Below are 72,089 nucleotides of genomic sequence, written 5' to 3' on the forward strand. Positions count from 1 at the left end.
GTCGTTGCCCCACTACAAGACCCTCAACATGAGTCAATGTGATGCTGTTGCCAAAAAAAAAATAAATAAAATAAACAATTTGGGGTTGCATTAACAGAGGAATAGCATGCAAGTCATGGGAGCTGATAGTACCACTCTACTCGGCGCTGGTTAGATCTCAGCTGGAATAGCATCCAATGTTGGTCACCAACGTATAGAAAGAATTGTAGAGAAACTGGAAAGGATCCAGAGGCAAGTGACAAAGATGATTAAAGGGATGGAATGCAAGCCATCTGAGCAAAGGCTGAAGGAACTGGATATGTTTAGTTGGAAAAGAGGAGATTAAGGGTGGAGGAATGTGATTGTGGTCTTGAAGTACTTGAAAGGCTGCCATAAAAAAAAATGGAGAAAAGTCGTTCTCTTTTGTTGCAGAGGACAGGGCAAGAGGCAAGGGGTTCAAACTACAGCATAGCAGATTTAGATTAAATCTCAGGAAAAACTTCCTAACTGCACTCCATTGTCCTACTGTTCTTAAACTATCTAGGGAAGTCATGGACGCTCTGTCACTGGAGGTTTTCAAAAAGAGGCTGAATAGCCCACTGTCTTGGATGGTTTAGTCAGAAATATTCCTGTATCTTGGCAGGGGGTTAGATGACCCTTGCAGTCCCTTCTAACCCTATGGTTCTATGATTCTAAGAAACAATCCCTACCCTGAAGAATTTACAGTCACAGGGATTGGAAACACAGGCACAGACGGGTGCCTGAGGTCACACAGCAGGTCATTTGCAGACCTAAGCATAGCAAACAAGTCCTCATCAAGTACCCCTGTCACTGACCACACTGCCTCTCAAATACCCCCTAAAATTATTACTACTTCAGAGTATTGCACAGGATGGCATGACAAATATTACCAAGCTTTTATGAGAAAAGAGGATTGAGGTGGGTGTTGGCTTAATGATGCACTACATGCTAACGTGTTAGGCATGTACAAGTCAGCATCCCATTTGGCCCTTATGATTCTATAAAATATCTAGCAAGATATTATGAAAGTTGACGAGTGGTTTATTTTTTAATGCTAGACTGTCTGATAATGCAACGTCCCTGAAATTAATAGAAGTACTCATAAATAAGAGATTTAGATTAAAAAACACACAAACAGTGTGAGAATGGAAGCTTTCCCCAGAGCTCTCCTGCGTAGACTATTGGTGAAAGGAGGACAGCTAATGGAAACTGAAGCCAAGGTGTACATAGAACAGATCATGAAAACTTCCCCAGCCACTCAGTCAAAACTGGAACAGGTATAGAAACAAAATAGAGGGGACATAACCTGCCGAAGCTGAGAATGTTTAAAGTGATAGGATAGCCAAATAATGGTGCACTTTTGAAAAGCTGGGATACTAGCAACACAGATCAGATATTCACATAATGCTCCTAAAGGATGTAGGCTGGTTACATCTATACCTCTCTTATAGAGCTGGAAGGGACCCTGAAAGGTCACTGAGTCCAGCCCCCTAGCTTCACTAGGCAGGACCAAGTACTGATTTCTGCCCCAGATCCCTAAGTGGCCCCCTCAAGGATTGAACTCACAACCCTTGGTTTAGGGGGCTAATGCGCAAACCACTGAGCTATCCCTCACTAGAAAGTTAAGCGATTAAAAGGATTCAAAAGATCACCCAGCAATAATGGCACACTGACTAAGAGCACATGAAATGGATTTCAGGTGGGGCTGTGAAAACCATTCAGGACTCAGTAGAAAGCTATGCAGTTTGTCCTAAGGAAGAGCAGTGGCATTCAGTGCCATTTTTCATAACAAAACTGCTGGGAAAAGTGGGTTTTACTGGAATCTTCCCACTTATTCCTAGTAGCTCGATCTGTTAGCTGTTTTGAAAGTCTCCACCGTGGTCATGCTTTCAAGTGGTAAACTGAATATTTCTGTATTCTGTCCGAATATCTAAGAAATTCTAGCCTAGAAATCCCTTTACACAATAGCAGCTTCTTTAAAAGAACAGCCCTTGACAATCATTTTCTTCCCAGCAACCAATCACTACTAGTCTACACTTGGAAAATTTTCAGTTTCCCTGGATCTCTGGAAATTGTTATTCAAACAAGAACAAAAAAACGATTTTGCCATTTTCACTGACCAAAAAAATAAAATAAAATAATAAAAAAAAATCAGAGGCTTCCCATTTGTTTCAGTGGACATTTTTGCTGTCTTAAGCATACTTCTTGGATTCTCAAAATGTTTTCCGGGTAAGAGGAAAGCATGCTGGTCTCTGCAAGTTGTTTGTAAGGGCTACATTATCAGACCTGGCACTCAATCACTTAAGTGAAACAGATGTGCTACCTGGGATGTCTCCTTGCAAGAAGCTACAAATTAAAGGAACAGCTTTGACTTTTAGCACTTACACATTCAAGTTTTCCATCACAGCTTTTTCCACACTTCTCGATCACTGTGCTTGCCAGAGTATATTTGGAGCTAAAAAGCTTTTCAGTTAACCATTGACAACAAAACAAATATATCACATCTTATCTGTAATGATGGATTCTGTATGTTTAGGCCTACATTTTCAAGAGTCGTTAGTGATGTTGGATGCCTCTCTTTAAGTGCCCTACATGAGGTACTTTAAAAAGGGACCAGATTTTCATAGAGAAGTAAAAACACATCCTCTGAAAATAAGGTCCCTTTGAGGCATCTCTAACTGGGCTCTTAGACTGAGGCACCAAAAACTGCTAGTCCTCTATGAATGTTTTGGTCTAGGACACTACAGTGGTGGGTACTGACATCTGGAAAAAAAAAATCAGACGCCTATAAAGTCTCACGCCAAAAAGTTTGGGCACATAAAATCAGCAGTCACTTTGGGCTTTGGTCACTTTCCACCATTTTAGTTAACTGCCTTTTTCCATGAGTGCAATCTTCACTGATATCCCACTGGGGCCATGGAAATTGACATGATCTCACAATGCTATCTGTCCTGCGGTATAATATAGAGATAGTGTGTGAATGAGTACGTAGGCCATTGTTTATTAAAATCTAACATCTCTATGGAGGACATTGTGCTGCCTGTGTGATGGATAAATCTTGCTAGAGCTGGAAGAGAGTTCAGACAAAGGTTTCCTGGTGAGAAATTCAGATTTGGTGACAAACCTTTTTGCAAGTTTGTGTCACTTTGTCAGGCTCCTGACAAGGCTCGTCAGGATCAAGGGTCAGGGCAGGGTCAAACCTGACCCTGAGAGTAGCAAAGGAGTTCATAATCAAGTTCTAGGCCAGGGTCCATAAATCCAAGTTAGGTTTCAGGGTCTAGGTCAGGAAGCAACGTCCAAACCAAGCCATGAGCTAAACCAGGAGTTCAAGAACAGAAGTAGTCACGGCAGCTACAGAAGATCCACATAATGTCCGGACACTTCCTGGAACACCCCCTGGGCTCTCTGCCCTATATAAATCCACCCAGGAGCCATGAGATGCTGCCTGGCAAAGCCCTTGAGGTGGGACTTCTTGGAGGCAGTGTCTGCAGCAGGAGATGAGTAATGTAGTACAAAACTAGTTCATCCTGCTGCCAGGTAGCAGTATTGCAGTATTTGCTGCCTGGAAGCTCTGCAGGCCCATGTTTGAGATTAACTGGGCCTTACGCACTTTCCGTTAATTCTCTGTGTTGACCCACCCATGCTCATAACCCCCCAAAAGACTAAAAAACATTACATCTTTTAATTCCAAACAAAGTCATTTTGAAATTTCCTTCAAATGTATTTAAGAATGAGGGGGGATTTGATAGCAGCCTTCAACTACCTGAAGGGGGGTTCCAAAGAGGATGGAGCTCGGCTGTTCTCAGTGGTGGCAGATGACAGAACAAGGAGCAATGGTCTCAAGTTGCAGTGGGGGAGGTCCAGGTTGGATATGAGGAAAAACTATTTCACTAGGAGGGTGGTGAAACACTGGAATGCGTTACCTAGGGAGGTGGTGGAGTCTCCTTCCTTGGAGGTTTTTAAGGCCCGGCTTGACAAAGCCCTGGCTGGGATGATTTAGCTGGGAATTGGTCCTGCTTTGAGCAGGGGGTTGGACTAGATGACCTCTTGAGGTCCCTTCCAACTCTGATATTCTATGATATTCTATGATATTCTAAGAAGTTTAAAAAAAAATGTAAAAAAGGGCTCAAAATCGAAACAGTGTTTCATTTCAGCTTGAATATGGCATTTTTTTTTATTTTTCAGAATTCCCAGCAAACTGAAAAAATCTGTTATTCACAAAGTTCTAGGCTTTGCTCAAGAAGCATCTCTTCATGTTGGCAGTCTCACTTGTCATAGTTTAACTGACCGTGCAATACATTTCTTTGTATTGGCCTTAACTACAGACTCACCCTCGAGCTCTTGCTTCCCAGACTCAAATGGTGTGGTGACTTTGTTTTTCCAATGTCTGGCCAAGAGTGGCTGTTGGAGGGGAGTGAAGCTTAATCTGGGTTTGATAAGGATGATGCTAGCGGGCTGGGGAAGGCTATATACTGGACCACAATGCCTACCCTAGCCAAATGTACCACACTGACATTACACAATGGCAAATGACTTAAGCATGTTGAGATAGGACCTCAGCTGATATAAATTGAAGTTTATGTGTAGGCACCAGTTTACACCCTCTGAGACTCTAGGCAATTAAGCATGGCTGTTTGTGGATGGTTATTTTATACACACACAAGAACTTCAAAGACTTTGACGTCTTGATCTTGTAACAAGCACCAAAGCCTAAACATCTGTGTGTTTATAAAAGTTACATTTTCCCTCTCCTCTTGGCTCAGTTGCTTGGTTGACCTACTTTCCAACACTTTCCCTAAAGGTAACAAAACCTTTCTGAATCTCCCATACTCCTTTTGATCTCTTTAATGAACAGGACCTCCTTCTGAAGGCAGTGCATAACTACACACAGTAGAAGAAATCCCAACAGCTCTTTGTCATCCAAGAGATGATTTGCATATTAGGTCAAGCAATAGTTTCCATCAGCTCTAATGGGAAGCTCATTGCCCTATTCCTACTAATTATACTTGAAATGGAATGGCAGAGTTGGATTTTTAAAAAGCATTTTTTAAAAAAATGGAAAGTTTTTAAAGATGAAGTTGGCAAGTTTACACTGCAAGACTATTACGGGAAGATTCTCAAAGGCACAAATGGGAGTTAATTGTACCCTTAATTCACACCAAAATTCAGCGGGAACAAAGCAACTAGCTTTCTTAGGTCCCTTTGAACATCTCTTCTACCAGCACCAAACCACAAAAACCCAGCTGGACACTGGGGATGCCAATGGTGTCAAAGGAAGATGCAGAATAGCCAGAGATCCCGTGTCCTGACTCCAGACCGTGCCCCACCCTTAAGATTTGCACGTTGCTCTTGAGGTCTGGTCTAGAGTGCAAAGGAAATACCGACTCTCGGGGCTTGTCTTCACCACAACAGTTACCACACTTGAGCTAACTCCACTTGGGCTAGCCTAGCTTCACAGAGAGTGAAAGCACTCACCTCAAAACGCTCAAGTTACATGGAGTGATTGGAGTAGCTGCTGATGGGTTGTAATTTAGTAATACTAACTCGAGCATCAGCATCACTTGAGCTTCCAAAGGTCTCTTCTCCCCCAATAGGGTACATCTACGTGGCACACGTGAGCAAGTCTCCCAGTCTAGGTCATACTCTGTCTTGTGCTAGTACTCTTAAAAACAAAACAAAAAATTGCTGTGTAGACAGCACTTTGAAGTTGCACCTCAGACTGCGACTTGGATTCAAACCAACCCTCCTACCCTGGGCTGGACCTTGCCTCTGAAGCTTAAGTCACATCTCCAAAGTGCTGTCTACACAAAACTATTTTTAAAGCCCGACTCTGCCAAGGCAACCTGGGAGGCTCCCTGGCACATGCTGTGTCAGTGTACCCTTATATGTTAGCTAGCTCAAGCTTAAAGCAACATTTAATTCAAGCTAGAGACTTGTGTGTGGATGGAGTTGAGTTGTGGGGGTAACAGTTGTGTTATAATTTCAGCTAACTGTGCTGTGAAGACACCCTGTGTTTGAGCTCTTGAGAACTCTTTCCCCACTAGGTGTGGTGGAGTAATCCACACCTACAAGGAATGGGGGAATATTTATGTCAATGGGGCCAAATCCTTGTTCTCTTGGAGACAATGGAAATTTGACCCTAAGTCTGCAGCAGAACCCTGAATAGAACTGAGATAACCTATCTACCAATCTCCTTACGTTTCTGTTTAGCTCCATTAGCATTTGGAGAGCATCCAGACTGACTAGTTAGATGCATGCTGAGGTAAGTGGTGAATACATAACTGCTGGTAAGGCCCAGAAGCACAACAAATGCTATAAAGGTAAAATTGTATTGCAGGCATTATGCTTTATTTTAAATAGGCAGTTCCAAAGTACCATAGTTACAGTGTAATAACACTATTTCAATGAGCTCCTCAGATGATGATGCCAGAAACTATTCCAGGCCCCACTGTGCAAGTCAGTGCTTGAACACAAAATATTTACTAAGACTTAGGAACACAGATATGGGATCTTTGAAAAGACTGCTTGCTTATTAAGCATTATAATACAAAAAAATTCCCCAGAGTTTGGCACATTCAGAAGGATTGTATTCTCCCTTTGAAGGGAAAATAATGAAAGATTAGTCAGGCTATTCAGCTGAGCAGGCCATTCAGAATGTGAGAAAGATTTTGATGTTGGATGATCATAGACAGACTTAGGGCTAGGCATCTCAGGAATAGGGGTAGTCCAGTGGTTAGGGCACTAAACTGGGACTCAGGAGAGCTGAGCTCCAATCTCAGTTCTATCATTGCTTGGTGGCCTTAGATGAATCATTGTGTGACTCAGTCTCCCCTCCTTAAAAGGCAGATAATAGCCCTGCCCTACCTCACAGATACTGGGAGTAGAGCTAGTTAGAACATCCCATTTCAATGAAACCAAAATCTATGGTGAAACGGTACTAATCTTGATTAAGTTTTGTCAAAAAAAAAATGAAACAAACATCAAAACATCCCCGTTTGATACTCAGAAAAAAGTTTATTTTTTTGGTTAAAAAATGACTTAAATTTACCTTACTCGATACAATTTTTTGAAAAGACTGAAATCAAAACCAGACATTTCAAGTTTATTATAATGAAACATTTCAAACAGACTTCCCCTCCCACACCCATTACACCAAAAAATTAAAAATGTAGGCTTTTTATCCCAGTTTGAGATAACAACTAATATTGGTGGGTGTGATGGGGTGAACTCATCCCACACTGGATGGGGAAGGGTTAACTCCTCATTGTGGGTGAGGAAGTCATGCCCCCACATTCCTACTGGGCCTGGTCCAGCTATAGCAGCAGTATAAGAGAGAGCAGCCCAGCTCAGTTTGGGCCATCCGCTGGTGAGGAAGTATGCTCCTTGACGGCTCCTTCCCAGGAACCACTGGAGCCCCGGACCATGGAGGCCAGAGGCGCCGAGATCTGAACAGATGCTCAGCTACATGTGGATACCCCGGAGAGGTCTGAGCTACAGGGGGTTGCACCGGCCAAAGAAACCGGAGACCCCGAAGATGCACAGATCACTGACTGGGCTGACAAGGTAGGAAGTAGCCCGGGGGGGAATAGCCATTGTCCCGAGGCTGGTTAATGTGTTGCAGACGGATCCCCGCTGACCCAGTGGCAGACACACTTGCCACTGCAAGGGCCCTGGGCTGGGACCTGGTGGAGCAGGGAGGACCCAGGTCCCTCTACCTGGGTGTCACCCTTCCTGGGTGGTGCCCCTGTCCCCATCCCCGCCCCGCAAGCAGCCACTTGACCATATAGTCCCACCCAGAGGGTGACTGTAGTGACTCCAGTCACTAGGCCATACAGCCATGCCCAGAGGGGTATCTCCATTGACTCTGGCCACCAGACCTGGCTGCCGGTGAACCCAGAGTATCATTAGCGACTCTGGCCACTAGGCCTTACTGCCGTGTACACCCAGAGTATCTCTATTGACTTTGGCCGTTAGCCCTTCTCTGCCCGGCAGTAAGGCCCATCTCCTGGATGTGGGTCACGTGACCCTATTGTCCTGTGGAACAAGGCGAGTCCATAGACTCCAGCCATTGGGCCTTAAAGTTCCATGAGTGGTACTAGGTAGACATTTGTCTAGTTATTTAATCTGTATGAGCATTTGGTATTATGAATGACTCATGAAGAAAGTGCAGACGTTCATGGAAAGCTTTGGTTAGTGGATTATGCTTTACATGGAGCGCTAGAGCGTCATCAACTTCTGAATGTGTATGCACAAGAAGGGAAAGCACAAAGAAACTCCCTTCTATGTTCCTGGGCTCCACTACGGGCCACCTAACAACTTCCTTCATACGTGCAAGCCCCTCCCATTAAAGCATCCTGAAGGAGGCAAGGCCTAGCTCTGCAACCTCTCTGCTCCAGCAGGCTAAGTTCACAGAAGCAGCAGTTAAAATAGACTAAAACAAGAGGTCATGCTCTCACCTCACCAACCAAAGAGGATAGGGTACTGTGGAGGAGTGCTGTTACGCTAACCAGGGAAAAGAGAGGTGCTTCCCTCAGCCTGCAGGCGTTTAAGGATATTTGGGACAGAGATCATCTTTTTGGTTTGTGTTTGCACAACATGTTGCTCAGTGGGGCCCTGGTCTATGATCAGGGTTCCTATGTGATACTGCAATGCATCTAAGCTATAAAAATACTCACACATGAAATAAGGGTCCATCAAGATGACCTCCTGAGGTCTCTTCCAGCCTTAATCTTCTATGATTCTAAATCCATTTACAGCCACATTGAAACCTGGTGAGAGCATGTGCAGTTCCATAGTAGAACTAATCAGAAAATGGTATTTAAAAAAAATAATAATGTAAAATAATCCTTAAATATTTTCATGAAAAACTCTGAAAACTGAAAATATTCTTAATTAAGAAACTGAAAACTGTTGACAAACTTAAACTTCAGTGAAAATTGTTTTGAGGACTAAATGTTTAATTTCTTTTAAAAAAGGGTTGAATGAAAAATTGACTAGCTGCACTCCATAGCACTCAGTGTTTAAGCCTAGGATGAGACTTGCAATGTAAGTTGATCTTAAAGTCACAGTACTTTTATTATTTTCTATCAGCACTCCTTTTTTAACCGACTTTACACAAAAAGTCGGTTAAAAAAGTCCTGCTTTGAGCAGGGGGTTGGACAAGATGACCTCATGAGGTCCCTGCCAACCCTGATATTCTATGATTCAAAGGCAGTAATACATAATGCAGGTTTTTCTACCCTAGATTACCCTTTTTATAGCTTTCTCTGTGCTTTTATATGATATCGAAGTGGAAGAACTGGCATACTGTGAAAGAAGCTGATCTCACAGAATGTCTGACTTGACAAAGAAGAATGTTGGAACCTGAAGTCCCATGAGAAAGCTGATCCCTTTGCGATTTTCTAGCCCACATTGCAGACCCAAGAGTCTCAGACAGTTTGTAGAAGAATCCAGACTTTTGTATTTGTAGAGGGACTGGAATCTGGTGAACACATCTGTCATCTGTAACAAGTATATGATACCACCACTAGCAGTGTGGCCCAGATTCTCAAACATATTTAGATACTCAACTGCCATTGATTTCAATTTTTGTGTGCAGTGTTATTATAGTCATATCAGTCCCAGAATATTCAAGAGACAAGGTGGATGAGGAAATGTCTTGTATTCAGAGAAGCCATCTTCATATTTTATTTATAAAGATACAAACTTTTGAGCTTATGCACAGTCTCTCATTGATTTCAATGGCAGTTAGATGCCAAAATACCTTTGAGGATCTAGGTCTGAGTGTTAATAAATTCACTGGTCCAGTAACAAGCACTCCACAGCATATGGAGCATGTATGTGCCTTCCTGACCTGAGATAGCAGGAATTTTCTTGCACTGGGCAAATAGCCCAAACTTCCAGGAGTATTACTAGGATTTGGTCACGTGGAAAGGAAGTAAGTGTGAAGTTAGCTGATTTTCAAATACAACAGTTGCACCTACCCATATATTTTCAGGTTTGATACATATACTGAATTTCTTGAGCATAAAGGATTTTTTAATGTACATGGAGTGTTAATAAGTCAGAGTTCTTGCCAGCCAGCTTCCTGCAATGCATTGAAGCAGTGATTTGAATTACCATACCCAGCAAAATGAAACGGACATCTTGAAATGTTTGAACTAATTGAAGGATGTATTTTGTTTACTATTTCCGAGGGAAACTTCAGTTATTTTAATTAAATGGATGGATGGGTGGATGAATGACTGTTGCTACAGCAGTCGAACACAGCCAATTCGTTTTCCATTTTTTAGCATATTGCTTTATTAAGATATTAGAATCAGAAGTACAGTACTAATATAAGTGACTGAAGCCATTCAGTTACATGGTTAGAGTGAAATTCACCCCTGTGAATCTGCATAGCACAAAGTCACTTCAGTCCTTCTAACCCTTCAGCACCCATGCTCAGGGACAGATTTAAAAAAATGCTCAGCTCCCAGTTTGGCAGCAGAGTAAGTGGCCAGATTTGCAAAGAAGTTTGTTAAGGCTGATCATTAACATTAAGTACTGAGCTCTTCTGAAAATCTGGCCCTATTACCTCTCACACTTGAGAAGACCTCCCTGTAAACATACATAAAGCTACCCCATTGTCCTCCTTAAAACGTTTTCCCAAAAGAAAACTTGACAATGGTTAGGTAGCAGGTGTGCTCAAACCACAGTTTGTCATGTTCACCGATATTATTGCACTGATTCCTTGGACTCCCCCATCCGTTTCTATGTGTTCTCTCCTCTTTTATAGATTGTGAGTTCTCTGGGGCAAGGACTGTCTTTATGTTGTGTTTGTACAGCATCTTGCACAAATGGGTCCTGGTCTATAACTGGGGTTCCTAGGCCCAAATTCCCCAAAGGTATTTATGTCTAACTCCCAAGTGGATGGGGGCCCTCGTTACTACCTCAGTCATTACACATAAAATAATAACATTGTTAGTTGCTGGGTGCTTAGCACATTGGGGATTCTGACCCTTATACAGATGCTTAAGAAGGAGCTGAGTTCTGAAAAAGAAGTTGTGTCCTGAACATTGGAAAACCTAAAGCTGAACTCTTGAAAATTTGGAACCTAAAGCTTTGGTAGGTCTAATGCTGGCCCTCTGCATGGGTTAAGTGTCCCCTTAGACAAAAAGGCCTACCCCGTAATAAAAAAATATCTTCTCCAAACATGGCTTTCTTCGGCTACTACTGCTCTTCCGTAAGGGCTGCAATGTATTGTGGATCTAATCCCTCCTACAGTCTCTTTTCAGTTAGTCTGAATGTTGATATGTGTTTTTCTTCAAAATAACTTTTCTAACCCAGAACTACTAGTCTTCATGTAGATAATTTTTTTAGCCCTGTACATTTGCCAGGTCACACATTGCAGCTGTTTTCATGATCAGCAGCAGTTTAAATATAGCTTGAGAAAGTGAGTATGAATAGAGTTACTTTGATTTTTTTTTTTGTAAATTAACTACCACTACTCAAGTTCTTAAAAAGAGGTCTCCTGTGACATTTCCAAACCATATCACATCTATGTGGAATCAGATTACAGACCTTGGGCCATGATTCTGCTCTATTATAAATCAAGAGGAAACTCCATTGATTTAGCTACACTGGTGTGAAACTGATCTGACAAAACTGGTCCCTAGCAATTTAAATTCAAGACCTGATATTAGAAAATAGGTTGTAGGGAACAAAGTTTTACTAGCAGAGGGTGGACATGATGATCAGATACTGGTATTTCTCCAACTTCTACGGCACGTGTGCATTGAGTGAACAATGGAAATAGTCAAACTATGTATTTTGACTATTTTTTGTGATTACGGTAAGTTAGCTGCCCTGCCCCTCCCCCACCTATGGTTCCTTTGTGACTGATCCTAATTATCTTCCAATATTCATTTAGTACCTTGGATGATTACAAAGTGTCAGTCTGGGGAGAGTGGGGGGAGAAAAGGACATACATATGTCTGTGTTTGTTTTATCTTTTTGCTATTCATAATTTTTCCTGTGTGTTATATAACCTAATTCTCATGGCTTTATTTCTGTGGCCTGTCCACCCAATTAAGTGTGGAAACTTTTTAAATGGGAGATTATATCTCCTGGTTAACTAAATATTCCAACCACCACCATGTCCACGCCAATCACCGTGAAGCAAACTAGCTCTTTGACTCACAAAACTGATCACTATTTACTCTTCAACCATCTTTAGTGACTGACACAAAGTGTAGGGGAAGAGCTGCAATCCAAATTGCTTCTAATTCTTTCAATTATTTTTGGGACAATCTCACTTCTGGCAAAAATCTCACTTTGAATATTTATGAAAAACATTGAGACTATTGTAGCATTCCAACTAGTTTAGCTCCTTGACTTTCCTTGGGAAATAGATTTCTTTGATAGAGGGTTCCCTTGCTGTTTGGTTTTCAACTTATCTCCAGTTCTGACAAAAGCAACATTAGTGTGTGAGAAGGCTGAAGTGGATATTGACTTGGTCTATTATGGTTTGCTTAAAGAAAAATCCTTCCAGTGATCAATGGCTGAAAGTACAGCATCAGTTTTGACCTTGAAACATGGATCAGACATGCTTGATTTTTATCAGGAAATAGACAATAAAAAAGCAATGTATTTGTATTAAGTCCATATAGGGTTTCACTGACAGAAATAAGAACATTGAATTCAGCACCAAGTCGTGGGGTTAATAGTTGCAATGCTTCTTTGCTCTCAAAGTTAGAGTCAGGAATGAGGTGGGAGGGAGAATATTCAGCATTTGTAGGGACTACAAATATCCCAGATATTAACTCTGAGATGACTTGCTATCATTTACCTCCACTCTCTCCTGTAACCCATTCCTTCCAGAGTAATTGTAACTACACTCTTCAGCCTCTGCTGTTCTTTTTGCTACTTCCTTACCAGGGACCAGGGACTTGAATCCTGGTAAGTGGGCGCTTAGGAGCTAGTAGGTTCCAAACTGCCACCCAATGACCTGCTAACAGTTGCTAGGATAGAAGTTGAACTCCAACAAAGGAGCTCAGTCCACAGGTCTGGACAAATGCGCGGGGTGGGGGGTGGCGCTGATTCATTCACAGCATCTGAATGAATCATAGTAACAGGAAGTTGCCCATGCAACTGGGATCCACCTTGCTCTTGACCAGTGATGGGCAACCTGCAGCCTGCGGGTTGCACGTGGCCCGTCAGGGTAATCCGCTGGCGGGCCGCGAGACAGTTTGTCTACATTGGCCGGGAATGGTGAACCGCAGCCACTGGGAGCTGTGGGTGGCCATGCAAATGTAAACAAAGTGTCTTGTGGCCCGCCAGCTGATGACCCTGATGGGCCACAGGTTGCCCACTACTGCTCTGGACTGTGTGACTAGTGCTTTCAGCTCCTGCTCCTCCAGTTGGACTTCGTGGTATCTTGCCTCTAGTTAGTGATTTGTGGTTCTGATCTCAAGTTTGTCTCCTTCTTCTGATCTCCTGGAAACCTGGACCCTACCTACCTCCAGACACTTGATTTTTGGTTTGCCCTCTGCATGTCTCTGGTTCTGATTTCCTGGTACAGTAACTCCTCACTTAAAGTCATCCCGGTTAAAGTTGTTTCGTTGTTACATTGCTGATCAATTAGAGAACATGCTTGTTTAAAGTTGTGCAATGCTCCCTTCTAACATCCTTTGGCAGCCGCCTGCTTTGTCCACTGCTTGCAGGAAGAGCAGCCTGTTGCAGCTAGCTGGTGGGGGCTTGGAACCAGGGTGGACCGGCAGCCCCCCATCAGCTCCCCGCTCCCCTAAGTTCCCTGTGCAGCAGCTGTCTGCAGTTCAGCTGTGTCCCTCCCCCCACTGCCATATGCTGCTCCCGCCCTCTGCCTTGGAGCTGCTCCCCGAGACTCCTGCTTGCTGTGCAGGGGAGGGGAAGTAAAGGGGGGACTAATGTCAGGGTGTCCCTCTCCCCCCTGCTCCCACACCCCACTTACCCCTTCTCCATATAGAGCAGGGAGGGGACACAGACGGAGAGAGGCAGAGAGAGCCTGGGGCAGCAGCTGCTGTCTCAACTTCCTGATCCACTTAAAAAGACAATGCATTTAGAAGTGGGTCAGCTTACTTAAAGGGGCAATGTGCATCTTTCTCTCTCTCTCACACACAAGGTGTATGTCTGTCTGCTCTGCTATCTCCCCCGCCTTCCATTCTTGCTGCCTTGTAGAATGTGAGGCTACATTAACAACAATGTATTAACCCTTGAGGGCTCAGCCGAGTGCTAGTTTATCATTTAGCACAGGGGTTCTCAAACTGGGGGTCGGGACCCCTCAGGGGGTCATGAGGTTATTACTTGGGGGGTCACGAGCTGTCAGCCTCCACCTCAAATCCTGTACCTTTTTCAGTGTTTACACAACTTCACTGGTGGGGGAACCCAGGCCCACTCATCCAGGTTCCAACCCATGGATCCTACAAACAGAAGCCATACCAGTTATTTCAATTAATTGCTGCTATTTCCCTGGGCCTCTTCCCACCTGACTTCTTAATCTTCACCCCTTACTTTAGGGTTCCCAGGTTCTCTCTCTCTCAGCTTAAACAAATGCCTCCAGAACCAAACTCTAGCTATCCCTCAATCACCTTTGGCTACAGCAGGGTACCCTTTCTTAACCAGTCTTAGCCAGAAACTGACCTGTTACCCCCTGCAGTTCCTTTTATCTGAGCCTGCAGCACTCTAATTGGCTGCTTCTGAAAGGCTTCTCTAGGCAGGCCTGGAGGACCCACCAGCACTGCTCCTTTCCTAAGGTAGGGTGTAATAGGTCCGTGGGGCCTTCAGCAGGGGGCCACAATGGGCCTGATAGGCTGTATCACAAGCTCTAACAGCACCATGACCCACCTACCCGTCCTTTATTTAGCTAGATTTTTTTTCTAATTTCTATATCATATTACAGAGAAAGCAGGTATCTCCAGTCATAGAAGCAGCTGTGTGAATATTCATGGAGGCCTATAAAACTGCATAACAAGCTATAGCCATAAACCCAGGTACCTCTGATGCTGAAACCAGGTGCAATGCTAACAAGCTGCAGGTGTAGACATGAAGCAATTAACTGAGAGTCCCTTGATCATGGTTCAGCATTCATCCCAAATGCACTTGCAGATCTGTCAGATATTTTGGTAATTTCCCTTTTAATTGGTTCACAGTTTTCAATGAGCAGCCATCATTTTTACCTAGCCATGGAGAAGTTCCTGTCTTTGCCTTTGACTTACAGAAGATTTATCCACAACAAAAGGGAACATAAGCCTGAGAAACATAGGGTAAGCCAGACATTTAAGAGCAAAATTTTGCATGAGGATGCAGAAAGGCAAACAGAGATGCAGTGGGGATTGAAGAAGCAGAACGCCTGCCCCTGGAAGACAAAATGTGTGGGGCAGGGGTGAGGATGAGGTGATATGACATCCGCATCAAGCTGAAGTTCCTGTGACCCTTCAGGCAGATTCCATATAGACAAATCTGAGGAGAGGAGTTCAGGACTGATCTTCATGCCATCGTTCCTCAGATTTCAGTTTACAAATGTGAAATCCCTAACCAAGTTGAGATTAGAGGATATTAATAAGCAACTAAATATGGCATTTGTTTCCATTACAAATATGTCACCTTGGTTCCCCCTTGTTAAAAAGACTCAGGGGTATGCCAAATATTTAGACAATTGTCCAATAACAAATTGAGGTCCTTTACAGCTCTCTGTTTTCAGTCCATGAAGTCAGCTTAGTTAGAAGGCTGGTACACTGGCACTGAGAAATGTAACTGCCTCTCTCCATGCAGCTCTGGGCAGATGGCAGATCTACCCCATTATTCATTATATTGTAATTTGTATTGCCACTTGAGGTCAAAGTGGCTTTCCATGTTTTTGTCCCGGATGCCTTTTGCTATGACTTCTCAGTTAGGCTCTGACAATGTACCTGTAATCCTAGCGGTTCCCCTATTTGCATGGTCAGCCACTAAAATAAGGAAAAGGCAAGCGGCACGGTGATTCTATATAGTTTAATGAGTTTATGGACTTCTTTTATTTGCTTATATATGCATTTAAATATTTTAGAATTCTGGATTTAGTTTTAAGTCTTATTGTACTATCTTTTCATTTTGGCTCTTTGGCCTATGGCTAAATCGCTATTAATAATCTTGATTTAGCATCATTCCATAGGAAAGCTGAGGGAATTTCTAATCTCAGCATTAACTCACACTCTGTGTCTGAGAGCATGTTTTGAGCTGGATGCCTGACTGGTGGTATTCTTATGTTTCCTTCACGGGGATATATAAGGGCAATATTATCACCACCAACTTCTTATCCTGCAGCTGCAGAACTTATAGTTCCTCACTCCCATCTCTGCTCCCACCCAACTTTCCTGTGTGTAATTGCACCTCTACAGGGAAGTATGATTGTTCTGGTGCCCCAAAGAACAGGAACCCAGGGCGTACCACAGAAAGACTGTGCCTGAATATGGAAATCCCAGCCTTCTACAATGTCCCAAGATCGGTGGGATGCTCTCTGCCCATTCCATAAAAAGACATTCAAGGTATAAGGAAAGTAGAGGGTCAAAGGATTCCTCTCACTCACTTCCTGAAATCAATGGGGTTTCACATGTTCAAATGAGAACAGAAGTTGATCCACTGTGTTTTATGGCATGCCACTCTTCTATAGGTTTCTCTATGTTGTCTGGTTTCAGAGTAGCAGCCGTGTTAGTCTGTATCCGTAAAAAGAACAGGAGTACTTGTGGCACCTTAGAGACTAACAAATTTATTAGAGCATAAGCTTTCGTGGACTACAGTCCACTTCTTCGGATGCATACGAAGAAGTGGGCTGTAGTCCACGAAAGCTTATGCTCTAATAAATTTGTTAGTCTCTAAGGTGCCACAAGTACTCCTGTTCTTTCTATGTTGTCTGTTTATCCTATCAACAAGCTTTGAATATACTATGCACTCAGAAGCCTTTGATATAATTTAAGTGGACATCACAGACACAACCCTGAATATAATGAGCATTTTCCCCCTGACCAATATGCAGAAATTGGTAATGGTCACTTCCAATACAGCTGATCTACTTAAATTGCTGCATTGATATAAGGCAGCCAAAGTAATTTCTCAGAGTTTTAGGTTTCCCAGTTGTATAATGTCTTAGGATTTATTTTCTTTGTAAATTATTAGCTTCCACTTCAAGACTCAGGGCCAGTTCCTCTGCTGGTGAAAATGACTGTAGGTCTAATTAAATCAATGGAAGGCCACTGATCTACATCAGCAGAAGGGTTGGGCCTGAGAATTTGTGTTCTTAAACTGAAAATGCCTATGAAAATCTAGTGTGTGTGATTCTTCTGAAGCAACCTTTATCTTTTGCTTGCATATGAGCTATCAAAAACCGACATGTGATCTGTTTGAGTTTTTGTTCATGGAATCTTCCATGGTTCTTCTTCTGTGACTGTTTCCACTGGCTGAAGAGTATGCACAAAATACACTCATCTGAGAAAAGACAACGTTCCATAAATAGTTTTGTGAGATGGATGTTGAATATTGATAAACAAGAGACGATAAAAAACAAGACATACATATAAAGTCTTAGGGGAAAATCACAGTAAAAGTTATTTTCAGATACATATTTTTTCCCCTGCGGTTGATATTAGATTCAGTTGATGAAGCAATCACACTTGTCTAAGGTGTCACCATAGAAACAATGAATATAAATTGAAAATATATTTTTTATAAAGCAAAGATTATCACATTTTTATTTCAAACGATGGTAACAAATTCTTTGTGTTTCATCTTTTCAGGGCTTTTATTGTAAAATGTAAAAGTCATTCTATTGACAGATGTCTCTTTCAGTTGAAAATGTCTGTGCATGTGTATGCAGTGTCAGGTGTCTGCTAGTGATTTTTCATAGATTCATAGATTCTAGGACTGGAAGGGACCTCGAGACGTCATCGAGTCCAGTCCCCTGCCCGCATGGCAGGGCCAAATACTGTCTAGACCATCCCTGATAGACATTTATCTAACCTACTTTTTGTAGCAGTCTCCAAAACATTTCTGCCATTTAGACATATTAGAAGTGTTTAACAAGCAGAACAATGTAGGGCAAAAATTAAAAATAGAGATTTTTCCAAACATTAATACTGATTTATAGGAGTCAGTATTAAATACCATAGTGGACAGAGTTGATTGATTCCCCAACGCCTAATATGATAGGACACAGGAGAAGTCTTATGGTAGGAATAGATAACTATAGGGTGACCAGATATCCCGAATTTATAGGGACAGTCCCGATATACTGGGCTTTTTCTTATACGGGCACCTATTACCCCCCACACTCTGTCCTGAATGTTCATACTTGCTGTCTGGTCACCCTAGTTAACTAGTATTTAGGAGACCTTGATTCTACTTCCATTATTTCTGTGTTAGGGTAATTCCGTCCCATGAGAAAACACCCCAAAAGACGCTATTTGTAATGGTTCCTGCAAGCCCCTCCTCAAAGATAGAGGCCCTGGGATAATGCAGAATTCACAGAGGGAGAAGTGCCTTGACCCCGTATTTACTAGGAGTCCCAATCCCTGAGATCAGCGGGGGCAGGAGCCATTTCCCTATTTAGCTACAGCCTCCCTAAGGTTGCTCTGATTGCTCCTCGCCCCTAGCTACGCAGATCCAGTAGGTGTCACTCTGCCAGAAGCTGGATTTGTAGCTGCTCAAAAACCAGTGCTGAAGGTGGTGAAGAGGGAGTTAGTGAAGCTTTGAGCTTTGTGGATTTCTACACAAACATCCAAGAGCTGAGCAGCGATGGTGCGGCATTTGCTCCTCCACACCTTTTCTCAGCTAAACCCCAGGCTAAAGCTCCTTCTATGCACAACTCCAGTGGAGGACTCCTGAGTCTTGCTGGGGGTATGAGGCAGTGGAAATGACATTGCCCCCAGCTTCACTGGATGGGGGGGGCAGATAGGCACTCAGAAGAGACCCTCTATGAGCCTAAGTAAAAGGTGTTCAGAGCTGTTTTCAGGAGCATTTGCAGTGCACAACAAAAACTTTATTGACCCTACAAATTTATGAACAATGTTACATTCTTATATTAACTCTATAAATAAGTTCCCATATACATAGCTATGTCTTATATATATATACCTCCAGTGACACAGGACACTCAGGATGTTTCTGGATATGCTTGGCAGAATTCTATCTATCTATCTATCTAATCATTTGATGGGTAATAGTGTTTATTTGTAAGTATTTTTTCTGATTTTTATTGATTGAAATTTCCACAGTTCCAGGAAATTCAGGGGTCCGGGGGGAGCGGGCAGGACAGTCAGACAATGATTATTTAATGACACCAGACATTGAGATTCAAAAATTACAGCTACCGAAATGGTGGGTCTCCTTCATCTCCACTAATGCCAGCATTGCAACATGTTTTATTCACATTAAAATGGGACTCTAATAAGTTCTTAAGCAGCATTTTTCTTACTTTGCCTATCTGTAAATTTTTATTATTGAGGGAAATATTCATTCATCACTTTTTGTCTTTATGGTGGAATTGACATTTATTGACAAAAATTGAATCCTTCCAAGCCTAGTTATGGACAAGTTACAGCGCTGATTCTTGCTCCTCTGGGGTGATACACTTTTGCCAAGAAGTTTGGATCAAACTGATAAAACCTCAAAACATACCTAAGTATTTGGGGCAGGGATGATCTTTTGTTTCCATGTCTATACAGTGCCTAGCACAATAGAGTCCTTGTCTGTGACAGTTTTCAAATATCAATTTTAATTAGAAATCAAGTAACAGTTTATTCCAGCCAGATGTTCAAAATGTCACTCAGCAACGAAGCAAAACTTTATGGATGTGAGCTCACTCTCTCTCTCTCTGCTAAATGCTGCCAAGGCCAGATTCATGCAAGAGATAACTGAAAAAAACTTTGTCAAATGAATGACAGTTGTAATGGTTATTTACAACACTTTGCTTTAAAATTCAAATGAATCGTTCTAGAGATAATTTCTGATTTTTGATATTCATTCTGAACTGCTATTTCATAAATATTCACTTGTGGTGCAACCTACATATGTACCCATTTTCTATAAATATTGAACTTGGGCAAGTATCTCTGGAATTCTTTTTTAGAATCTGAAAGTAGATAAATCATGCTTATGTAAGCGGGGGAATGGTCCCGCTATTGTGGGGAACTTTCCTGGCTTCTGCACTACCCTGGTGAAGTGGACTAGCGAAAGGATCTGAGTCCCAGCTCCCACTTCCTTTACCCAAAGGCCTCCCTGCCCTTGAGGGCTCCCCTTCCATTCTCCTGTCTGGCTGAGTCCTCGTAACCCCAACAAGGCTGGGCCCAGGATTCATGGGGGGCTCGACCCCCAACCCTGCTGTGGTCACCTAGGACAGGGGCTAGGGTGTCCCCACTCCGGGGTACTCTTTCTGCACTGGGCACCTCCCTGACCCACTGATTATTCCATACAATTTAAAGCAAATACAAGTTGTTTAATTAACAATTAATTTTTAAAAAGAATAAGGAAAAATGGGAAAGGTTAAAGGAAAACACATCACCCCGCTCTGTGGCAGGGAATATTAGAAACAGTGTCTCTGGAACATCAGGGCAGTTCAGTCTGTTCCTTGTAGGTCCCAGGCCTGCTTCTCAGGCCCTGTCTGTGCTGCAGGGACGCTGTGGGTTGGACACTTGCTCTGGTGGTGGCCACACGCTCTCAGGCTCTAGGTGGCAGGACCCTTCTTCCCAGCGTCGCCCCTGCCCGGTCGGGGTTATGATCCCCCTGCAAGTTTGGCCTGCAAGGCCTCTTGGCTGAGGCGTCTCCCTGTGCTGGGCCCACTGCCCAGGGTCCCCCTCACTCTCCCCAGCTGCTCACCACACTCGGACTGCACACGGCTCCGGACTGCCCCAGCCCCAGCTCTGGACTGCTCCAGCTCCACTCGGCCTCAGCACGGCTGCTGCTGCTGCTCTGCCTTCAGCTCCCTGGGCTGCTTCTCTGGCCTCTCTGGCTCTGGTTGCTGCAGCTCTGCCCCCAGCACAGCTCTGCTCTGCAGGCTGCTTCTGTGACTCTGCTCCCAGCTCTGACCTGCTCCCTGGCTGCTTGTCTGGCCCCTCTGGCTCTGGTTGCTACAGCTCTGCTATCTCTGGGCTGTGCTCTGGCTTTGGGGCTGCAGCTCTGCTCCCAGCAGCTCAGCTCGGGCCCCTGCTCTCTCCTTAGCTCGGCCCCACCCTGTCTGACTCAGGCCATTCCAGTTCACACCGAGGACGGGACCCCCCCGGCCTCCTGACTCTCTGATTAGCCTGCCCGCCCTGTCAATCAGGCTGATCTGGAGCATTGGCCTCTCCCCATTGTTCCTGGGGACAGTCAGTCTCAGGCTCCTGATTTGCCATCGACCCCTCCCCTTTTAGTGCTGGGAGCTAGCCAACCAAAACACCCCCACTGAGTGTTAGTAAGGGGGCAACAGTCCCCTTACACTTAGAAAGGCTGATTGGGAATTTAAACAACAACATCAACCCTAAATTACCACCTCTCATGAATTGGGCCAAGGATATCTACACATTTATACGTACTGGACTAGATTGTGTCTTTAGGCCCAGCACTGAGGAAGGGGCTCTCTGCCCATTTACAGTCACAGCATCAGATATGCAGACCTTTCTTTCACCCACAGACAGGCCTTACAGCCACCCCATCACCACACCATACCCCACCCGTGCATGTCTATTTTATAACCAGGGCACAATCTAGCTCATTATTAGTAAGTACTTTTCCTATATTGTGTGGACTAAGGGCTAGATTCACAAAGCAGTGTAGACATTGTAAGGCCTAACTCCAAAGTGCCTCACCACTCAGTGGGAATCACAGCCCCAAGTTAGGCGCCAGGCTGCGGTGCCTCAGAAAGGAATCTCAAAAGCCAGCTGAAGCTGAGTGGGGAGCCACCTAAGCTGGCCAGGGTGAAATACAGATTGCAATATTGTCTCCTTGTACTCCTCAGCTCTTTCCAGCTGTTGTCTCTTGGCTTATACTTAAACCATAAGCTATTTAGGGTATGGGATGTCTTTTTGTTATGTGTTTGCACATCACCTAGTACAATGAACTCGTGGTCCATGACGGAGATGGCTCGGTGCTACTAATAACACTACTAATAAACCATAAGAATTACTTTGTTTCCATTCCCATTTCCCCCCCATGTCTCTCCAAATCCACTTGCAACTCATCTCATGTGGCAAAGAAAGGCTGTTAAATAATTAACCCTTAGTCAGGTCATTTCTGATTAGAGCTGGGAGTACTTTATCCAAACTTGCATCTAGAGTCATTTCAGCTCCTATAATTTCTCTGTGACTCTCCTAATCAATGTTTACTAACAAAAGGAACTAGTATCACTGCAGGGACATGGACTATTTGCTTTTTCTGATTAAACAAAAATGATACTGATCACATCTGCAGCTTTACTGGAGATGTCACAGGGAACTATTGCTGTGTTTAATAAATTGGTTAAAGTAATCCCTAGAGGCTTTTTTCCTCCTTTTCTTCAACGTATATCACCAAGACCCAAAATCATTAATAATACATTAGATATTTAATTAAAGATTTTTTTATTACCTCATGAATGAATTTAAAATGTAAACCACTGATTAAAACAAGGAAAATGGGACTTGGCCAACTAGATGAAAAAATTTATCATTGAAGGGTCGATTAATGAGCTAGCCATGTCCTGCATCGACAATATAATTTTAACAGGGAGTTAGCATGTTAAAAATGAACAGTATATGAACAGAATCTGAATTATCATCATTAAAACAATACACCAGGTATAATTAGTATTTTATGAACATCATGATAGCTTCAGTTCTCTTATGGGCAGATTGTATCCAGTGTTACTTCTCCAGAATCTATGTGAACTGCATGTTTTGATCCATTAATGAAATGACACATTATACGTGCGTCATAGATTCATGGATTTTGAGGGACAATTATAATCATCTACCCTGTCTACCTGCATAACACAGGCCAAAGAAGTTCACCCATTAATTTCTGCATCAGGCCCGTAACTTTTTAAAAGAGATCCAGTCTTGATTTAAAGACTTGATGGAGAATCTGACACATCTGGAGGTAAATTCTTCCCATGGCTAATTACCCTCCCTTACAAATGAGTCATTTCTAGTCTGAATTTTCTTAGCTTCAGCTTCCAGCCATTGGATCTCGTTGTGCTTTTTTTTTTTCTTTACTAGATTAAAGGGTCCACTACTTTCAGAAATTTCTTCCCCAATGAGATACTTATAGATTGTTATCAAGCCATCTCTTAACTTTCACTTGGATAAAATAAGCAGATTGAGCTTCTTAAGTTGCTTACTATAAGACAGGTTTTCCAGAAAGTGAATCATTCTTGGATCTCTTTTTTGAACTCTCTTTACTGTTTCAACATCTTTTTAAAATATGGACACCAGAAATGAGCACAGTACTTCAGTAATGGTGTCATTAATACTGTGCAACAAGGTAATTCCACCTCCCTACTTGACCATTTACGTTGGTTATGTTAGATAAGACCTAATAACTTTTTCTCAGCTGTTTTTTTAGTTCCCAAGAATTTAAAGAAACATTAGTGTTTATTCCAATTTGGTTACTCTTTATGACGTGCTATATTTGAGAATGCATAACTGTTTTTATTACAACCCATAGTTTTCAATTACCAAGATCTTTATGAAACGTTCAACTTCCTAACATTTTCTGTGGCTGATCCCTGCCGGAGTTGATTTTTTTTCCCCCTGGTATATTTGAGTAAACAAAATTATTCAGCCATCCTTGAGCAAGAAGAAATTGAAAGAAATAAACTTTTCCCAGTATAATCATAATAATATGTAATTTGTTTTGAACAGTCCCATATGCAAATCAACTGTGGATTAAAATATGTAGTTTAGTATAGTGTTAACCCTCACTGAGATTCAAAATATTTCCTTGTTCCAAGGGGGGGGGGAAACTGTCTCAAGCAGTAGAGCTTATAAGTCTCTACAGTGCTGCTTTTTCATTACCTTTAATCTATTTTCATTTGTGTATACACGTTTTTATACTGATTTGAGGTTTCTTTAAAAAAAACAACTAGGAAATACCATATAAAAATAATGTTATTACAACATTTTGGCCAGGCAGTGAAACTCTCGGAAGTCAGAAATTGGGAAACCTACAAATATGTGGCAGATATGTTTTGGTCCTTGTTACCCAGGAGGTCAGACTAGATGATCATCATGGTCCCTTTTAGCCCTAAAATCTACAACATATACAAATGTAATGCACAACTTTATCTCTGCCTCCTTGTGCATAGGCCCTGTGCTACAAACTTTGATTATGAGCATATACGTTTTCTCAGTTAATAAAATGCAATATTGTACTTTTTTTTTCTACAACATTAGAAAGAAATATGTAGCTTCATGAAGAATTGAGCACTCATGAATTCTAATCCCATTCTCGCCCTGATTCATCAGCTTTCCTTGGGAACACACTTCAGATCTCTGTGCTTCTTTGCACAATAGTAATAGTACTTGCTTACCCATCACACACGCTGAGAGAAACCCATGCTGGCACAGCAGAACTCTCTGTTGAACCGTAGTGGCCCACAGAGAGAGGTTTATGAACCTGCTACAGTGGCTGAGCTAAGGAGCCTGAGTTCTTTACCTCAAGCAGTGACAGTTCTTGTTTTTAAATCCAGAGGCTAGGCTTCAATCCCTTCTGCCAAGAGCACATCCAGGGGCTGTTTTACATAAGGATTAATATAAGTAAAGCACTTGGAGGTCCTGGGGGGGGGAGTACTTTAGAAGTACATCATAATGCAATGCTGGAAACTGAAGCTGGTGAAGAATGCAGGATCCCATTTGTTAAGCAATGTATCTCCATGGCAGCACCTGACAGAAGGACTTTGGAATCTGCATCAGCTGCCTGTTGTTTCTGGGTGGAGTTTCATGTGTCACCTCTATCCCCATGTCACAGAACCATAGCTTCAGTGGGGGCGCTTGAGCTGCAGCCACTTCCCAGAGAGAGTCAGGGATATTTTCCATGAGGCGCCCTCAGCTTTACAACCTGCTCCTCCCACTTCCTTCTTGGTCCAATGTAATCCAAACTTTGCTGACATTTAGGGCCTACAGTAAGGCCTATCTCTTTGTGCAGATATATAGGAAAGAACAGATGTGATATTAGCTGATATTTGTGGTAAGAGGGGTGTATCATTTAGGCTTTCAGGTCTCCAGTTAATTATTCACAGTGTTTTGCTGGGAGGAGTGGCTCCTGGTCTATTTTTTAAGTTAGGGTTACCATATCTAGCAAATAAAAAAAGAGACCCTCCACGGGCCCTGGCCCCGCCCATTTCCCCACCCTCAGTCCCATCCCAACTCTGCCCCCTCCTCCCTCCCACTCCCAGCCACGCAGAAAGGGCTGCCCAAGCGCTACCGGCTTCACGGTTTGCCGGGCAGCCCCCAGACCCTGCGCCCCCGGCCAGCGCTTCCCCAGTGCAGCTGGAGCCCGGGAGGGGAAGCGCCCAGCCAGGGGCGTAGGGTCTGGAGGCTGCCCGGCAAACCGTGAAGCCGGTAGCGCTTGGGCTTCGGGCAGCCCCCTTGCCTCCAGACCCTGCGCCCCTAGCCAGGCACTTCCCCTCCTGGGCTCCGGCAGTGCAGGGTCCGGAGGCATGGGGGCTGCCCAAAGCCCGTAGCACTCGGCTCTTAAACAGAGCCAAAGAGTCGGGGAGGAGCAGAGCCGCCGCCGCTGGAGGCTCTGCTCCTCCCCTGACTCTTCGGCTCTGTTTAAGAGCCGAGCTGCCCCAGCACTACCGGCTTCGGGCAGCCCCCATGCCTCCGGACCCTGCGCCGCCGGAGCCCGGGAGGGGAAGTGCCCGGCCGGCGGCTGGGGTCCGGAGGCAAGGGGGCTGCCTGAAGCCCATAGCGCTCGGGCAGCTCGGCTCTTAAACAGAGCTGAAGAGTCAGGGGAGGAGCAGAGCCGCCATTTTCCCGGACATGTTCAGCTTTTTGGCAATTCCCCCCGGACGGGGGTTTGACTGCCGAAAAGCCGGACATGTCCGGGAAAAAGAAGACGTATGGTAACCCTATTTAAGTGCTATATTCTTAATTCATGGCAAGGAGTCCTTGAGCCCAGAGCAGGCACTGTCTTATACATGTTTTATAAATCCAAATAAAAAAATACATAAATGCTGTATAGCCCAGACAAAAAGAAATTTATTTCTATAAGAAGTGCTCAGTAAACTGTATTTAGGGAACACACTGCAGATGAAGTGTAACAAAGACTGATAGTAAAAAATATTCTTTTATGGGACTTTAGAATTAGATTCCAGCATTGGCGCTTTCAGTAGCTCAACAACACTCTCAGTGGGAATTTGTTAGTACATCTTATGCCAATGCTCTATTCCTACTTACCACATACAGTTCAATACTCATCACCTAGAAAAACACACATGAGCCTGTGTTACTTCAGTTTTTCATCAGTTGACTGCTCTTAAAATCAATTGTGTTCACTGGTGTGCAAAACTGGAGCAATGCAATGGTGACTCAATCCCATATATTTTAATGTCATGTTATGGAAAACTTTAATCTACTTGTAGCCATCTATTTTGAAATACATTAATAATTTTAAACCAGTATCATGCAAGACTCATCCTGTTAACATGATGGATACCATCTTGGCCAACACACCAGATATGGGTTAATACTCTTTGACCTAGTCCTCTTTGAAACAGGACTAGATCAAAACCCATTAATGAACTTTTAATGCATGTCAGCAGGGTCCACATGGACAGTTAGTGTGCAGCAGACTAGGAGAGGTAGTTTCACAGACACCCCCTCCCCCAGTTTGCTGTAAACTAAATGTTTGTGTACACAAGCCCTAGATATCAATTCTGCATCAGATCAAATTCTTATTCATTACAGAAGTACACACACTGTTAAAAAAGCACACGAGAAATTACTGTAAAGTTCAAAGTATTAATATTCACCATTAGGCTCATCCTCACAGCCAAACTGCTTTTGCAGATCCTCATTGTATTCCACCTCATCTACTGCAACCTTTTTGGTCACACAAACATACACACATTGCCCACCTCCAGTTCATATAAATGCAACATCCAAAGTCATCTTCCGGGCTTGTCCATTTGATTACAGGGCTGCCCTCTTTGAATCCCTTCACTGGGTCTCCATCTGCTCTCTCACCTTTAAATAACAGTTCACTTCCTTCAAGCCTCTACATAACGTTGCTATTCTCTACACATTCTCCCTTGTCAAGCTTCCCATCACACCTTGCCTACCTCTGCTCTATCAGCATTCAAGAACTGGTTGTTCCTCATTGACCCCTATACATGGTATAGCCTCCTTGAACTCTTCTGAATGACCCCTATTACCCTGCTCACTTTTAATTCCCTTGCAAGAACCCACTTCTGCCATGAGTCTTTTAATTTGTATAGAAAATGTCCTTGTTTCACTTCCCTGACTTCTGTCTACTTACCTCTCCATCAGTCAATTGGCTATGAGCTCCTCTGGGCAGGACTGCCCCTTCTTGAATGTCTGAAAAGTATCATAGCTCATTCTGGGCACTTCCATAAAACAAATAATAAAGAATAATATGCAGCACTACACCTGGGGGGGAATCTGATGCTTATTGTTGATGTTTACCTCATAAGTTGGAGCTTAAACCTCTCCAACGCATCATTAGTGATCTACAACCCATCCTGGACAATGATCCCTCACTTTCACAGACCTTGGGAGGCAGGCCAGTCCTCGCCCACAGACAACCCGCCAACCTTAAGCATATTCTCACCAGCAACCACGCGCCGCACCATAACAACTCTAACTCAGGAACCAACCCGTGCAACAAACCTCGATGCCAACTCTGCCCACATATCTACACCAGCAACACCATCACAGGACCTAACCAGATCAGCTACAACATCACCGGCTCATTCACCTGCACGTCCACCAATGTGATATATGCCATCATATGCCAGCAATGCCCCTCTGCCATGTACATTGGCCAAACTGGACAGTCACTACGCAAGAGGATAACTGGACACAAGTCAGATATCAGGCAATATACAAAAACCTGTAGGAGAACACTTCAACCTCCCTGGCCACACAATAGCAGATGTAAAGGTAGCCATCTTACAGCAAAAAAACTTCAGGACCAGACTCCAAAGAGAAACTGCTGAGCTCCAGTTCATTTGCAAATTTGACACCTTCAGATCAGGATTAAACAAAGACTGCGAATGGCTATCCAACTACAGAAGCAGTTTCTCCTCCGTTGGTGTTCACACCTCAACTGCTAGCAGAACACCTCACTCTCCCTGATTGAACTAACCCTGTTATCTCCATACTGATTTATACCTGCCTCTGGAGATTTCCATTACTTGCATCTGAAGAAGTGAGGTTCTTACCCATGAAAGCTTATGCTCCCAATACTTCTGTTAGTCTTAAAGGTGCCACAGGACTCTCTGTTGCTTTTTACGATTCAGACTAACACGGCTACCCCTCTGATACTTGACCTCATAAACAGCACATCAAAGAGTCACATAAGAACCATGCAATTTAAAAGGCATAACAAATAGGACCTGCACGTGTGATTTAAGTTTTTCAATGAAAAAAAAATCTGTTATTCATGAATAATCCATTCAACATAAATAATCTGTTACAAGGAAGAAGCAAACAAATTGTGCTTTATCCAAGAATGGGTTGGCCTTTGATTATTTCACCTTCTGCCCTTCTTGATTGTGTGACAGAGGGAAGCATTCCTGGAAACTTAGCAAAAGAAGATTAATGAGGACGAAAGCATATGGAGTATTTAAATGCAGCCTGATATATTTGAGATAGGGTGGGACCTACCTCCTTGATACCCCAGGAACTGTAGATGTAGAAAGACATCATCTGGAAGAGTACAGAAAGACTTTTGCTAGCCTTTCAAATTTCTCCCAATCCATAATTGAAACTTTAGCTGATCGTTTTGCCCAGCTTCTGGGAAATCAGGGCAAGCCTGAGTGATTAAACTGCAGAGAAGACCCTTAATAACTTGCCTTTAGCTTTTCCCTAGACTGGTATATTTGAAGCCACTATATAGGAACTTTGTGTGTAGTGCTATTTCCAACATTAACGAATTAATCAGAGAGGAAGTTTTTGATACTGCAGTTGTTAAATTGCAAGCCAGAGGACTTATCTATCTCGTGTAATCAATCCACAGACTCCCCTGGCCAGACAAGCTAAATTGAATGTACTAATGCTAGGCTGCCTGACTTATTAAAAAGACTAAGATGTCCCATTTGCATCCTAGGTTTTTTATTCTTCTATAAAAAAAATGTACTAGTGCATCTGTTCATCTTTGTAATATACTCTCTGGGCAAGGAAACAGAGAGAGTACCTGAATTAAATAAAGCCGGCTAGGAAGAACATTTGTTTTTATTACAAATATCCTACCTATGAGGGATAGAGGCTGTGGCTATTTTTCTAAATCTCATTTCATTTATTTATTTTGCTCATGATCAGTATCATTTCAAATAATTCTCCAAGTGTTGATCATTGTGAGGATAGGGGATGGGGGGATGAGAGTTAAATGAAATACACAGGTAGGTAAACCTATTTGTGATCCATTCAAATAGAAACTGCATATCAGAATACTTCCGTTGCTAATAGATGGGGCGAGGAGACTTCTGATACATTTTTCATTGACCTTTGACTGTAACTTGTCATACATTCTATCTCCTCTATACCCAGATTGAAATCTGCTAGCATTTACCTTGGGGTGCTGCAGAGTTTCACTGACTTCACTGGGGGTCTGTGTAGTTGCAGAGGTCTGTGTTAGTATAACCCACACGCTTCCTGGGTATGGTGCTCTGTCCCATGTAGTGGCACTGAGACCACTTAGAGAGAGATTAATGAGTCTGCTCTACAGCCTTAGCTAATAGCCACGTAGCTTTTAGCTCATGCCATAGCGGCTCATGCACTAAGCTCTAAAAGTCCCAGGTTCAATCCCGCCCACTGACCACCGGGATCTGTTGGTGTTACACTAAAGCATGCATCATTAAGGCCTTATGTGATCAATATTGACCCAATTAGTTAAAAACAGTTGAGGGTCATTCACAGAAAGCACCCACTCTCATATCTTTACTTAAAGGGGTGTGGTGGGGCGATTACCCCACACCCAGAGAGACTGGGCTGCGGCAGGCCTAGGCGCCTGCGTAGACGCGCGGCCAATCAGGAGAGGGCTTACTGGGAGCCAATAAGAAGGCAGATTGGAGCCAGCCAATCAGGGCCCGGCTTAGCCATATAAAAGGCTGCCCAGAGCAGGTGCAGTCTGTCCCAGGCCTTCAGAGGGGAAGGTCTGTCTCCAGAGCTGGGAGGCCAGCACCACGGACAGCGCAGTGCAGGCCAGCCTGAGAGAGTGGGAGAAGGCCCTACTCCATAGCCTGCTAGGTGGCAGGCCTGGGAGGAGGAGGCCTAGCGTAGCGAAGGGCTGTTGGGGAAGCGGTCCAGAGGGATAGTCAGAGGAGGAAGGAGAAGGAAGACAGTGAGACTGTCACCCAAGGGCCTCTGGACCGGGACTCAGAGTAGTGGGCGGGCCTGAGTCCCCCCCCCTTTTCCCCCTTTGTTTGCTGTGCTGCCCCACGCACAGCCACGGGCCGCAGGGAGTGGCCGGTCAGAACCACACCAGGTCCTGGACTGTGAGGATCGGACTCGAGGGTGTGGGGCTGTTGTGTAACCACCCCCCCCCCGAAAGGGGGTGTGATTGGACAAAGGGACACTGTCGGAGGGCAGTGCTCCGGAAGAGGACGCCGACGTCGGGAGCAACGCAAGTCCGTGCACCCCACAAAGGCGAGACGACAGGCGGAACGCCACCCAAAGAGGGCGCTCTACTGGTGCAAAACTAATTCCCCGAAGTGGCCAGGAGGAGGCGCCACAGCGGTGAGCTACCGACCCTGTCACAAGGGGACAAAAATTAAATAACTGAACCACCAACAGGTGCATGTGGCTAGTGAATGTAATCATATAGCTGTATTGATACAAAGGAGACAGTATGGTCTAGTGGTTAGGATGTTGGCTTTGTTGTTGGGAGATCTAGGACAGCTGGAAGTTAAGGGGTATAGATATGAATATAACCCAATTTATAACAGATTGTGTGATAGGTAAAATAAAAGGGCATGTAATAAATAAGATGAAAGTAAGACATTATTATACAGAAACGAAAATGTTCAAAGGGAGATTTCAAGAAGAAAATTTATATTAGGAGAACAGTTAACTATGTCTGTATAAAGGGAATATATTTTGCATCCAAGCACGGAATCCTAGAAACATAAGGTTGGAAGGGACCTCACAAGGTCATCTAGTCCATCCTCACATGCTGAGGCAGGACCAAGTGAACCTAGGCCATCCCGCACAGATGTTTGTCTAACCTGTTCTTAAAAATCTCCAGTGATGGGGATTCCACAGGCCCTCTTGGTAACATGTGCAGGAGGGAAATCGTAACAATGATTGTTTCATGGGAATCAGAACTGCACATTATTTTAAGCTGATATAGTCTTATCTTTCTAGCCTACGTAAAAAGCTGACAAATTTGTTCATTATGTGACTCTTACGCAGCCTAACCAAGAAAGCTTCTTCACAATTTATCAATTTCCAAAGGCTGTTTCCCCAGGGACTTATAACTGGAGTTGAAGTACCTTCCCATCATGTATAATTTCTCTGTCCTCAACTTTAGAAGAGAGCAGCTGGATACAGTCACAAAAAATAATAGTACCAATAATAAGATTCTCAGTGATCCAAATCCTAATTTCAAAGGTAACCATGTCACACGCTTTTTCTCCTCTCTCTCCAGTGAAGAGGTAAAGTTGCTGTGGAAGTTCTCATTTTTGTTGTAAAGCTATTTTCATTAAAGAGATCATGTTGTATGAAACAACAACCACCTACTGATTTCTTTTCTTCTTGACTGGTAATTTATTAGTATTATCCCTGCAGCCAAAACACTTGGGATATTTAGGAGAACTCATCAGCTGAAGTACAGATAATGAGTGCCTCCTGAGAGGTGCTAAGCAACCGTAGGCCCTGATCCTTCAATTTACAATGCATAAGCAGATGTCTGCATCCACATGGAGCCTTGTTGACTTCAGCAGGCCCCTGCACATGTTCAGCAGCTATCCTGTGCATCATATATTGCAGGATTGGGGTCTGTCCCATGGAGTCAGATGGCCCACGTTCCCTGCAGGGACTGTTATTGACAGGACACCAGGGGACAGGGAACACAGGGAGTTAAGCTGGAAGCAACTCAGCAGCATGGACTCAGCTGTCCAAACGGTTTAATAAATTTCCATTTATTCAACTTAACCTGCATTCAGCATCGCTCTTTGCTAGTGAAACATGGTGGCAGCATCTTAGCTGTAAGTTCTCTGAGTAGCCAATCAGATTTGTGAAAGAAGTGTGGGTTTTATGATAAAAGCATGAAATTTGCTGGAGTCTTAGGGCATGACCAGATAAAGATTTTCAGATACAGGGCTGTGACATGGTGTAGCAACTCCGCACTGGGCCAATGGAACCTGACCAATCACTGTGGGCCCATGAGACCTTGCCCCCTCGCCCCTGATGTGCATGCTCCAGGTGGAGAGGACAGATAAAGAAGGAAACCCAGCTCAGTCTGGGCTGGTGGAGGAGGAAGGACATGTGTTTCAGGCTTCTGTAGAGGAACCTGTGACTCTCCAGGCTGTTGGGACTGGGGACCTGGACTATACTATGGACAACTAGCCGACTGACTGGGACATCGAGCTGTTGCCAGCTGAGGAGTTGCCCGAGATTGGCCATATGATAGGAATTGACCCAGGGAATGTATTAGAAGCCAGTGCATGAACCCTTAAGAAGAAATTTTCTGCCTTCCTATGGCCCTGTGTCGGAACCCGATGGAGTAGTGTGGGCAGGGCCTTCCTTAGGTATACGCGGCTGCATTGGGCACCCGAAAAATTGGGGCACCACCCTCACATGCTGTGTCGTGGACTCCTCTCCTCTCCGGCCCCTCCCCTGTGCTGGGCTGGCAGGCTTCTCCCTGACCTGACCCCCCCGGCCCCTCCCCTCTGCCCACTCACTCTGCAGCTGGTCGGCTGAGGGCTTCAGCTCGGGCCAGGCCTCACGGGGCCAGTAGCGAAAGTTTGCATGTGAGTGAGCAGGGGGACTGGGCCAGGCGGGGCGGGCAAGGCTGGGAACATAGCGGGGGGTGATGGGGAGAGGATACCCGGGAAGGCTGGGACGACAGCAGGGGAGCCGAGCTTGGGGGGTAGAGCTGGGAACGGGACTTGGGGGAGCGGCAGAGGAACCGGGCTTGGAGGGGATGCGCTAGGGCCTCCTGGGGAGCAGGCTGGTGGCCCCAGGGGAGAGTAGCTGTTCCGAGCAGCCCCACACTGTACCTGCACCTCTCCCCTATTCTGCCCACATGCCCTGCCCTGGCAACTCCCTTCAATCTCTCTTCTAGTCTCCTTTTCACTCCACCTCCCTCTTCTCTGAAGTTTAAGCCCAGACGCCGAGGGCCTCTTTGGACCCTCACCTTTCCTCTCCTCCATTCTCCAGCAGGGATCAGCAGCAAACAGAGGCTGGGAGGAGGGAGAGGTACACACACAACCAGGCTGGGGAGGAGGGAAAGTGAAAGGAAAATAAAAGAAGCTGGCGTTTGCTTTTCCTGCCCACTCACAATATTCCAGTATCAACAGGAGGAAATGGACACTAAAGCAAGAGGGGCAGGGGGATGTACCTGGAGCAAAAAAGCAGCAATCAGTGCTGCAGAATGCAAGGGAGGGAGCGTCCTCTTAGCTGGGGAGGAAGATGAACTCACACTTGACAAGGCTGGAGTAGCTGAAAACTTTTATTTAGGGAAAAGGGACATGATTTTTTTTTTCTTTTGGATCCAAGTATCTCCAGGGCTGTCTCTCGAGCTGGTAGCATTTTGAACGAAGGACAGTACTAAACAGTGCAGAATTGAGTGGGATTTTAAAGGTCCCTTCAAGAATGCAGCACCTTCTTCCTCACCTGTGGGAAAGACCTTTAAAAACTGCCTTAAATAATCCAAAACGAGAGCCGCTGCTTAAGGCTCCAGCCCCACTGTTGAGGCATTGTTGAAACTGCATCCTGAGTTACACCCAATACAATCCCACTGAGCTGTGTATGGCAATCAGGTGTGTAAATCAGGGCAGAAAAAAAGACTGGTCCCTGAATAGAATTCCTTTTCTTATTAAACTGCACATCCCAAGCATCTCTTTAATTTTCAGGATTAGAGGGAAATGCTCTATTTTAGAGAGAATGAGGCCTTGGCTACACTCGGGACTTCACAGCACTGCCACGACAGCGCTGTGAAGCGTGAGTGTAGTCGCGCCGCCAGTGCTGCGAGAGTCGCAGCCTTGTATGTACTCCACCTCTCCGAGGGGAGTAGCTTGCAGTGCTGCAGGCTCTGATTACACTAGCACTTTCCAGTGCTGTACTAGCTGCGCTTGGGGGGGGGGGCATTTTCACACCCCTGAGCGCAGCAAGGTGCAGCACTGTACAGCACCAGTGTAGCCAAGGCCAAAAAGGCCATTTGGCCCAGAGCAGTGGCAGGCAAGGGCCTGGATGAGGGCTGGACTCAGCCACTGGTATCAGCTATTTCTTTTTTGTCATTCAAATGGATTTTGGGTCATGGATGACATCCCGGCCATCATGTAAAACGCTTCCCTGTGGCCTTTTGACATGCACACAGAGGTATCTCACTGCCAAGTCCCTATCCTAGGAGGGGAGGGGGGGGAGGCTGCAGGGTGATCTCCCACCTCCATGCAGCCAGTGGCCTGTGCTTGCCACTGCTGTGTTGGAGCCTCCACATTTATTTATTGACAAAATTTGCAGAATTTTAAAATTTTGTGCACAGAATTTATTTTTTTGATGCTGAATTCCCTCAGGAATATGGGGTGCTGGGCAGTTGAGGGGTGTGTGTGCTGTGAGCGGGGCGCTGGGCAGTGGGGGGGGCTGTGGGTGGCAGATTGCTGGGCATAGGGATCTGTGGTGGAGATCTCTGGGTGAGGGGCCATTGGGCGTGAGAGTTGCTAGGTATAAGGTGGGGGATACCAGGCAGGGGGGCAGTGTGCTGGGGCATGCTGGCAGCACAGGGCTGGGGTTGGGGGCACAGGTGGGAGGGAAGTGCAGGGGTTGGGGTGAAGGCAGCACAATTAAACTGTTTTTAATAAAGTGCATGTGGCAAGTTTTCCAATAGCTTGGTAGTTTAAGCATGGGCCTGCTAAACCCAGCATTATGAGCTCAATCCTTGAGGGGGCCACCCAGGGAACTGGGACAAAATCAGTACTTGGTTCTGCTGGTGAAGGCAGGGGGCTGGACTCAATGACCTTTTTGGGGTCCCTTCCAGTTCTAGGAGATAGGTGTTGCTAAGAGCAAGTCAGGCATAGAGGCACCAATTTAATAATACTGCATAGGCCCCATAAATGCTAAGGACTGCCCTGAGTGTGGGCCCAGGTTCCCCTTCCCCACACTTGCCACTAGATGTGGCTCCCAGGGGCCCTAACTAGAGACTGAGAGTTCACTTTTCCCCACCCCAGGGCTGCAGACTGTCTGTTTGCTCTGCCCTGGCCAGAGGGTCAGAGGCCTTGCCACTGCTATTGTTCACCACCTCAAGGGGCACTGGGGGCTAGCGACTGGGTGTTTTGTCCGCCCTGCCGGGACCCTGGGTCACCGCTATGGAAATTGCCTGACCCAACAGGGAATCCTGACAATCGTGTGACAGGGTGTACCACCCCCAGTCTGGGCCAACAGGAGCAGCCCCACTCGACACACCAGGCCATTGCCCAAGCTTGCCTTGTTGTCTGTGGCAGACCTGTTTAAATTCAGACTGCATTTTTGTTACTGATGCTTTTCTGATACTGACTGTTTATGGTTTTAAACCATCCCAGTGGTATTTTTTAATGTACATTTATATTCATATTGTCTTAGGTGTCCTAAAAATGTAAGCAATGAATTGTGATGGCTTGAGAGTTTACAAAAATATTAAGAATTAACATATACTGTAGTGTGTCACCAGGGAGTATTTACTAAAATAATTAATTGTATAGCAAAATATCACACTAAGTGTACAAGTTTCTGTTCATGAACAGAAAGTTACAGTTCTCATCGCTAATAATAATATTTCAGGTTGATCTATACATAAAAGAGTATTTGTTTGTCTCAAACAGATTGAAAAGGCAGCTTACGTAAACACGAACCTAAAACAAAATAAGAAACAAGAAAGACTCTCATTGTCTTCAGTATGTTCAAACATTACATTCTGCACCACAGTGGCACAGGGCAGTGCAACTCAAAACTGCCTTGATACACTTGGATCTTGCCTCAAACCCCATTTTGCAGCCACATCATAGGAGTTCACAAAAATAATCATTGGCTTCTGGAACAGTTGTCCATAGTGGACTCCATCCATTGGTGCCCTCAGCCCAACCCATCCCATCTCATCTTTTAGGGGAAGACAGTTTAGGAGTTGGTTCAAGTCCTGACCCCAACACCATCCTGCTTGGTAAACAGCTCACCTACAGTGTTGAACCACTGTAACTTTGGCTGGACAAAGGGATTCTATAGCTCTCCCCTTCTGTTTGAAGGGCCACTTCCAGGCCTCATCAGTACTGTTTGTGCCACTTGCCCTAGTATACAGAAGCACCAAAAAGCACTCCAGTAGAGACATAGTTCCATCAGCTCTAGATTACGGTGCAGCCAGCAAACCCATGAAAGCAGGGGTCATTTCTGCAGAAATACCTTCCAAGTGTTTTCTTTCCTCTTCCAGCAAAGGAAGACACTGTATCACAAGCAGTATAGTCATGTAACACTGATAAAGCTTTGACTTGCTTGGACCAAGAGAATAAACTATGTTATGAACAGGTATATACACCTCTACCCCGATATAACGCTGTCCTCGGGAGCCAAAAAGTCTCACCACATTATAGGTGAAACCGTGTTATATCGAACTTGCTTTGATCCACTGGAGTGCGCAGCCCCGGCCCCTCGGAGCACTGCTTTACCGCGTTATATCCGAATTCGTGTTATATCGGGTTGCGTTATGTCGGGGTAGAGGTGTATATTTAAGTGTTGACCAATCCCACATTCAATCCACAGTTCAGGTATCTGAAGCTTTTGCACATATGTAACAGCAAGGATTACCACATCTGTGTCAACTGCGTATATAAGAATTTTAGTACATCCTTGACTGAATTCTTCAGCAGCATGCAGTATCATTCTGGTATCTGCTTCCTCATGATTTCATGAGGAAAGGCTAGTATTATGTTCAGGGTTGCAGCTTACATCTTGATGACCCGTGGAGATTACCTTTTTGCCTTCTACTGACAACTTTGCAATATATTTTGCAGGGAAGCTGAAGAATTCATTTTCATTGATGCACAGAAACTCTTCCCAGTTTAGTGGTAGAGGGATGTAAGGCATGGCACTCCTGGACTCCATTTCCTCTCCTATTTATGGTTTGGGCCTTGAAACTGTTAGCAATGTAAACATCCTACACTAGGTCCATCCTTCTATAATGCCACACCTGTGTCTTGAGGTATGGAATAAAAAAAAAACACATAGCACAGTCAAATGTACAGCTAGCAACAGGTTTCAACATGTTTGCAAGAGCTGCCCCATCAAAAAATATGACATCAGTTGCTGGAGTTGTAGCTTGCAGTTTAACATAGCACTCCAGAATAGACAGCAGATCAGATTTCTTCCAAAGGCATAGTTTCTCATCTGAGACAATGAAGGGGGTCATGCCTGATTCTCATGCTGAAAGATATCATCCAGGTGGCCATGATGTTTTTGGCAAGCTATATACATTTTTGAGAAGAGGGAGCAGTCATTTTTCAAGGAGGAGAGCTGAAATTTGGTCCCAGAGATCTCCCTTGCAGGAGGTCTGCCTCAACAAGGGGAATTCACTTCACTTGAATGGCTTAATTTTCTCTTGCAGTCTCTGTTACAAATGTGGTAACTTCTGCTGCCCTATCTTCTCAACCTCCCTACCAGAGACAATGACAAGGGGGACTGCAATGTCTTTGGTGTTCAGTTTGACTAAGTCTACACTGTCTTCTGAGAAGGGATTGTATGATCTCAGCAAGTGCCTGGATATGTTGTACAAATGAAGCCTGGACACCTTGCACTTGCTCACTGTGCTTTGTGGTAGAACCTTTTTGGGTGGTTCCTTTCTCTGCTACTGCTTCAAATTTTCCTGTGAATCTGGCCACCTCTGGTCCTGCTATCATCCAGCACTGAAGGGTCTCTGGACTTTGTGTTAGACCAACAGATCCACCGTTCCCTTTGATTATGTTATTATTTTGTGGATGAGCTGGGTCAAGTGCAATTGCAGAGAAAACATGCTGTCTATTCCAAACAGTGAAGTCCCCCTTTAGGAAATCTCTAGCTCTGCCTGGATGCACTGTATGAAGGTTTACCATGTCTCGGAGGTGAACCAACACACAATGACCATAATACATATGATCAAATAGGATGAAATTTAATAGTAAAAAGTGTAAGGTGATGCACTTGGGGACGAATAATAACAATTTTAGTTACAAGATGGGGACGCATTGGTTAGAAGTAACGGAAGAGGAGAAGGACCTAGGGGTCCTTGTGGACCGCAGGATGACTATGAGTCGGCAATGTGACGTGGCGGTGAAAAAAGCCAATGCGGTCTTGGGATGTATTAGGCGAGGTATATCTAGTAGAGATAGGGAGGTCCTGCTTCCGTTGTATAAGGCGCTGGTGAGACCTCATTTGGAGTACTGTGTGCAGTTCTGGTCTCCAATGTTTAAAAAAGATGAACTCAAACTGGAACGGGTGCAGAGAAGGGCGACTAAGATGATCAGAGGAATGGAAAACCTGTCGTATGAAAAGAGATTAGAGGAGCTTGGGTTGTTTAGTCTGACAAAGCGAAGGCTGAGGGGGGATATGATTGCTATCTTTAAATATATCAGAGGGGTTAATACAAGGGAGGGAGAGGAATTATTCCAGTTTAGTACTAATGTGGACACGAGAACGAATGGATACAAACTGGCCGGGGGGAAGTTTAGGCTTGAAATTAGACGAAGGTTTCTGACCATCAGAGGGGTGAAATATTGGAACGGCCTTCCGAGGGAAACGGTGGGGGCGACGGACCTGTCTGGTTTTAAGATTAAGTTGGATAAGTTTATGGAGGGAATGGTTTAATGATAAAACATAGTAGCCAAGGAAAACCAAGCAATGGTACATGAACAGCATAATGGCCAACAAGGGTCAGACTAGAGACTCTTGCCTATATGCTCGGGGTATTACTGATCGCCATATTTGGGGTCGGGAAGGAATTTTCCTCCAGGGTAGATTGGCTGAGCCTCTGGAGGTTTTTCGCCTTCCTCCGCAGCATGGGGCAGGGATCACTAGCAGGAGGGTCTCAGCCGATTGAAGTCACTAAAACACAGGATTGGGGACTTCAACGGTAGAGTCCAGGGAAGGGTCTTGCGGCCTGCAGCAGGCAGGGGGTCAGACCAGATGATCATAATGGTCCCTTCTGACCTTAATGTCTATGAGTCAAACACAGAACCAGGGTGACAGTTTTCCAAGGAATTCAATGTAGAGAGCCAAGTTTGCCTGGTGGAGTGAAAACAAATAAGTCAATACAAGAAGCTCCAGATGAAGTGTGGTATGCCCAGAAGCAGAACACTAGGTTTTCTAGTTTTCTCTTGTCACAGCATTTATCATACCCCATGAAGACCTCATCTTCCCTGACACCTTGAGTATACTGTGTGTATGAATTCTGGAGCAAGGTTTACAGACTGCTGGGCACACCTTGTATGGATGACATGAAATAATTTCAAGAAGTAGTCAGCTGTTCCTAGGGAGACTATCTTCCATCTATCCACTATCTTCTAGTCAATCTCCAATCAGCTTTAGACTTTTCATTGCCAGATGAAGACCACCCAGCACAATGACAATGTTTTCCTCTCCACAGCCAGCAGGCCAGAGACGCTGTATCTGTTTTGGTTTTGGTGAAAAGGGGCTGATCCACCGTAATCACGGGCATTTGGCATGGGTTTAGGTGGTGTAAAGCATTTCTTATCACATCCATAACATGAGAAATCATTGCTCAAGACTTGGAGTCATCTGGAACGAGAGAAGAAGCACAGTGATGGCTGGGGTGAAATCTGACTCTGACTCTTTGCTGATATGGTAAGCTGCCTAGGAAATGTCTTGAACCCCACTGTAGGTATCCAGACTTGCTCCTTCCCTTCCTTGTTCAAGCCACCTTCATTCTTCTTGCAGGGCTTGGGTAATCAGCTGGCATTCAGTCTTGATTTCAACAATTATGTCAGGGATGGGAGCATTGGTTTTCTGCAAGATCAATGGAGAGACAGTTGAGTAAATCTTAGGAAGTGATAGTCTTTACGGCTGCTGCACTCTGGGGTGGGAATTCCACAGACAACTCCCTACATTTCAGTACTGGGATGCTGAGAAAGTGATATTCCAGTTACATGGAAGGAGTATGTTATGGTAGTATGTCACAGAGACCCCTCTACTCACCACCAGAGCATCTCCCTCTGGCCGTGTTTGGGGATTAGCTCTGCCAGCTTGATGCCCATGTCGCTCGGTTCCTTAGCTCATCATCTCTCTCTCTCTCTCTGTGGTTCTTTTCTTACTCCTCATGGTTTATCTTCATGGCTTAGCCCTCCAGCCAAATCCCAATAGTCGTCCCCTTCCGGGGATGCTATCAAAATCCTCCAGGCTGTCCCAGACAGTCCTTAAGTTCGCTGCCCTGGTTGAGCCAGTCACTCAGTGACTTCAATGAATGGTCCTGGACAGTCTTCAAGTTCACTGCCTGGATTGTGCCACTCATTCAGTGTTTGGTAGGGGAACCCAAGCCTGGCCACTACACTGGGTTCCAGCCTAGGGGCCCCATATCCATCAGCTAAGGTATATACCAACACAGGCCTTTCTGAAACTCCCCAGCACTACTTCCCAACTTGACTATCCCAGGCTAACATTCTCCACCCTTCTAGCTAATCCCCTATCTCCTAGGTCTGCTAAATAAACCCTTCCCCTTCGATCCAAATACTTTTCTCTGTGTCGCAAGGAGAGTGACTACAGCCTTCCTCCCTGCATATATAGAAACCTCGACCTCTTCCAGGAAAGGTGAGCTTCACTTGCTAAAGGCTTTCCTCTCAGCCTAAATATCCACTGGTTTACAGTATAGTAGGTTACTTGGCCCATAAAGCCTATGTTAACCCCTTCGGGCCAAATGTGGGGAGCATACCACATAATGTGGTGGAGCTGAGATTGTGCTCTCTGTTCTCTATAGCCACAATAGTGAACAGACCATGTCCTTCTTTGAGTGCTTGGGGATCTCTAATGTGTGACAGGATACAGGACTTTAGATCAGTGCTCTGAATGCGCCCAAACAATGTCACACAAAGCTGTTCAAATCTAGCTGTAGAGAGCATCCACTCATTCCCTTCATGGACCCCTAGGATGTGAATAATACTTTATTTGAGTGGCACTCCCTCCAAGCCAATCAGCTTTGTGAAGACTAACAGGGAGCTAGGGAGGGAGTGGGAAAGGGATCATGCTATAGTGACAGCTCAGCAAGAAAGGGGCAGGTCCCACACTACGGCAGATCAGGCTGGAGAAGATGTATATCCATCTCGGTACTTCTCCCACTTGAGCTAACTGTCTCCGGCCTCCCAGCTAGCGCAAGGGAGAGAAGGGCTGGGAACGAAGAGCTTTCCTGCTCCGCAAGGCCCGGCTTCTTGGGAGGCCAAGCGAAACGAGGAGAGGGATGGAGGCCACTGGAGGAGCTCATCCCGCTGACTGTCAACGGCTTCTAAAAGCAATGCAAGCAAAGGTACCATGGCTCCCTGGAGAATGCGGGTATTGATCCCGCTGCCTCTCGCATGCGAAGCGAGTGCTCTACCACTTGAGCTAATTCCCCTGGCTTGCTAGCAAACCTCTTGATCCAACCATGCCATACCGGAGGCCACGCCATCCCTGAGCCAGCCGGTGACTCCTTCCAAAAGGGTCAGGAGAGGCACATCTGCCTGTAGGCCGGCTAGCTCAGCTGGTTAGAGCGTGGTGCTAATAACACCAAGGTCGTGGGTTCGAGCCCCATGCTGGCCACTCCGTGTCCTGGCTGGAGAGGTTGGCTTCTCCCCTTTTGGCTCACTGCTAGGGCTCGGAGAGGCCAAAATGAGAAAACCAGATGGGCTGAGCGGCTGGCAGGGAGCAGGCAAGAGCCCTGCTGGGGCAGGGGGAGGCTCCGTCCAACTCCTTTCCTCCCCTCTCTGGGCTCCTTGTTCGACCTGCTGGCGGGAAGGGACTTGGGCCCCTGGAGGGGAGGAGAAGGCTCAGCGTGGCCAGCTGCCTTCCCAGCGCATAGGAGACGGGGCTTGAGCTGGCGGCCCAGGAAGCAGCATCCCAGGGCTGCTGGCTGGCCCCCTTTATCCCCAGTGGGTTGACCTGATGGCCCGAATTCTTCACGGCCGCCATCTCCACCCAAATGGACCCAAGGTCCGATCATGCTCTCCAGCCCAAAGCCACAGAGGAAGGCTTAATACTCGGCACCCCAAACTATGGGAGAGGCTTCAGAGTCGGCCTGTCCAGGGGGAGCTTGGCGGTTCCCATCCTCCCAGTGCCCACAGGCAGCCCCCCAAGCCCACACTGGAGCCCAGACCTCACGCAGGAAGGAGAAGGAGGACCACTCTGGCCAGGGGCACCACCACTCTAAGTCAGATTGAGGTGCTTCCTCCTCTACCCCTTTTTCTCACAAACTCTGCTGGCCTCACAGTAGCCATCCCTGGGACACAGGGAAGACGCAGGCACGGGACTCAACCTAGCCGAAGACAAACGTGCATACGAGAGTTGAGCACAGGTTATTGAGGCACTGTAGAAACCCCATTCAGACGCAGTCACCTAGCTACACTTTACTTCCGAGGGCCCTACATGTGCACAAAGCCAACTCTCTGGTGAAAAATACTCCTCTTTCGGCCAGCCTTCCAAACTTGCAAATGGCTCCGAATGGGAAAACACACACACTGAAGCACCCAAAGCATCCTAACGCTCCCGATCTAAAAAGAAAAGAAAGGAAAAGATTTCTAAATGGCCACCCTGCCAGAATTGTACAGCTCCGCAAATGAAACCAGTGGGAGGGCCATTACAGAGAAAGGGGGAATGGAAAGCTGCCCAAACTGCGATGATGTGGAAAGCTACGGCCCCCTCCCTCCTCCTACTCTTCACGCTTCTTGCAACAGCTGATGAACTTCCAGGTGCTTTTCGCCTCCGAGCCCGCACCAGGGGCACACCTTCAGAAGCTTCCCGTGGGTTGCCTAGTTCAGCTGGTCAGAGTGTGGCGCTAATGGAGCCCCTGGGTGGCTGTGGGCCTGGGGAGGATGGCTTTTGATTTTCTTCCTGACTGCTACGGTCAGCAAGGCCAAAAGGGAGCTGGCACACCCAGCAGGAGCCCTCAGTCGACTGCTTGGAGAATGTGGGCATCGACCCCACTACCTCTCGCATGCAAAGTGAGCACTCTACCGCTTGAGCTAATTCCCCACGGCTGTCCTGCCTCCTAGGCACCAGGCAAAAAAGGCCAGGCCTCTGTGGCCTTAAGCAGACCACAGCCTGAGATGGGGGGCTACCCAGAGTTGGGGAAGGGGCCCGAGTCCCAGCCACGAGCCTCGGCACAAACACCAACGCTCCCTCCCTGGCGTGTGTCGGGGGGTGAGACTTAGACCCTGGAACCAGCACCAAACGTCAGAAGGCAACGCAGGGATAGATTGCTTGATGCTTGCCTGCTCTGGCCATTGCCTCTGAAGCACCTGGCATCGGCTACTGTCAGAAGACATGATACTGGGCTAGATGGACCAGTGGTCTCACCTAGGAGGGCCGTTCTTATCTTCCTCACTTTCCTCTAACCCAAGCAAAGCCTGAGCAGGCCCAGCTCAGGAACTCGAGCGGGGCTCACACGGGCTCCCTGGCCCCTGGCACAACATACAGCAAAATGACCCTGCCTCCGCCAGGATAGACACCCACAGACTCCCTGTTCAGACCAACGCAGCCCTTCCCCGCTGTGGCTTTCTCCAAGCTGTCTGTGTGCTCTGGTCCACGGCTGCCATGCTGGCTGAGATCAGGAGGCTGTGTGGTCTCATGCTCTCAGCTGAGCTGGTATCACCTGCCCCCGCCGCCCATCTCCTCATTGCTTTCATGGACCCCTGGGATGTGAGTAAGTCTGTACCTGAGTGGCACTCCCTCCCAGCCAATCAGCTTTGTGAAGACTAGCAGGGAGCGGGAAAGGGATCGTGCTCTAGTGACAGCTCAGCAAGAAAGGGGCAGGTCCCACACTACAGCAGATCAGGCTGGAGAAGATGTATATCCATCTCGGTACGTCTCCCCCACTCTTCCACTTGAGCTAACTGTCTCCGGCCTCCCAGCTAGCGAAAGGGGGAGAAGGGCTGGGGATGAAGAGCTTTCCTGCTCCGCAAGGCCTGGCTTCTTGGGAGGCCAAGCGAAGCGAGGAGAGGGATGGAGGCCACCAGAGGAGCTCATCCCGCTGAGTGTCAACAGCTTCTAAAAGCAGGGCAAGCAAAGGTACCATGGCTCCCTGGAGGCTGGAGAATGCGGGTATCGATCCCGCTGCCTCTCGCATGCGAAGCGAGTACTCTACCACTTGAGCTAATTCCCCTAGCTTGCCGGCAAGCCTCTTGATCCAACCATGCCATACCGGAGGCCACGCCATCCCTGAGCCAGCTGGTGACTCTTTCCAAAAGGGTCAGGAGAGGCCTGGCTGCCCGTGGGCCGGCTAGCTCAGCTGGTTAGAGCGTGGTGCTAATAACGCCAAGGTCATGGGTTCAAGCCCCATGCTGGCCACTCCATGTCCTGGCTGGAGAGGGAGGCTTCTCCCCTTTTGGCTGACTGCTAGGGCACTGAGAGGCCAAATGAGAAAACCAGATGGGCTGAGCGGCTGGCAGAGAGCAGGCAAGAGCCCTTCTGGGGCAGCGGGAGGCTCCGGCCAACTCCTTTTCTCCCCTCTCTGGGCCCCTTGCTCGACCTGCTGGCCGGAAGGGACTTGTGTCCATCCAGTAGTCGATAACCAAATGGCTTTTTGCTTCTATTTATATCTTCCCCATGTTCATTTATCCTGTTATAAGAGGCAGAAAATCCTCCTGGAGGTCGAGCTTACATTCCCTGTTGATATTATTAACTGGTTATCTTCCCCCACTTTTCATCTTATGGCTTTGTTTATCTTACACGTAATTGTCCTGGTCATTGTTGTTGCTCTCACCTTTCTTAATTTACACTGAAGACAGAGTCTAGCTGGTGAAACAACATTCTTTTAACTAGGAACATATTTAACTAACAACATATTTCCAGTACACCTCTATTATTTATATACTTCCTGTACAGAAGTCACACAATAATATTAATTACTATCATGTTAGGAATTTTCATATAATACCTTACCTGACACCTTTTAGATACAGATTATGAAAACAGTGAGTTGGGGAGATTAGTGTGTAATTTCTGATGAGAGTTATGGTATCCTAGAATCATAGTACTGGGTGATACCCTGGGACTTCTGCTATTTCAGTCTCTTGCACTCATGGCAGGACTCAGTATTATCTCAACCATTCCTCATAGGTGTTTGTCTAACCTGCTTTTAAAAATCTCGAATGATGGAGATTCCACAACATCTCTAGGCAATTTATTCCAGTGCTTAACCACCTTGACAGTTAGGAAGTTTTTTCCTAATGTCCAACCTAAACCTCCCTAGCTGCAATTTAAGCCCATTGCTTCTTGTCCCATCCTGAAAGGTTAAGAAGAACATTTTTTCTCCCTCCTCAATGTAACAACCTTTTATTTAGTTGAAAACTGTTAACATGCTCCCCCCACCCCATCTTCTCTTTTCCAGACTAAACAAACTCCATTTTTTCAATTTTCCCTCATAGGTCATGTTTTCTAGACCTTTAATCATTTTTGTTGCTCTTCTCTGGAATTTCTCAATCTGTACACATCTTTCCTGAAATGTGTTGCCCAGAACTGCACACAATACTCCAGTTGAGGCCTAATCAGCACGGAGTAGAGCGGAAGAATTACTTCTCATGTCTTTCTTACAAAACCCCTGGTAATACATCCCAGAATGATGTTCGCTTTTTTCCAACAGTGTTACACTGTTAACTCATATTTAGCTTGTGGTCCACTATGATCCCCAGATCCCTTTCCGCAGTACTCCTTCCTAGGCAGTCATTTCCCATTGTGTATGTGTTCAATTGATTGTTCCTTCCTAAGTGGAGTACTTTGCATTTGTCCTTATTGAATTTCATCCTATTTACTTCAGACCATTTCTCCAGATCATTTTGAATTATAAACCTACCCTCCAAAGCACTTACAACCCCACCTAGCTTGGTATCATCCCAATACCTTATAAGTGTACTCTCTATGCCATTATCTAAATCATGGATGAAGATATTGAACAGAACCAGAACCGATCCCTGTGTAACCCCATTCGTGTTGAGATATATATATCAAGATACATTGTGGTTCATATATCCATGTAATAACTTATAGGTCATTGAGGCCTGGTATGAATGACGCGTGCTTGACACGAGTACGTGCTGTGTCAGTTGGCATCCAAAACAAGAACTTAAGGTTAAGAACTATTACAACTGTTAGAAAAGGAGATTATTGCATTTGGGACATGTCCCTGGATGGAAGGTGCAGTGGAACTGGATGTAACATTTGATACCTTAGAAAACATGTTTAAGAAATATGTACAGCTGTACAAGCCTAATGCCAGTAAAAAGCAAACGGCCGTAGTATGGCTGTTATGGAAAGCTGTAAAAAGGCAATTGCATGTAAGGGGAAAATCTGTGCAGAATTACAAACATTACAAGAGAATTTTAAAACTTGCCAGGAAAATCTGGAGCGGGAAGTGATGCAGGCACAGATAATGCAAACTCAGTTAGGACAAATGGGGAAACAAAATAGGGAACTGGAGAAAGGAATGATGGATTGGGAAAAGATTAAATCAGACAAAGATAAATTAGATCATCAAGTGATAGGAATGAAACAGTTAATTTGAGATTTGACTACAGAAAAAGGAAGAGGAGATTGCAAGCGTTTCTCACAGTTGGTGCCAGAAAACTACAGAAGCACTGAAAAAGCAAATGAAAATAGAAGAGCTGTAAATTGTGGCTGTGTGTCAAAAAAAGAGAGATTTGGATTTGGATTCCAATGATATTTGGCATGGGGAGGATCTGTGAGAGGGTCAAGAGAAAAGGGAATTTGACCAACCTTGAGATGGGCTTTATACTAAGTTGAGGGAAGAAATAAGAAACTGGTCAGGAGAGCCTAAGCAAGAAAAGTCTGTAGCAGTGACAGAACGGAGATGGACCATTAAGGACGCAGCGGGGGAGATACAGTCAGAGCAGAAACAAATTATTCCTGCGAGTTTGTCAGACTTACAGTTGATGGTAAAGTCATTAGGTCCAGTGAATATGAAAAAAAAAAAAAATAGCTACACGCCTAGTACAGTGGGCAGAGTTAGGAGGAACAGAAAATTTATATATGAGTGAATCTTTTAGGTTAATCAGGGCAGCTACCACGGGAGAGATTAGACAGGCAGTAGATCGAGTGAAAAATGCTTTGGACAGGTAGCCAGAAGCACACCAACTGGCACCACGATTTATTATGCTGTTAGGGAAAGAGATAGGTCAAAGACCCATGAAGGTGTTATCCATTGCAGATTACATGAAGCCTGGAGATTCACAGGGATTACCTGTTAAGGAGAATAACACTGGGATTATTTCTGGAGAAATACAACCGGTATCTAACCCCAGGGCAGAGGTCACCAGAAATGTCACAGCTGATTCTTTGATAGCAGTTGATTTGAATCAGGGGGAATTTTGGAATTAGGTGTTTGAAGGATTGGACAGAAATTTATTAGCAATGTCTACTCATTTGGTGACCCAAGCAGCCCAGGATGAAGGGTTAACTGTTATGAATGCACTGAAGCACTGGATAGTATGCAAACGAATGATGAAAGGGGGAAGCCAGGTAGAAGGATTGAAACCCAGAGTACCTTTTGTTGAAGCAATAACATATTCTAATGACAGTGCTTATAGATCAGGATACCAGGAGAGAGGAAGAGGCCAAGTAGAGGACAAAACACCCCACCCTAAGGAGGTAGAGGGTGGAATAATCAAAATGCGCCCCAGAAGGGAGTACTTGTGATTCGGAATCTTGGAGGTATTTGAAATTGAGGGGAGTAGATACGGATAAGTGGAATGGGAGATGTACTGATGAATTCATCAAAGAAATGCAAAGGATGGGAGAAGAAATATTTAAGGGGCAGAAAAGGGTTGCAGTTATGCAAGCTGAGGGTTCAGAGAAACCTGCTCTATAGGAAAGCCCTGATGACAAGTTGCTCCCACTGGAAATGGGTCCCCAGGAGTGGGAGATGGTAACTAGATTACGATGGGATTCAACCGGGAGGCCTAGGACAACTGTCATTGTGGGAGACAATGGACCCAAAGATGCCCTACTGGATAGTGGGGCTGGTGTAAATATTGTAAATAAGTTGTGATTTCACAACATATGTGTCAGAGATCATTACAGCAGCCTCCTTTATTGGGGAAGGAGTGACAGGAACAAATGTATCATTCAGTCGAAATAGCTATACCCAGAGAGACAGAGTGGGGGATTTTTGTCGTAAAGAACAAATGCTTCAGATAGATCAAGTATCAGAGGGGTAGCCGTGTTAGTCTGAATCTGTAAAAAGCAACAGAGGGTCCTGTGGCACCTTTGAGACTAACAGAAGTACTGGGAGCATAAGCTTTCGTGGGTAAGAACCTCACTTCTTCAGATGCAAGTGAAGAAGTGAGGTTCTTACCCACGAAAGCTTATGCTCCCAGTACTTCTGTTAGTCTCAAAGGTGCCACAGGACCCTCTGTTGCTTTTTTCAGATAGATCAGGTGGCTGAGCCAGTCATATTGGGGACTCCTTTTTTGAAGAGGAATCGGTTAGTTTGAGATTTAACTCATGGAGTTCTGTGGCGTGTGCCTGGCTGGACGGAAAGCATCCTGACAGCAGGTACATGCCAAGAATATGTGCTGCAGAAGCAGTGGAGGAGATTATAGTGGATCAACGGGATATGTGGGTAAAGGAGTTTCCTGACGTATGGATTAAGAATAAAGCAGAATGTGGTCAAATCGAAGCCTGTGTTAAAATCGTGGGGGACGAAGTGCCACCACAGAGACAATATAAATATCCTGTGCAAGCAGAGGCAGGAATTGAGACAATAATTGAATCATTAGAACAACAGGGAGTGACTGAAAAGGGGAATTCCACATACAATAGCCCAATTTGGCCCATACTAAAAGCCTCAGGAAATTGGAGATTGACAGTGAATTTTAGACAAATTAATAAAGCTAACACCCCTCCCCCCATGGCACCAATAGTAGCGGTACCACAAGTGATGGCAAGATGGCCTCCTACATGGTTCTCTGTCATTGATTTGGCAAATTGTTTTTTTTTTTTGCCATCCCATTGAATCCCAATTCTTGGGCCCGCTTTGCGTTTACTTTTCAGGGACAACCACACTTATTTAAAAGAATTCCCTAGGGCCTACACTGTGCTCCGGCTATTGCATAGCTACATGTGATGGGAATGCTGGATCAATTATCCAAAGAGGATCGGGAGAATGTCACCTCATATGTAGATGACATATTAGTTTGGGGGGGGGGCACTGAAAAGGAGGTGACTGAGCAGACTAAAAGAGTGAGACTCATCCAGATAACGGGTTTCAAGGCTGATAAAGAGAAAGCCCAACTAGTGCAGAGGAGAATGAATTATTTGGGGGTGACACTAAGGGAACAAGGAATTCAGGTAGATCAACAAAAGGTGAAATCATTAATGAATTTACCAAGACCAGAGGATTTTCATGCGTTGAGAGTGATGTTGGGAGGGTTTAACTATTTAAGGAAACACGTCTGGAATTTTGCCATTATAACTGGACCCTTGTGGCGTTTACTAAAAAAAAGTAGAATGAGACTGGGGGCCCAAACTAGAAAAAGTTCTCTGTAATTTAAAACAAGCCTTGATGCAAGTCCCGGCACTGAAATTCCCTAAGATAAACAGGCAGTTTGTGACTAAGTTGGCAGTAACCCAACAGGGTCTAGCAGCAGTACAAATGCAGGAAACTGACCGGAAGTTAATACCGGTAGCATATGAGTCTAGAATATTAACCCCTATGGAGCAACAGTTTGGGATCTGTGAAAGAGAATGCTTAGCTGCTGTGTGGGCCATTGGAGCTTTTGCTTTGACTACTGGCACAGCCCCTATTATAATACAAACACCTCACTCTCCCCAAAGTATATTTTAGCAGGGAAACTGCAGGGGAAAGGAGTATCAGATACCAGGATGGCCCAATGGACCGTGGTGTTGACTAGCAGAGATGTTACTTATGAGAATAACAAACAAGCAATGATGTTACTATATGCCCTCCTGATGGAAGGAGAGGAGCATGGTGTATAAGTGGAGCATTGCCAGCAGATCGAGGGACGTGATCATTACCCTCTATTCGGCATTGGTGAGGCCTCATCTGGAGTACTGAGACCAATTTTGGGCCCCATACTACAAGAAGGATGTGGAAAAATTGGAAAGAGTCCAGCAGAGGGCAACAAAAATGAATAGGGGGCTGAAGCACATGACTTATGAGGAGAGGTTGAGGGAACTGGGATTGTTTAGTCTGCAGAAGAGAAGAATGAGCGAGGGATTTGATAGCTGCTTTCAACTACCTCAGAGGGGGTTCCAAAGAGGATGGATCTAGGTTGTTCTCAATGGTACCAGATGACAGAACAAAGAGTAATGGTCTCAAGTTGCAGTGGGGGAGGTTTAGGATGGATATTAGGGAAAAAAATCACTAAGAGGGTGGTGAAGCACTGGAATGGGTTACCTAGGGAGGTGGTGGAATCTCCTTCCTAAGAGGTTTTTAAGGTCAGGCTTGACAAGGCCCTGGCTGGGATGATTTAGTTGGGGATTGGTCCTGCTTTGAGCAGTGGTTTGGACTAGATGACCTCCTGATGTCCCTTTCAACCCTGATATTCTATGAAATTGGAATATACAAGGTGAATATTCAGTGAAGAAGAAAAGAGGAGAGGTAAAATGGGTACCTGACAAACTTCAAAGACAAGAGATTATTAACCCATGTCACTCTATGGCCCACCAAGGAATGGAGAATACTCTTTGTAAGGTAAAACAAATTGGAATATAGCCTAAGGTGTGAAAGGACGTAGAAAACGTTGTTAAAAACTGCATAAAGTGTGCAGGAGATGAAAATAGACCACCAAATTCAGGACCCTTGTTGCACCAAAGAATTGTGGGGCCATGGAGTAGAATACAGGTTGATTATTTTGATAAATTGCCTAAGATCCAAAGGGGGAATCAGTATTTATTAGTGATAGTAGATTCCTTTTCTGAATGGGTGGAGGCGATTCCCACCAGAAAGCATACTGCAGAGACCACTGCCAAAAAGTTGTGGGAAGTAGTGTTTAGTAAATATGGAACTCCAAAAGTAATTGATTCAGATAATGGACCACATTTTGTAGGAGAAGTAATTAAAAGTTTATTAAAAGCTTTAGGAATAAAGCAACAACTATCCCCTATCATTCTCATTTGTCAGGGACAGTAGAAAGGATTAATCAAACTATTAAACAAGCTCTACACAAAGTAGTGAAAGAAACTAGCAAAGATTGGGATGATAAATTGCCAATGGTGTTGGCGGCCATCCAAAGTAGTGATTGATTGGGTACTCTTTGGAGCCCTTTATTATACCCAGGAGAAGAAGAGGAGGTACCAGTTATTCAGTGGGTAAGCCAGTTACCAATAAATAAATAATAAAATAAATATATGGAGATATACCTATCTCATAGAACTAGAAGGGACACTGAAAGGTCATTGAGTCCAGCCCAGCCCCCTGCCTTCACTAGCAGGAAAAAGTGCCAATTTTGCCCCAGATCCCTAAATGGCCCCCTCAAGGATTGAACTCACAACCCTAGGTTTAGCAGGCCAATGCTCAAAATTACTGAGCTACCCCTCCTGTTAAAGTTAGACTCAGGACTCATAGTTTGTCAGACCACTCTGTTTTATTAGCACAGCACTCTGCTAATAACACCCAGATAATATGAGCACCTTGCAGGATTCAAACAGTCTTATTTATACAGATAAAAGGGTGTGAACTAAATAAAGGGACAGAGAGAGCAAAATTGTAAAATTTGCCTGGGGCACAATATGCATATCCTGCTTCCTTATTAACTTTTATTGATCTAAGGCTAATGCTTCACCAATCGCCCTTAAATGGAGCAATTCATTAACAGTTAATGTCTGCTTTCCTGACACCTGGACTGCAGCATTTCTCATTTCTACTTAAAGGTACATACAGCATTCTTTAATTCATTCTATTTCTTTAATATAATTCATTTCACTTTCACACTTCCCATGTAATTTAAGAAAATGGAATTTAAGCTGACTGATGCCATTGAAAAAAACTAGAGACTATGTGGATTCTCATGTGGCTCAGGACAGTAAATTATGGAAAATTGGAGTTAGAGTAATGTATTTGAAATTAACATCAAAAAATCGTATCCTGGAGTCTAGATGGGTTGGACCATATTCCATCAAGAAGAATTAAGAAAAATAGAAATAAGTGGGACACACTTGATTCAAGATGAAGGGGATTATAAATTATTAGAATTAACAAAACATTGTGAAGAGTGGGGATGAAGTAAATGGGTGTGCCCACAACTAACTGGGTCCATAAAGGGATGTCATTTGAACCATTCAAGGGGACAATGTACCATGCAATATTTAGCCTCTAATGGCACAAGAGTGTTTGATTTACGCCATGGGCATATTTGTGTGGTAACCACTGAAAAACACGTATTTTGGGGAAGTATGACAGAAAAAGACCCAAATGAGTCATGTAAATGTAATGTAACAGAAGTCATTATGAAAGAAATTATTTACCGAGGTCCTCTATTTTTAAAAAAGAAAATTGTTTGGGAACCAAAAGATGTGAGCTGGTCCTTTGATTTGGGGATATATTGGGAAAAATGGGAAAAACTGATTGATGAAAGCAAAAAAAAAAAAAAAAATCAGGCAATGTGCCAAAGATGTATCTAAGTCTGCTCAGCTGGGAAATGAACATTTTGATCCACAATGGTCAAACATTAAAATTGCGGAAAGGAGAAGAATTGGCAATTTCTCATTGGTATGATGTTCTTAAAGGATGGCCTCCCAGTGTCACAGCTCTTCTAAATTTAATGCTACATCCTACTGTCATATTATTTGCATTAATGATTTTGTTAACCTTTATTATGCTGTGCTTATACTGCTGAATAAGAAAGCAACAAGAAGTTTTGGAGCAAGTGATATATAAAATTGGATTGCTTGTGAAATTATAAAGTGATCCAATAACTAATGGCATTAATCATGTATCAAGAGGGGGGAATGTTGGGATGCATATATATATATATATATAGACACACACACACATTATGATTCATATATCCATGTAACATTTTATAGGTCATTGGGACCTGCTATGAATGAGGCATGCTTGACATGGGTTGCAAGTTGGTAATCAAAGCAAGAACTTAAGGTCAAGAACTATTAGAACTGTTTGTGCAAAACCAATCTTGTTATGTTCCGGCAAAAATACAGAGAATCAGCAGAAAAGGAAACAACATCAGTTGGACAGATATTAAGTTGCATAAGAATTAGAGGAAATGGCACACCTTGGATCATGGCAGCCTTCCCAGGATTGTCTCTTTGGAATTGTGTGGGTAGAAGGCCTAGTAAACAAAGGCAAAGAACTGATGATGCAATGGAATGGACTATAAATGGTTGCCAGTTATTTCTGCAAATGGAAGTCGTTTATTGATCCAAAGTCCTGTGTGGATATAGATGTGGTTTTTGCCAGCTCTCCGCAGTTTATAATCTTATAATCAGAAGGAATCTCGACTGGCCATCGGGACCATTCTGACGTTTGGACTCTGATATACTATGTTTGGGTGTTTGGGATGTGAATGTGCAGTGAGTAAGGTTTGTTTTGTAATCAATAAAGAGCATTTAGAGTATTATATACCAACACTGTGTCCAGTATCTGCCTGCTCCCCAACCCATATGGAGACCTCTATTGCAGGTCTATCACTCGTTATACTCTTCCAGCATGACTGTGAACCACTGATAACTACTCTCTAGGAATGGTTTTCCAAAAAGTTATGCACCCACCTTATAGTAGCTCCATCTAGGTTGCATTTCCCCAGTTTGTTTCTGAGAAGGTTATGCGTGACAGTATCAAAAGCTTTACTAAAGTCAAGATATACCACGTCTACCACTTTCCCCCATCCACAAGACTTGTTACCCTGTAAAAGAAAGCTATCTGGTTGATTTGACATGATTTGTTCTTGACTGTTACTTATCACCTTATTATCTTCTTGACCTTTGCAAATTGATTGCTTAATTATTTGTTCCATTATCTTTCCAGGTACAGAAGTTAAACTGACTGGTCTGTAATTCCCCAGGTTGTCCTTATTTCCCTTTTTATAGATTAGCACTATATTTTCACTTTTCCAGTCTTCTGGAATCTCTCCCGTCTCCCATGACTTTTCAAAGATAATCGCTAATGGTTCAGATATCTCCTCAGTCAGCTCCTTCAGTATTCTAGGATGCATTTCATCAGGCTCTGGTGACTTTAAGACATTTAACTTGGCTACGTAATTTTTAAATTGTTCTTTCCCTATTTTAGCCTCTGAACAAGGCATTCACTATGTTAGATGTCCAATCACCAGCAACCTTCTTGGTGAAAACCAAAACAAATTAGTCATCAAGCACCTCTGCCATTTCCACATTTTCTGTTATTGTTACCTCCCTCCCCCCATTGAGTAACAGGCCTACCCAGTCCTTGGTCTTCCTCTTGCTTCTAACGTATTTGTAGAATGTTTTCTTGTTATCCTTTATGTCTCTAGCTAGTTTGGTCTTGTTTTGTGCCTTGGCCTTCCTAATTTTGTCCCTACATACTTATGTTATTTGTTTATATTCATCCTTTGAAAATTGACCTAGTTTCCACTTTTTGTAGGACTCTTTTTTTATTTTTAGATCACTGAAGATCTCCTGGTTAAGCCAGGGTGGTCTCTTGCCATATTTCCTATCTTTCCTATGCAGTGGGATAGTTTACTCTTGTACCCTTAATAATGTCTCTCTGAAAAACTGTGAACTGTCTCCAACTTTTCCCTCTTACACATGCTTCCCATGGGATCGTACCTGCCAACTCTCTGAGTTTGCTAAAGGCTGGCTCCTTGAAATCCATTGTCTTAATTTTGCTGTTCTCCCTCCTACCATTCCTTAGAATCATGAACTCTACCATTTCATGATCACTTTCACCCAAGCTACCTTCCACTTTCAAATTCTCAACCAGTTCCTCCCTATTTGTCAAAATCAAATCTAGAACAGCCTGTGACATTCTAAACCTTGGGGTACCCTGTAACCTCCATATTCCTCATTTATACATGAATTGTGGTCTTGCATATAAAACATGCCTTGTAAGATATCAGGGGAAAGGTTATGATTTGCTGAAAGTCATTTCTCTATCCATATATGTGTATCATTACACATATGAAGTTATGAGAATTATGTTGTATGGTTGTCACTAAAACAAACTGTAAGTTGAGGATTCAGCCAGATATTAGCTCCCGAGAGGCAGCAGCAAGGAAAGTAACCAACGCCTGGGCGGGGTATCAAACAACCCATCAACAGCCATTGTCCAGCAAGGGAGCTACAATGCAATGACTCACCTGCATGAGGCTACACCAGGGAAACTGCTCAGCCTTTCCTGGAGACTCATCAATGCCCACAGACATGTCTGGACTTGTGTTCTACAGGCACATGGACTGAGGATATAAAACTGGACGCAGGGTGCCCAGGTTTGGCCTTTCTCCTTAACCCACCAATGCTGCAAGCAACAAGGACACTCTGAAGACTCCAACTGAGGGGACTGGCCCAGATTTCAAGGGTGAAATCTGTGTACTATGAACTGCAATATCCAGTGGGGTGAGAAAAAACGCTTAATCTAGATATTGCCCAGTCTAATAGGACTGAGAGTTTAGACTGCGTGCTCATATCTTATTTTCCTTTGGTAACTAACTCTGACTTTTTGCCTATAAGTTATAATCCCTTAAAATCAACTTTTTGGGAGATTAATTCCCTGTCTGATACAAGTAACAAGTCAGTGACTGACAAATATATCTAGCAAAGTGGGTCTTCTGACACTCACCATCAATGGACCCTGGTTTGCTTTGGAAGAATTCAAGGATTTTGCACATAAATGGGAGTTTGACCACCACACCTCTTCCCCAGTATATCCACAGAGTAATGGTAAGGCTGAATCAGTGGTGCAAATAACCGAGACTGTTACAAATGGCTATTTCTTCTGGTTCTAACCACTTGTTTTTGCCACATAGGAATACTCTATCACCAGCATGACAAAGCAGTCCTGTGCAGGCACTGATAGGACGAAGGACCAAAACCCTGCTACCAAGGTAGGGAGACCTGTTTCAGCCAGAAGTATGGAGACACTGCTGATAGGACATGGCCAGCAATCAGAGATACCAGGCACTAGATTATGTGAGGTCTGAAAAGGACCTACTGGTGCCTTACACAGGCACTGTTTTGAGGATCCTGCCATTAGAAAGACACCAGAAGGAGTGGACTTAAGAAGTCATGAGGGGTGTACTGGCACCCAAGTCATAAAATGTGTCTATGCAAGAGGGACAAATGATCTGAAGGAACAGGAGGCACTTATGATCCAACTGTCACACCACCGAGAGAGAGCCTACAGAGATACAGTGATCACCACAGAATGGAGAGACAAATAACCATCTCTAGGTCCACACTACAGAGAGGGAGAAGACTCTACAGAGAGATAGTTTGCAGACAGGTGACAGAGAGAGGTAGGACACTCCTGGTGTGGTCAACTGTTGAGAACACCAAACTACCACAAAGACTATGTAACCAGCTGAGTCTGTGATAAAGACGAGACTCCAACTCAGTTATATTCTAGCAAGCTCTGGCTGAAGGGATACAGGGTGGGGATCTGGGCATCACATATTTGTTTTTAATGTTAAAATGTTTGTAAAATGGGGAAGATGCATCCTGATCAGTGGAACTGGAATCAGAGGGCCCAAGTTCCCTAGAGGGACTATTATTGATGGGACACTGGGGGAACAGGGAATGCTGGGAAGTTAGGCTGAAAAGCAAGTCAGCCACATGAACAGAGCCCTGCAGTGCACAGGGTTTAATAACATTCCACTTGTTCAACTTAACCTGAATTCAGCATCTTCCTTTGCAAATGAAAAAGGGTCTTAATTCCCATTGACTTTTGGTAGGTGCTCAGTATCTTTCTCAATCAGTCATATTACCTGTTATATTCATTCATGGTGTAATGCCACTGTAGTTCTTGACATTTCAGGCAACTTCATTGACTTTGCTGGAGTTGTACGAGGGGTAAATTTGGCTCATTGGTGTCTACAAGCTGTGGAATGATTAAGGGCTTACCTACACTTGAAAGGTAATTTGGATTGAGGCAGGGTATGAATTTAAAGTGCAATAGCTATTCCAGAATAACTCCATGTGTGTACACTCTTATTCCAGAATAAAAGTGTCCACACACGAGGTTATTCAGGAGTAGAATATTCCTGCATAGCTATCAGGGAATACTGTACCTCCATGCAGAGACAAATCCTAAATCGAAAAAAGATTTGTATGTATTTAGGGAGCAGCTTTAGGGACTTTAGACTTGGCTTGTGTTATAAGTCTAATGTTTTCCTCCTTCAGGCCAGCCAGATTAAGCATCCAGTCAGCCACTCAACTGAAAAAATGGAAGGGCATGTGCTCTGCTGATACACTCTGACATTTTATTCTTCAGTAGACTAATCATCCTTCTCTGATAACTAGTAATAGAAGAAGGCAAAAACTTTGAGATTATCTATTCATTCAGCAGTCCTGTCACTTTCTAGTGTCTCTTTTACCAGAATGGTGACAATCCCTTTTGTAGGCCTCAGTAACCTAGACAACAGATGGGCTGTTTTATTGTAGCCTGCATTTAAGACAAAAAGACTGCTTTTTATTATTAATTATTATTAATTATTATTATTATTATTACAAAAGAAGAGGAGTTAGCTTTGTTCTAGCAGAGGACAATTTGGCAAGAGTCATGGGCAGGGGAAGGACGACCAACCTCGAGCTAGATACTTTTCAAGGACTTTGATTCTTTTCTTCAGCCTCATTGAACATAGCCCATGATTTCCCTTCGTAAACATAAGAACGTAGGAACTGCTGTACCGGAACAGAGCAATAGCCCATCTAATCCAGCACCATGTCTCTGATTGTGGCCAGTGTTGGATGCTTCTGAAGGGTGTAAAAAAAACCTCATAATGTGTCTAATTGGGCAATAATACACCATGGGGGGAAATCAGCAGCTGACTCCAGCTGGTGATCAATGTGTTATCTGAAGAATGAGAAGAGATAACCCTTGCAAATTTTTATCCCAGGCAGTATAATGGCAGATGCTGTTCTTATTCATGAAAATATCCGTGCCATTGCCTTCAGCCTGATAGAACATATTTCCACATATTCATTAATAATTTAAAATGACCAAAAAATGTCATTTTAGGTTTCTATTTAGTTTCTATACTAGCCTGGGTTGTTGTAATAGTCTTTCTTTATCTGAAATGCAGGGCCAGTGATTGCTTGAACAATAGTCCAAGTTGTCGGAGTGCCCATCAGCATTCAGAATCTTCCTGGCAAACAGAAAAGCTCTTAAAGTTTCAGCCAAGAACAAACAAACAAACAAATGGAAACCAGAAGAAGGTTGCTAACCACCAGAGGAGTGAGGTTGTGGAACAACCTTCCAATAGGAGCAGTTGGTGGGGATTGGGGGAGGTGCAAACAGCCTAGCTAGTTTTAAGATGAAGCTTAATAAATTTATGAATGGGATTATACCTTGGGGCTACCTGAGATAGCAGAAAGCAACAGAGGGTCCCGTGGTTGCATCTGAAGAAGTGAGGTTCTGACCCACGAAAGCTTATGCTCCCAGTACTTCTGTTAGTCTCAAAGGTGCCACGGGACCCTCTGTTGCTTTTTACAGATTCAGACTAACACGGCTACCCCTCTGATACCTGAGATAGCAGGTGACTGGACTCAATGACCCAGGAGGTCCCTTACAATTCTGTGTCCTATGAAACCTGCCACACTCCAATAGCAGCAGTGAAACATAAAACCAAACCATTTTACAGGGGTGGCCCAGCATTTGCTCTTTGGCAAGTCAACATGTGGAATTACAGGCCCATTTGAGTTTGAAAGGAGCTTTAGTGTGTCATCTGTTCCATTCCCTGCATCAAGTTAGAATTGATTTTGCTCTCTTTTAAACATCCTGATAGATGGCTGTCTAATCTAGCTTTGACTGTCTATGCTTAGTAAAATTCCAAAATCTCCATTGACAGCTTCTCTCACTATCCTAATATTTCTTAAATTGCAGTCACAAAGTTTTTACTGGTTTACACCTATATTCCCCTCCTGCATGTCAAACCCACGAGTTCTTCTTCCCTCATTGACTAAAAAAAACCATTGATGTTCTCATAACATGAGCCTGACCCAAAAGCCATTAAAGTCAATGGAAGTCTTTCCAGGGAATTCAATAGGCTTTGGATCAAAGTGCTCTAAGCAAGTTCTTGCATATTACTCACACAAATAGATATGGAACAATCTGTTGGTGCAGACAGAGTTAGTGCAAGGTCCTCAAAAAGTCCTAGGGCTTTATGCAGGTGATATGAATTTCACACAAAATAGAGATGGGAAAATGATTTTCCAGTTTGACCAGCAAACCAAAAAAATTCCATCAGATATTTGGGTCATTTCCAAAAACGTTTGGAATTTGTTAGCAAATCAGAAGAGCTTAGTCAGCTTCAGGAAACCATGCATGCATCCATCCCCTTTGTATGCTTTGGGCATGTGCCTGGGAGGTAGGAAGTTGAATCCATGCTTTAGAGCAGGAATTTGGATTGCCTTTCCTCCTAACTGCCAGGCCTTAGGTCAGGCTATTCTGCACTCAATATGCTCCACTTTGTGTAAATAGACAAGCTTTTAAACTACACAGAGCTCTTCTTCAGGTCTGGGAACGGTACACCCAGCATCACAGCTAAATACAAGGTGGAACAGATTGTTCAGCATAAAAAGCCAGTTGAGACAGGCCATCCTACAGATGTTTAATAGTTACCATAGTTAAAGCATATTGTAAGAGACCTCTGAATCAGGCAGAGAGAAGATTTGAATTCACTCCTCCTAGTTCCCAGGGGAGTGCATGAATCACCAGGCTAAAGAGTTGTTTTCATTTATTTGAGCCATTGAATATGTATGTGTTTATACAAAGTGGAACAGCTACAACAGAAGAGCTTGAGAATCATAGAATATCAGGATTGGAAGGAGGTCATCTAGTCCAACCCCCTGCTCAAAGCAGGACCAATCCACAACTAAATCATCCCAGCCAGGGCTTTGTCAAGCCTGACCTTAAAAACCTCTAAGGAAGGAGATTCCACCACCTCCCTAGGTAACCCATTCCAGTGCTTCACCACCCTCCTAGTGACATTCCCCCCCCCCCCCAATATCCAACCTAAACCTCCCTCACTGCAACTTGAGACCATTACTCCTTGTTCTGTCATCTGGTACCACTGAGAACAGTCTAGATCCATCCTCTTTGGAACCCCCTTTCAGGTAGTTGAAAGCAGCTATCAAATCCCTCGCTCATTCTTCTCTTCTGCAGACTAAACAATCCCAGTTCCCTCAGCCTCTCCTCATAAGTCATGTGCTCCAGCCCCCTAATCATTTTTGTTGCCCTCCGCTGGACTCTTTCCAGTTTTTCCACATCCTTCTTGTAGTGTGGGGCCCAAAACTTTCCCAGGTACTGCACGCACACTGAAAGGTATTATATCCTGGAAACTCTACATCTGATTCTGATGCATGTACTCATGTTGAATTGTACCCTACTCCACAAATAATGCCATTGAAATCAGGTATTACTCTGGGTGAATAAAGATAGTTCAGTGTGTAGGGAGCGAGCTTGGGTAACAAGTTCAATTTCCTACTTTGCTCCAGGCTTCCTGTGAGATCCTGGGCAAGCCAACACTGCAATTAATCACAGCGGTCTTGTGTCAGCTGATTCGGGTTCACAGGGCTCAGGCTATGGGGCTGATTAACTGCTGTGTAGACACGTATATTTGCACTGGAGCCCAGGCTCTGAACCCTTTCCCGACTTTCCAAATTTCTTTGATACAGACTACAAGCGGGATATTTTGTCTGAAGAACAAGTCTTTTGGACAAGGTTTGCAATACTTTCTCATTCTGATGGAGCAGAAGTACGATGAATAGAGTCTCGCTCATGACATTTTGGTAAATCTGCCTCCAGTCTTGGCCAGGATCAATGAGTACATAACAATTAATATAAATTAGGACCTGGATCTAGCAATGAGCTTTGTTTGGACTCCCAAAGAGCCCCAGTGACGTCAAGCTGCATAGAAGTGAAAATTGGTCTGTCCACAGGTGGAACTACAAATTTATTGGGCTTCCATGTGGGAACAGGTGGCCACCCATGTGGTGTGTTCATTGAAGGTTTGAGGCCTCAATGACCTGGTACCCACTCTTCAACTCCATCTTTCATTGCCCCATCTCATTTCTTTTATAATCCAAGCATGCACTTATATAATGATAATAACTAGCTTTTATATATGCTTTTCATCAGCAGATCTCACAGCACTTTGCAAAGGAGGTCAGTATCATTGCCCCCATTTTACAGATGAAATAAACAAGGCACACAGAGGTGAAGTGACATGTCTAAAGTAATCTGCCAGGCCGCTGGTAGAACTGGGAATTAGAAAACAGAACTCCTGTATCCCCCTCCACTTCACTACCCACTAGGTCATATTGCCCCTTGAGATAGATGCTCCTTCAAGGCACTTTACAAATATTAAGTAAGTCTCACACCATCCCCGAATAGTAATTATTATTAAGGAACCCATTGTATGAATAGCTACAGTGAAGCACAGGGAGGCTGAGCAAATTTCCCAGAATCGCGCAGCAAGACAGTAACAGAGCTGTGGACAGAAAGCACAGTCCTTAGTCTCAGTTCCCTTCTCCAATCACTAGAGATCAGCCAATTTGTTGCACTTCTACTGAAAGCCCTTCAAATCTCCAATCATATTTTTATTTAAATATGGATGGTGCCACAACTTGTAACAATATTGGTTCTGTGACCTCCTTCAAGGTCTCGAAGTACTAAAATAAATGTCACAGACTAGCTGAATTATTAAAAATAATTCTACTTTTATTTAAAAAGAGAGAAGAAGATTCAAAGGGTAAAATAAGTCACTAAGATTTTGCAATTCTTTATCACACTTCACCAAAATGCCAAGAGATCATCACATAACCCCTACGCTTGAGTTCCAACCTCAAATATCTAAAGTACCAACATTAACTAGAATTCTATAGGTCATATCTGATTACACTAAAGGATGCAATGGCAGCATGAGGACTACATCTAATAGTTTGCTTCTGAGCTGTCCTTTATGCAATCCCACATTCAAGAATGGCAAAGCATTTATATCCAGCTTGCTCAATAACTTCTTTTGGAATGTGACCTCAGCCAGGCTTGTCAGTTAGCAGGGCTTGATTTCCAGGTTTAATTAAATTAATTAATTTCTGTATAACCTTCTCCAGGAAGAGTTGCAATGTGTCTTCTGAAATCGATTCAGCCCAGGAGAATGGGGTGATTGTTTAGAATTCTTAACTTCCCTGCTTTTTAGTACCCAACTCCTCAGGGACAATTGCTTCCTTGAAATTTAAATTATTTGCACCACATTCACTCTGGAAAGTCCACCAATTTTGATAACAACCAACTTTCCATGTGTGTTTTGCTGTCGAACATGTTAACAAAGAGGAAGGCAAGTTGCTGTTTACTACAGGTGTCATCCTACTCATATAGCCTGTAGCCTTTTATTTTATTTTAAATTAATTTTGTAATGTGGTATTACACCACCATGGGTTCGGCTCTGGCGGCTACAGTTTCAAGCTTAACAGAGTGAAGGTCACCTCTGCTATTTCCTTCAGAATTAGAGTCTCTAGGAACACAAAGACCAAAGGTAGTGACCACACATACATTTACCAGTACAAAGGCCTGTCTATTTTATACGTTTTTTTAAATTACAATTAAAGTTATGATTATCCAAGCATATAGAAATTCTATGCAGACCTATGCACAAATTACAAATATAATTATACTCACATCCTTAACAATTGTGTTAAGGTCTGATGGGCCTCTCATGGCTTGATCATCAGTGGAGGGATGGTTAGTGCTGGAGTCTCCCATAGGGAGCTCAGGTGTCACGTGCTGGGCATCCCCTTTTTATAATGTCATTCTGTCTATACCTACATTCTACGCATGTCCATAAATGTGTCCCCACTCTTTTCTCTTATTGGTCTGTGTTCCCTGGAAACTTAAGGGACCCAAATTTTCTATAGGCTGTGTAAGTTCCCTTATTCTCATTTGCAATGACGCATAACCTGTATCCTGTGGCTTAAGACACATGTCTGAGACAGATGCACCTTTACAGTATTTTTATGATCTAATATTAGTCTTCTAGGTAATTTTGCACAATATTACCACTTCGTACCTCTTTTCCCATAATTTTAGGACATCAGGTTATTTTCCGGTCACTTGTATCATCATTTCTTGTCTCCAAGGCCTAAAATAGCTAAATTAAAGTCTTGCAGGCCTCAACCTACAGGTTCTTGCATTTCAGCTGGTCTTACTCATGTCTAATATTTGGTTCCTCTAAATACTGATCAATCTTATACTTTTATAATCCTACAAATTAACTCTCATTAACATATAATGAATATATGTAATATAACATGTTGATTCATCATAACATCAAACAATAAATGGATAATAAGCTAAAATCATTGGCTACAAGCCCCTGATTTTACTGGGGGACTTCAGAGGTGTCCAAGTCTTAAAGTGTCCATTGAGCTCAGATTTCTTCCTCTTTTTATTGCCAACTTGTAAGTATTACATAGCTTGTTCATTAAAAAAAAACAAACAAACTGCTGAGCAGAAGTTAATTTAAGTGTGGAGATTTCCAGCCTGTTAGATGGGAATTTTCCATCAGATAACTAGCTGTATAGCAATAATTAACTATTGCCAGACTTTGCATCTTGCAAAAACTGCCTGCTTCAGAAAAACAACTCAAATCAGAAGGGCAGAGGGTCATGTTTACTCCTTGAAGTCACTCACTTCTCCTCTCCCCTCCTGGTCTGTTAGTTGTGCTAAAGTTTCAGAAAGGCCTCCTTTTAGCTGCTTTCAGCAATAAGCATAACAATTGGTATTCCAGCTGTTGCCAGTGGTTTAAACGTTACTGGGCTCCGGGCTATCAAAAATCTGCTTGCTACACTTGGACACTGGTGTTGCTACCTGGGGTTTCTGAACCCAAAGCTCTTGGTAACTTTTATTCTTGATGAGACAATGGCAGGAAATAAGTCAATGTCTTGACCCAGCTGTCCGACCGATAGATGGTTGGCACAAGCAGTACAATACCAGAGTGCTTTCACTTAAAACTTTATTTAGACTCAAGCACTTACACACGTCCGCAACAGGTTAGTAAAACACCCCAGTTAGTAAAACTGTTGATGTCCAGTGGCCAGCCTTCCATCTGCAGGGGAACTTGAAGGATGTCCAAGCATTCAAGCATCCGCCAAACTCAGATGTCTTCCTCTTTTTATACCCAACTTGTTACTATTGCATAGCTTGTTCATCCAATACCCCACATCCCCCTCCAACAAAAAAATCCAACAACTGCTGAGCAGAAGCTAAGTGTGGTGTTTTCTAGCCTGTCACACGGGTAATTTTTCCATCAGTTAACCAGCTGTATTTCATATAGCAATAGTTAAATATTGCCAGACTTTCTATCTTGCACAACTGCATGCTTCAGCAAAAAGCTCAAGTCAAGAGGGCACAGGGTCATGTTTACTCCTTGTGGTCACTTACTTCCCCTTCCTCTCCTGGTCTGTTGGTTGTGCTCAGGTTTCAGAAAGGCCTCCTTTTAGCTGCTTTCAGCAATAAGCATATCCAGTGGTATTCCAGCTATGGGCAGTCGGCTTGGCCTGTTACTGGGCTCTGAGCTATCACAATTTTTCCCCTTCTCCAGTGTCTGAGATGTCATAGATTTTTATGCCAGAAAGGACCATGGTGATCACCCACTCTGACCTCCTGCATTACACAGTATGTAGAGTTTCACTCCATGATTCCTGCATCAAGCCCAGAACTTCTGGTTGAGCTAGAGCAGATCTGGTAGGAAAAAAAAGCATATTTTACTAAGGGACTGATCCAAGCCCATTAAAGCCAAAGGGAATCTCTCCACTGACTTCAGTTGGGTTTGGATCGGGCCCACCTCTGCTTAGTTCCTCCAGAATTGATTAAAGAGTATTTTCATTCTTTAACAGGAAGTATAAAAAAACAATTGCTGCATAATAGTATTCTCTACCATCTCCCGAGAGATCATGGCATTCACCCAGTCTGGCTCCCTGTAGTCTCCTCTAGTGAATGTAATTTTTAAATAAAGTAGCTCTATTTGAATTAATGAGCCATACCCGAGCTAATAGCACAGAATATTGTATAACAGGCCATTGGTCCTCAGAGAGTTTTCTGTTGTGAGAGAGATTGCTATCTCAGTGGGAATATCTGGGCAAAGAAAGAAATTGATTAGTTTTTTAGAAATACCATTTTACACTATTCCCTCCCCCCCCTTTTTAAAACTTATTAATATAAATAGTAATGATCATAGCATAATTGCATTTTCAACTTGCAAGGATGGCTAAGGACAGCTGCAAAAGTCAGTAAGAAGATGATCTAGAGGCTGGGTTAAACTCATTGCCAATCCTATAATACAATAACATTTCATAGAGCATTTCATATCAGTGCTCTAGCCACTGGTCTAAAAGTTACAATGTTGGCAGCATAGTCCCATGAGCCATTTTGCATGGAGCAAGGCAGACATCTCACTCATTCCCTCGAGAAACGCCTTTAGACAGCTAAGATGCCTGACTCCAGGGAGCAGGTTCCCATTTGCAGATCACCAAGCAGAACTAGGGGCCTAACTCCAAGATGGAGTGGGACTTAGCATACACCTATCATCAGTGTCTCCCATTGGCTAACTTAGGCGTCTCCCCACCTAGCGTGCTGGCTTTTGTGGACCATATTCTTAGGTGCCTATTGTCACAGTTCAGAGCCACTGCATTCATATTCCTGCCTCGTGGTCCATCACAAACACCCACTCTAGGCCCCCGGCTCCTCAGCCATCACCTCTCTTGGGCAGAGTCCTGCGTTTCTCTCCCTCCTGACAGGGGTTCTACAGGCTGCACAATTACCTGCTGATAGTGTGATATTCCCAGCAAGTCAGACTGCCTTTACCAGTGTCCATGCTTTGCTGTCTCTCCAGAGACAGTGTATGACCAGTGTATTTGTAAAAGGGTTGGAAGAACTTGACCTACTGAGGTCCCATAAGACTGATGGTTAACTTCTGGAAAGCTTTTTAGCATGAGTGTAGGTTCTTGTATGGTTTTTAATATGTTTGCTCTGCAATGCTTTCACCTTATAAGTCACCACACAGCTCTTTATAAGCAAGCACATTAATTTAACCATCAGTCTTATGGGACCTCAGCAGGTCAAGTTCTTCCAACCCTTTTACAAGGATTGCCCCTGCCTGCCCCATCTCCCATCTTTTGGACAGAAGATCTTATCCATTTGCTAGATCAGAAAGAAGACCCTGAGTCAGTTTAAATGCAGGCGATTTATCCAAAGGTCCTTTCTTTGTCTCCTGAACCCAGTTTGAACTAGCATATGTGAATTTCCCCAGGAGGTGGTTACCCGCACCTGTCTGACACACCCCATTCATTGTACATGTAGCCTAGGTACCTAACTCAGCTTTGTGGATTGCAGTGTTGCTCCTGGGATTTTCTAAACACCTAAAAGATAGGTGCTGTGATGCTCAGCATTGCAATGCCTAAATCTCCACCCTTTGAGACTCCTGATGTAAGTTTCCCTAGACCTCACAGCTTTTTACTGTGTTACTCCTTTGTGGAAGGATCCAACCATCCATGCCTGTTACTGAACCAATCAGGGCAGGGGAGCTGTCTATTTTAGAATCATAGAATCATAGAATATCAGGGTTTGAAGGGACCTCAGGAGGACATCTAGTCCAACCCCCTGCTCAAAGCAGGACCTAACCCCAACTAACTCATCCCAGCCAGTGCTTTGTCAAGTCTGACCCTAAAAACCTCTAAGGAAGGAGATTCCGCCACCTCCCTAGGTAACCCATTCCAGTGCTTCACCATTCTGCTAGTGAAAAGGTTTTTCCTAATATCCAATCTAAACCACCCCCACTGCAACTTGAGACCATTACTCCTTGTTCTGTCATCTGGTACCACTGAGAACAGTCTAGATCCATCCTTTTTGGAACCCCCTTTCAGGCAGTTGAAAGCAGCTATCAAATCCCCCCTCATTCTTCTCTTCTGCAGATGAAACAATCCCAGTTCCCTCAGCCTTTCCTCATAACTCATGTGCTCCAGCCCCCTAATCATTTTTGTTGCCCTCTGCTGGACTCTTTTCAATTTTTCCACATCCTTCTTGTAGTGTGGGGCCCAAAACTGGACACAGTACTCCAGGTGAGGCCTCACCAATATCGAATAGAGGGGAACGATTACGTCCCTCGTTCTGATGGCAATGCCCCTACTTATACAGCCCAAAATGCCATTAGCCTTCTTGGCAACAAGAGCACACTGTTGACTCATATCCAGCTTCTCATCCACAGTAACCCCTAAGTCCTTTTGTGCAGAACTGCTGCCTAGCCACTTGGTCCCTACTCTGTAACAGTGAATGGGATTCTTCCGTCCTAAGTGCAGGATTTTAGGCATTCATATGGCCCCCAGTGATGTAGTATCTCAGCATCTCATAATATTTAACATATTTATACTCAAACCACCCATGTGAGGCAATGAAGAGCTTTTGTTCTGGTTTTACAGATGGAGAACCTAGGCCTAGAGACACTTACTTGAGGACACAGAGAAAGTCTACGAGGGACCAGGGAATTGAATTCCTCTATCCCAACTTCCAGTGTAGCATCCTCACCACTAGACCATCCTTCCAATGGCCACCCAGAATTCCTCTCAAAGGGGAGGGATGGGGCCCCTCCGAAAAATGACCTACCCATTGGGAGAAATACAAGGGAATCTCTGGCTGATGGGGAAGCAGTGGTTAAGCTTAGTTTTGGTTCAAAGCAGGGGTTCTCTGGGCATGCTTATTCCTCCACATAGTGCATTAAGTACCATCTAGTCCTATTTAGCTATAGCAGATGGTCTCAAAAGTATTTCCAGTGTAGAAGTGAGAGAAGGAAGGGTTGCAGTAATGGACTGGAAACTTCACTTACTTCTATCTTAAAAACTTCACAACCTAAAGGAGTGATATGGGGAGGTGGGGGAGAAATTGAAGTCAGCAGCTTTTTTGACTGACTTCTAATGGCAAAGCATTCAGATATTTTGCTTTCCATATCTTGACTGGAAATATTTGCTTCTGGTCATTTTATAATACAAAACTGACCCAGACAGTAAGGCAACTGTATCAGTTTGTCTGCCCTTTACAAATGAAATGGCTAAGTGATCCTATTTCTAAGCTTCAGAGGTTTTTTTTGTTTGTTAGTTTGTTTTTTAATTGGTAAATGTTGATTTCAACATACACACACACAAACTAACAAAAATATTTCCCTCAATAATCATCAAAATGTAAAGATAACCAGAGGAAGAAAAATAATGCTTGAGATCTTATTAGAGTTTGATTTAAGGATACATACTCTGTATATTTTTACACGTGTTGGTGACAATTTGCGTTTTAATCATCATAAAGCAGGGGTTCTCAAACTCCATTGCACCGTAACCCCCTCTGACAACAAAAATTGCTACATGACCCCAGGAGGTGGAACCAGAGCCTGAGGCCGCCCGAGCCCCGCCACCTTGCATGGGAGGGGGGAGAGCCAAGCCAAAACCTCCCCTCCTGAGGCTGGGGTGGGGTGGAGGCAAAGCCAAATCCCAAGGGCTTCCACCCCAGGCAGGGAGACTGTAACCTGAGCCCTGCCACCCAGGGCTGAAGCCCTCTGGCTTGGGCTTGGGCCCTGGGCCTCAGCAAGTCTAAGCCAGCCCTGGTGACCCCATTAAAATGGGGTTGCAACCCACTTTGGGGTCCTGACCCACAGTTTGAGAACCGCTGTTATAAAGCATTAACTTTTTAAATCTTAACATCCACTGTCATTAAATAATTATTGTCTGACACCTCCCCCCCCCATAGTTTTCTGCAACTCTGAAAACTTACATTGATAAAAAATAGATTTTTTTAAAATGAACATTGATATTACCTGTCAAAATTATAAAACGATAAAAATTGGCTTCTGCCAACCCTACATATTTCACTGTTTATCAGAGACTGAGATTTGATGCCGGCATGCAAGTTTCACTGGCACCTCTTATGGTTGCCAGAGTGTGAACACCTCATTAACAGCATCAGAATTATCCCTGAAATACAGTTATTGATCTAGTTATGTGTAACTGCCATTTTTATTTCAGTATCCGATTGCATCCCATTACAAGCTAGGTGCTCATAGAGATACATTGAAACATATTGCTAGTTTGACATCTATGCCATGGATTGAGCCATCCGTATATTCAATAGCACCTTACTCCTTCGGTACCCTCCTTACAAAGGGTCTGATTTTATCAAAGTATTTATATCATAGTAGTTAGTACTCCATTGGGCTGAGCACTGAATATATATATGGCAAGAGACAGTCCCCACCCCAACAAGCTTACAATTAAATGGATAATGAAATACTGTCATCCACACGTTACAGATGGGGACACTGAGGCACAGAGAGTAAGGCCCAGATCCTCAACAGTATTGATGTTCCTATCGTCCATTGATTTCAAGGCACATGCGGTTGCCCAAAGTCATGCAGGTAGCTTGTAGCAGAGCCAGGAACAAAACCTAGTTTTCCTGCATCCCCTTCGAGGGGGATTGTTGCATCTGTGAACTACAGTAATACAAATAGTAACACACCCTGTCCCCTTCCTCTGACGCCCCAGAAGCTGCTCAGACCCACTCTCATCTTGTGTGCAGGCTGCATTTTATAAACCCATCCACCAATACGAGTACATCACAGTTTGAACCTCTACTTCTTTCAGCCCTTTGCTAGATCCTTTGGAGAAAAGGCGATCTCTGTCTCTCTAGGGAGCACCTTTGTTCCAAACTCAGCTAGCCCCGTCCTCCTCGGTGAGGCTTCCTTCCTGGCTTTGATCAGGTTGTTCAGCTGAGGACTAATTAGTTCCTTACCTCCCCAGCCTCTCTTTCTGATTAATTATTCAATCAGCCATTAGTGGCGGGGACTAATTGAGCCTACAGTGATCAGAGTGCTGACCCACCTGTCAGATCCCAGCACTCTGTCACAAGGCCCTTAACTACAAGATCAGTCTTTTCCCCCACTGTACCATTAAGGATCTCCTTGCTGAGTAAAGTACTACTCAGCCTAAGAAAGGGTGTCTGACCCTTACTGGTGTGTATGTGTACATGAGTAAAGAGAGTACAAATCCAATTATTAAAATACACTGACAGGACATTGCACTTCTACCATGCTCTTCATTTGAGGATCTCTAAGTACTTCACAGACATGCCACCTCTATCAAACAGGGAAATTAAGTCTATTCCAATTCCTATTGACCTCCCCGGAGAAGGAGCAGGCCTGTCAAAGTCATACCTGCTATTCTCTACCCATCTGAAACTGCTTGGTGAAAAAGGACCAAACACGCTGTAATTTAAAATAAAAATGCAGAGCTTTCGGTTTGTTTTTTTTCCGGGAGCTGAAGTTTTAAGTAGTTCTTACTTTATATAAGCTATTGCCCCATCCTTCCTGATGTTATATTTGATGTGTACACTCTTTGATTCTCCCTCCACACACACACACACACACATCCTTACCATATAACATTTATGATGATATAATTAAAGGTCAGTTGCTGTGTTGAGGATAAACTTTGATATTTCAGGGGTTTATAACTCATCAAATCACATCTTGCTGACACCCACTTTGCAATTTATCAATCTACATCTTTTTTTACTTTCTTTCTCTGAGTGGAATTGGATGTTCTAAGTTATGTTTTAGATTTAATGAAGTAAAAGATAGTGGGGATGATTTCAGAGTGTTTTCTTAGACTGATTATTGTTTATTATTGGGTAAATCACGTTTTTGCTGGGAGTCCCAACCATCAGACCACATGTACAGATTTGTTGCTCCACTTGTTCAAGTGGCAGGGAGGCGTAGGGAATATCCTACATCATGTCTATCCCTATCACAGACAACCCCAGAGTAATAGCACAGTTAGTTTGTCCAGCTCATTTGAAGTAGGGCAGTACCAAGATTCCCCAAGTTTCTTGTCCCTTCCCACCTGCATGCACATTCCAGGGCGGGAGGGAGAATGACACAGTCCTCCTTAGTCTGCTCTCTCCTGGTGGCAGGAATTCACAGTATGGGTTCCACACAGGCAAGTAAAGAGTTGTCATGGGTGAGAAAGCAAAGCCATGATTTGGCCCTATTTGTATTACTGTGGTTCACAGATGCAACAATCAATGTAGGTGGCTGTAGAGCACCTTGCCCCCTGTTGTCAACATATTAGGTAACTACATTAAAAAGAAATTGTGTAAAGAAGAACATTAAGGTTACAAAGTCAATCACTCAGAAGTTAGGAAGTGCCAGAATTAAGGTCGCTGTGAAACTACAAACAACTGAAAACGGGGTTTTATAATGGGAAGTGTCAGGCAAACAGCTATAGACTGTGCTACCAGCTCTACCTATAATAGTCTCACTCCCACTTTACCTTTCC

The 72,089-nt window shown here is 44.1% G+C and overlaps 4 non-coding genes across 4 annotated transcripts; 2 read left to right on the forward strand and 2 right to left on the reverse strand.

Annotated features, from left to right (window-relative positions):
- Window positions 1-41,882: 41,882 nt before the first annotated feature.
- TRNAA-CGC (transfer RNA alanine (anticodon CGC)) lies at window positions 41,883-41,955 on the reverse strand. Its single transcript has one exon. It is a non-coding gene; the product is annotated as a tRNA-Ala (tRNA).
- Window positions 41,956-42,066: 111 nt separating this feature from the next.
- On the forward strand, window positions 42,067-42,140 carry TRNAI-AAU (transfer RNA isoleucine (anticodon AAU)). Its single transcript has one exon. It is a non-coding gene; the product is annotated as a tRNA-Ile (tRNA).
- A 2,484-nt stretch (window positions 42,141-44,624) lies between these two features.
- Window positions 44,625-44,697, reverse strand: TRNAA-CGC (transfer RNA alanine (anticodon CGC)). Its single transcript has one exon. It is a non-coding gene; the product is annotated as a tRNA-Ala (tRNA).
- A 111-nt stretch (window positions 44,698-44,808) lies between these two features.
- TRNAI-AAU (transfer RNA isoleucine (anticodon AAU)) lies at window positions 44,809-44,882 on the forward strand. The gene has a single exon. It is a non-coding gene; the product is annotated as a tRNA-Ile (tRNA).
- The last annotated feature ends 27,207 nt before the right edge of the window (window positions 44,883-72,089 follow it).

The sequence above is a fragment of the Malaclemys terrapin genome, chromosome 5, assembly GCF_027887155.1.
Source record: "Malaclemys terrapin pileata isolate rMalTer1 chromosome 5, rMalTer1.hap1, whole genome shotgun sequence".
NCBI lineage: Eukaryota > Metazoa > Chordata > Testudines > Emydidae > Malaclemys > Malaclemys terrapin.